The sequence below is a fragment of the Rhizophagus irregularis genome, chromosome 4 (genome assembly GCF_026210795.1).
Source record: "Rhizophagus irregularis chromosome 4, complete sequence".
Classification (NCBI taxonomy): Eukaryota; Fungi; Glomeromycota; class Glomeromycetes; order Glomerales; family Glomeraceae; genus Rhizophagus; species Rhizophagus irregularis.
In genome coordinates this window covers 2,755,995-2,821,133 of record NC_089432.1, presented here as the reverse complement: position 1 = coordinate 2,821,133, position 65,139 = coordinate 2,755,995, and the positions used below count along the sequence as shown (strand labels likewise).

Sequence of the window (65,139 nt, the reverse complement as noted above, 5' to 3'; positions counted from 1 at the left end):
GGATCATACCCAAATCAAAAAAAGTATTATCCAACTCACATAACGGGGGTATTACCGTTTATACCCCTTTACTTTTTTATCGAGTAATATCCAGATAAAAATCAATTGTTTTTCTAATAAATATACACATCAAGATATTTATTGAAATTTATAAACTTTTTAATGTTTAAACTTCAAAAAATAAAATAAATAAAATAAGTGTTGATAAAGTTCACTATCGGAACACCTCTCAATTCTGGCTGAAAGTTATAATTTTGGCCAGATTTAATAATATTTCATTTGGCCAAAAATTAAAATCAATATAAACCTGTTTATTATCTTGGTCTGACATAGAAAAGGTTACGGTACATTTCGCCGAAAGCCATTTCGCCGAAAGGACGGTTCGCCGAAAAATAGGGCCAACATTATGCAGAATTATAAATAACTCAGGCCAGAGATTATTTTTCGGCGAAATGGCTTTCGGCGAAATGTCCTGATACCCATAGAAAAAGTACCACTAGACTTATTGCATCTGCTATTTCATGTCCGAGTTCATTAGTAATACATGTTTGATAAAAATATTAAAATAAAAATTAAACATGCTGACGCTGCAAAAATAAAGGAAAAATTAAATATCTAAATTTTTCTAAAACGAATTTCAAGTCATTAAATACTAATTTCTCAGTTAACATTATGTAGAATCAATAAAATTAGTTTTCCCCAAAATTATAAGTTCCCATAAAAATGATGATCATTTCAATAAACCCCTAGTCTCCTAAATAATCACATGCTTAAGATATTCCTGTTAAGATCACCAATTAAAATAAATTGTTTCCATAATAAGTTTCTTATAATACAGTATTTCCGGGATTACCACAACTCCCCACTAGTTTAAGATCTTTTCGGACCGCAGTAAATTTAAAACACCAACAAATTTAAACACCTAAATTAAATGAAATTAATCGTGATTTCACGTTTAACCCCTGGGAATGGATCGTGCTGGCAATCAGCAGGACAATCTGAATGTCAATCCTGATCCCGACACTTATTATCTTTTTTTATTTTTTATTTTAGTCATAATAATTTTCTATATTTGTATTTCTAATATATTTCATTTTTAAAATATTTGAAAAGATTGATGTTTTATTTTAAAATTTAAATTTTATTAATATTTTTAATAATTATTATTAATGTTATTTAGTCAGAAAAAACAAATTTATTTATATTAAATAAGGGGAATTGCTAAACGTCGCCTGGGCGTCGCCTGGGTCTTCGATCACGTGACAGATTTAATATTTTTGATTGGCCAGATTGGTAACATGTTTATTAATCGAATCTCGTTTTCAGTATAGGTTCGTTTCTTTGGTTCTTTCGGTCTCAAGGTATTTTTCTTTTCTTTTATTTTTATTTCTAACTTACATTCTGCTTACACTTTGTTTCTTACTAACTCCATTTCATTATTTTTAGGTTCCGGTTCTGCAATTAAGGTTCAGTTGTTTTTCACTTTACGTTTCGTTTCTTACTCATTTTTTTTATTTTTTTTTTATTTTGTTTTTGTTTCATATTTTGTTTTCACTAATTTTATTTCACTTTTTTTTAGATAATTAGTTCTTTCGGTTCTATAATTAATAAAGGTATGTTTTTTTATTTTTATTTATTTTTTTTATTTCGTTTCTATCTTATATTTCGTTTCTTACTAACTTCATTTTTTTTTTACTTTATAGTTTCATTTTTACTTGGTTTCCTATCATTACCCAACCTCCTATCATGACCATCTTTTTATTTTTTGTATTAATTCTCATTATTCCATCCTTTCGTCTCCCATTATTTCCTATTACATCTTTTCATTTTCCATTATTTCTTTTTCTCTCCTGTTTACTTCCCATCATTTCTTTTTGTCTCTCATCACTCCTTTTCGTTTCCTATTACTCCTCTTCATCTTCCCATCACTTCTTTTCGTCTCCTTGATCATTGTAATTTACTTATCTTTTTTATTTGTTACTATTATTTTTTTTATTTGTATCACTTCATTAAAATAAATACGGTGATTTTTTTCTTTAAAATCGTAAATGTGTGACTTAAATTTTAATATCTGCAAATAAAATTTCATTAAATAAGATTATTTTGAATAAATATGTTTGCAAAAAAATTTTTTTAAAAAATATCTTCGCAATAAAATTTTAAGTTTAACCGATCAAAATAGCTATGTTAAAAAAATCAGCCATCAGCCGATTAATAAATTTACTCTATATATTGTGACATATTTGAAAAAAAAAATCCAGGCGATGGTTAGCAATCCCCATAATAAAGATATAAATTTTTTTTTAATATAATTATTAAAATTTTTAAATAAATATTTTTTATTCATGAAAGATATTAAGTTTCGGGATGAGTGTCGGGATAATTTGAATTTTTGGGATTATGATTATAAGCGTCGATTTTTGTGTTATAACGTGATTCTGATTATCGAGTAAATCCGTATGGTTAATATGAATTTAAGAACAATGATAATCTAATAAATCATCAAATTTTTTTATTTATATAGATTTATTTATTACTTATTAGAACAAAAAAAAATAATATTGTATTTTCAAAATTTTTTTTTCGTTTCAAATCAATTACAAAAAAAAAAGATTTTATTGTCTATTGTATGTACTCTTTTTAGTTACTCAAATTATTTAAAAAAAAAAAAATCTATCTGTGAATAACATTTTCTCAAACAATAATAAATTGAATCTTGAAACGATATAAGATAAAAACAACATACTTTCTAAATATAATAAGAGAATATAATAAGAAAATTTAGTATTTTTTATCAATATTTTAATTTTTTTTGATGAAAATTTGATCGGGGATCGTATATCTCTCTATGTTTAATATTGTACAGTTTCTGATTACTATTTAGTTAAATTATTTTTTTATTGATTTTATAATTTCAATTTAATATTACAAAGTTTAATTCTCTTTTAAAATTTATAAACAAACATCCGTTTTAAAAGTGAAAGTTCGCGATTTAAAATTTTGGCGAATAAAATTTTGCGTAATAATTTTATTTTTTATTTAGACTAGACAATCAAAATTATTTAAAATTACGAGTAACTTTTATTCATATGGCTGATGGTTACAGTACAATTTATAGACAGTCATTTCACCAATTATCTGCGTCTCACTCCTTATTGCGCTTTAATTTCAAATTATTTCTAGTGCCGAAATGTAAAAGAATTGATTACAAAATCCATTAATAATTCAAGGTTATATTGCATCAATCTAATTATTCCTTTGTAATCTTTTCTCAGATATAACGGTTAGAATTTAAAAATATTCCTTGCTTTCTTATTATTATTACTGTAAATGCAAAATTTCATCGTTAATACTATGTTGATCATGTCGGCAAAATGACTTGTGTTATAACGAGGCGGGATTCTGATCGTGTCGAATTCTCAATCTGGTGATCAGGATGATTTTCATGTGAAAAAAATATATACAAATTTTTTGAATAAAATGAATTTTCAAAAAATTTAATATTTTATTTCAGATCCAAAATAATGACATTTTCTTTCCTTACTAAAATAATTACAAAAATGATTACGTAAATAATGTGCGAAAATGATGCAAAAACCCAAATTAGCATGAGCCACTTTAATGACATTCCGTAATAAGAAACCATTCCCCCATTTATATTAATTAAATTATTGACAGGTGGGCGCACATGCACATAATGGCCATGACATTTATTACGTCTTTAAAGGTCTTATATGAGTGTAACGTAGGATTACATATATCACATGGGGTGAGTATAGGCTTATAATAAAGCACGTCTGAAATGTGTGTCAGGTTGACGGCGCAGTGTGGCGCAGTAATTCAAAAAAAATCTAAGTTGAAGATTTTCTTTTTAATGTAATGCTTTCAAATTTACACATTAGATGTATTTTCATCTGTTTTACAAAATTCACTTATAAACGGAAGGAGGTTTTGGACGTAGATTTTGACTTTAGTATATAACAACTGATTTTATCGTCTTTGCCGATCATTTCCAAAATTGGATTTGTCAAAAAAACGGTTTTTGTTAAATAACTCGAAAATGGCCTTCTAAACCGCCCGTATATACTCTAAGTAAATTTGCAGAGCGGACGAAAATACATCTAGTGCAGTAATTTAAAGGTTTTATTTTAAATAAAAAAAATTGCAATTTAATTTTTTTTGGAAAAATCGCTGCGCCACACTGCGCCGTCAACCTGACACACATTTCAGATGTGCTATAATAAATGGATATTACGTCACAGCCCAACTTTGACGCACAAACAAAAACACTCTATCGGAACATATTTTTTACTAAAAAATTTTTATCACGTATTATCACGGATTATTGCATTTTAATAAAAAAATAGGGAGGGTATTGATGAACCTCTATGAGAACTATGCCACATGGACAGATAATCCAGGGGCTAATAAATTATTTGTCATACAATTTTAATCTAATTTTTTTATATCATTGTTTTCCAAAAAATTTTATATAAAGGCGGTGAAGGCGGTGGGAAAAAAAATCATGAAATTGCATTATTGCTTACATCAATTAATCAATCAAAATTTCATTATATAAACAACAATTATCATCTCATAATTTTAAAAAGATATCTTGTTCATACAATGATTAAAGAGAAAGTCGCTGTGATTGGAAGTGGAAATTGGTATATAATATTATTATCTTTAGACAGTAATACAAACGTTCGTTACTAATCAAAATCTACTTTCTACAGGGGTACTGTGGTTGCGAAGATATTAGGAACAAATGTTGTTCAACAGAGTGGATTCGAACATGAAATTAAAATGTGGGTTTTTGAAGAAATGATCGGCGAAAGAAAATTAACTGATCTAATCAACGAAAAACATGAAAATGTAAAATATTTACCCGGAGTTAGTATTCCTGAAAATGTTGTAGCTGTACCTGATGTCGTGGAAGCTGCCAAAGGTGCTACGATTTTAGTAATAGTTATTCCTCATCAGGTACTATTATTTACTTATTTCAGTGTAACAATATTTTTGAAGAACTTTCACTTATAACATAAAAATATATTTTTTTTTTGTTTCAGTTTGTAAATGGTGTATGTGATAAATTAAAAGGAAATGTTCATCCAAAAGTTAAAGCTATCTCTTTAGTTAAAGGATTTTATACCACAGAATCAGGAATTCGTCCAATATCACATTTGATCAAAGAAGCTTTGAAAATTTCGGTTTGTACACTTTCTGGTGCAAATTTAGCAAATGAAATTGCACAAGAAAAGTTTTCCGAAACAACAATTGGATATAAGAATCGTCATGAAGGAAAATTATTTAAAAGGTTATTTGAAACAAAATATTTTAAGGTTAATATAGTCGATGATGTTTTAGGGGTTGAATTATGTGGTGCATTAAAAAATGTTATCGCTATAGGTGCTGGTATGATTGATGGTTTAAAATTGGGTGAAAATACCAAAGCTGCTATTATTAGAATTGGTTTATTGGAGATGAAAAAGTATATTAAAATGTTTTATAAGGGTATCAAGGATGAAACTTTCTTTGAAAGCTGTGGTATTGCTGATGTAATTACAACTTGTTATGGCGGTAGAAATAGAAAAGCTGCTGAGGCATTCATTGTTACAGGAAAGGTAATTAGTAGTTATATAATATATTATATGTGCATTTTTATATAGTTTAGTATTTGTATGCTAACGTATCTTAACGTATCTTATATGAATCACTTCCTAGTCATTTGAACAATTGGAGAAAGAACTTCTCAATGGTCAAAAATTACAAGGAACGCTTACTGCAAAAGAAATCTACTTAGTTTTACATCGAAAAGGATTGGAGAAAGAGTAAGTAAACTTAATATTTTTATAAAAAATATATTTCATTCAAAAATTTACTTAATTCCTTATTTTTTTCTCTCCTCGATAGATTTCCTCTATTTACAACCGTTTATAGAATCGTATTTGAGGGTTTAGATCCTCATAAAATTGTTGAAGATATCGTTTAAAAAAAGGAAACAATTTTTTTTTAAAAAGAATTAACTTATTAATTTTGCATAATTCATCACAATTATTATTCAATTTCTATAGACTTTTTTCAATTATCATAGTACATTTACTTATAGACAAGCTTTTTTTTTCTCTTTTTATATACGTATTTTCAAATAATAAAAATATCATTTTTTTCGGATAAATTCACAATTGGATTTAATAAGCTTCATACTGTACGATATTGCGTTATTTGTTATTATAACTCACTAATATTTACTGTGCAATTAAACAATATATATATATATATATAAGGTCTTTCTTTTCATTACAAGTATTACAAGATATATAAGATATGAAAACAAAAATGAAATAATCCTTTTCTTTTATATATAACATGTGGTACATTTTCTATATCTGACGCGGATATATGATTTCGGTGCAAATTTATATCAACCATTAGTAATTTGATATATACCTGATTTTCGTTCTACCCATTCAACACCAATATATTTCAATACATAATATTTTATTCCAAAATCTTAAATAGTTTTATTTTAAAATAAAATTTTTACTTTTATTTTGATGCCACGCCAGATTCCAGATACTTTGCAATTAACTCACGGATCACGAAAAATCTAAAATGCGTCGTTATTCAGAGGGCTCAAGGCTAAGTTTTTTTCATTTCAGCTGATTTCATAATATACGGGGCACCTAATAGTTACCGAGAGACATCTCGGTACATTCGGTAAAACTCGGTAAAGTTCAGAATAAGGTAAAACCATATTGTTTGATTCGGACTTCGGAGCACTGGTCCGAGCACCGTGGTGTAGTTTTTATTTTATTCTGAGTTATACCGAATCTTACCGAGTTTCTCTCGGCATGGAGTAAAAATGATGGATGTCCCGATTGTCCCGCATATTATAAAATCAGCTGTTATTAGCAAGCAACTACTAAGACCCTGAGCTATATATAGAAAGGTCAAGGTCCTGGTTATCAGGTTATTTGCTTAGAATGAGAGAAATCATGTAGATCGCTTCCATTTGACCAGCATTACATAGTGCCGGCTAATAAACTCGGGTACTGCGGCGTTTTAAGATAATAACGAAAATATTTACAGCTGATTTCATAATGTACGGGACACTTGGCAAAATTTAAAGAACTCAGAAATATTCGGTAAAAGTTCAAAATAAGATAAAATTATACCACCATTCTCGGAATAGTACTCCAAAATTAGCGTATAATTTTTATTTTATATCAAGCTTTACCGAATACTTCCGAGTTCTTTAAAATTTGCTAAGTGTCCCGCACATTATGAAATCAGTTGTAACGTTGAATTCGGCTCTGCATAAAAGAATTATTAATTTATACTACCTGGTCCTGGAAAAACGCATGGATCAAACAGCAATTTTAAAGAATCGGATATATTAAATTAATTTTTCTCTTATCTTTATTTGAATTGATTTTTTTTTTATTTCTTTTAAACTTGCCCCTTATCAATTAGTTTAAGTTGTTCTTTTAACCGATGGAGGTTGTTCTTGAGAGGCCTTATTTTTACTATATATTTTGTTTTATATCACTAAACGTCACTTTTACAGTTCGTACTATAGTTTAAGTTTCATTTTGATACAAAAATAAAAATTAAAATAAAATCTAAGCCTGATATATTATCAAGACAATAGACAATAATTTTGATTAAATTTAAATACATACTTTAATGCTCTAATATACTGTAAGTATAGTTATAACAAAAAAACGGATGAACTATAATTTAAAACTTAAAAAAAAATGAAAAATGTTTTCATGATTACAATTTCTACAATTTTTTTTTTTCATTTAAATATATGATGGTTACTACAAATTCTTTAAAAAGAAGCAAAAAAAGAGAGCAATAAATGGGTTTTTTTAATTTTCAACAATTTCAGGAGGCTCGATCTACCAATATCTGCAAAAAAAAGAAAAAAAATTAAAAATGTTAAATAAGCTTCGAAACAAAAATACTTCAAACTTACCAAAAAACCTATTGTTGTAGAAAATAATTCAACAACGCATGTTAAATTTATTTGATAAAAAAATTTAAATCAAATTAATTAAAAACTGAGGCAGGTTATTGAAAAAGGTCTTTGTGTTTTAGTTTATTTAATGTGAATTTTAAAATATTCCTGCTGATTGTAAATACATAGTGAAATTCGATAAACCGGATCTATCGGTTCCACTAAAAATATCCGGTTTATCGGGATATCCGGTATAGCGAAAATATTTCGATATATTGAAAATCTATTATACCGAATTTTTTTAAAAAAATTCATGCTAATAAAATTAATATACGCTATATTTTAATTTTTCATCTTAGTTTTAAGTTATAGAGGTCATATGAAATTGAATATAAAATATTTTATATAAGTAATGTATAACTTCGGCCGGAATTAAGATTTTTATAATTCTGGCCAAAATTAAGATTTACCGCACACGTAACTTAAATGTTATTGGTTAATTATCACGTAATCCGGTTTATCGAATCCGATTTTTATTTTAAAAAAGAGTTTTTTTTAAACATCTAAAGTTAGTATACTATTCTGAATAATTTTAAGAAGTTTCATAAATAGTGAATATAACGTTCCTACATTTCTTCTATTTAGCGACAGTTTGTTGTTTATATGGTGAAATAGGATGAACATGTTTTGTAATAAGTCAGTGTATGGTAAATGACGTAATGTATTATCATACATATTATGGTTAAGATTAGAGCATTTTGATCAACAAACCATGTAGTTCTTACGATTAATACTTTTTAGGATAGTCAGTTCATTTCATTTTTATCATATATTCTCTCTCCTAAATGCATTTAAGCATTCTGACCAACCTTCATCAATAAAATTAATAAATAAAATAAATTAATGTTTAAGGAATGATATTTGGAATCAAGTTAACTTGAAGATTTGTAATCAAAGTTTAAATATCATGATCTTCAACTCGCGAAAAGTTTTTAAGCCGTATCTGAATTATGAACTTAGGTTAGTTTTAAATAATTATATAAATTATGCTCAATATATATCAATAATCAAATTTCTGGATTTAGTAACATTCAAAATTTTAAAAATGATACAAAAAAAAATAATAGAAACCCTTTAACAAAAAGATGAAAAATACTTTATGAAAGAAACTAAAAGAAAAGCTAGACAGATGTGGTCGTAAAAACCACGTGATACCACGTGATATATATATATATATATATATATATTTTGAAAAATCGACTTCCTATTAGAAGTCTCTCTGGTGATTAATTTATTATATAAGTAAAAATATTTTAATCGTATATCCGTATTAAATCATTAAAATTTTTAAAATTAAACTAGCAAAATTTACAACTTTAACAACAATATGTTAGTCATGTGCCAATATTTTTGTGTCTACTAGCTAAAAAAATTTTCATCACTTTTTTTTTAAAAAAAAAAAACGATGACATTATAACATTTTTGATTTCAATCTATTAAATCTTTCCTTAATAATAGATGATGATTATCAAAAATTGGCTCAGTTACGATTATCTACAAATATTATATTGTTTTCCAATGTAATACATAATCATTTAAAGCAATATTATAATTTATTAATATTATTTCATTATTCAGTAGTCCGTCATTATCATTATTATCTATTTTGATCATTTCTTCCACTTCTTTTTCCAAAATTATCGATTAGTTCACCATCTTTTTTGTTGATAATACCCAAAATTACATTCTTTTCAAATAGCCATTGTTATTTTTTATAAAATAATTATTATTTAATTTTTTCTGCAACTCTAGTAGTAAAAAAATAAAAATAAAAGAAATGTTTTTATTTAATATAAGAAATGCTTTAATATTTATGTCGCTCACATGTCACATGGAAACGTGTTTATTCAATAAATCATTATTGGCTTTGCCAGACGTAATACAATTTGTTTAACAATTGAAGTTGTTAACATATAGCTTCTAGCTCAGTAAATGTTTCATAAAAATTTTTTTTTGCAAATTTTGTCTTATCAAAAATATTGACTTTAATTTAAAATTTGTTATTACGGAAATATTGAATAAAACAGGCCAAGAAATTTATTGAAAATCGTTGGTACAAACAAACATTAGGTAAATGCTATTTTATTTTGTCATCTATTACAAATAATATGATTTAAATAACAATTATATTTTATTATTTATTTAAATAGAGAATGTTATTATTACTGAATCATGATCAGAGCAAGCAAAATTTATAATTTATTATCATAAATACAGTATTTTCTCCAAAAATATAAATATGAGCGAGTGGGTTTGTTTTCGTTTTCTTACATCTTCAATCAGTATTCCCTATATCCCTATTCGTGGGAGTACAAAAGGAAGCAATCGAATTGCTTCATATCGTAAATGGCTTGTTAAGCACATCAATCATGACGGGATATATTTCCTATGTCCCTAGTGATATCAACACGAGCGTGCAAAAGCTCTAAACAACAAAATATTACAAGAGTACAAAATTCGTTGCAGTATATCAAGTATTTGAGACGTGAATTATCCGAGAGGTACTGCTGAGGATGAACGATTGGAAAGGCTATTATGAATAGTGACGAAGAGCACCTTTCGACAGAAAAATGCCCAAAAACGTTTAGAGATGTTTTATTATTAATTTTCATATTAAATTTATATACAAGAATTTCTTTGATTTTTATCCTTTTTGCTTTTGATCTATATTTCAATAAGTTTTAGCTAAAAATTATATCACAAATGCAATAAGTAAAGTTTCATTTTAAAATAAAATTTTTTATGAATATTTTTTCTAATATTATATATATAAATCGTTTATGTTATAATATAAAAATTACTTTTTTTTTAGTGAAAATTCAATATAAGCCTCAAAAGAGAATATTACACTGCCACTGCTGTTTTAATATATACTTTAAAGAAATCATATTCAGGGTGGTTTAGTAATAGCACTGAATATGTACAGTTATCGACTTTAAAGTTATTTAAAAAGTATTTAGTAAATGTAAATTAATAATAAATGATAAAGTAAAAATGTGACAAGGGATTCAATAGGATTGGTGATGTAAATATTTTGTCAATTTCAAAAGTTAAATAATTATTTAATAGATACTATATAGAATGGTTACGAATAATTCATAAAAAATGAGTGGTATGATCTTTATTCAAAAAATATCGTACATTTGCTATAAAATTTCATTTTGCCACTTACACATCACAATAATTATCAATAAAAATCATTAAGACTATTTTTAGCCAACGAAAAAATCACTTTATATAAAAAATTTATAGATTAAAAATATTTTAGTTAATCAAAAGTAAGAGTATATATATGTTTCAACACAACCATTCTAATTATAAATAAGATATTTAAAATCATGGAACCATTTAATTAAAAGACAAGTGTTTCATTTTTACAAATTACATACTATAGTACAAAATCAAATTAATATCAATTTAACCAAAAATTAAAAATTGAATTTAGATTTTTTAAAAAAAATTGTATTTATCATGGGTCAATCTGGATATTTTTTAACCAAAGTATTTATCCCGATATCCAAAAAAATTATGTATTTCCAAAAAAAATTATCTTGGTTCAAGACCAAAAGTCAGTATATCTAATTTTATATAAGATCAATCATGAATCATCTTGATTATCTTGACTAATATCTCCGATTTAGGAAAATTATTAGTAATTTTGTATGCAATATGATAAAGTGAATAGTAATTTTGAACTAACATGAAAAATTTTTTACACACTAATTTCCATTTAAATGGAGTGGAGAAGGTTTGCTTAAATAATTTACAAATTATCATCCTTAAATCATTCAACATTTCATTAAAAACAAATAAAATGACTTGTCAACTTCCTTATGATTGTCTTAATGATATATTAGAATATTTAAATGATGATAAAAATACTTTATATTCTTGTCTATTAGTTAATCAACTTTGTTGTGAAATTGCAGTTAGAATTTTATGGAGGAATTTTTGGAAGTTTTGTAAGTTTTACTTTTATGATAAACCTCGTGATATATCAACATCAATTATTACTACTTTAATTGGTTGTCTTCCTAAAGAATCAAAAAAGCTTTTAATTAAGAATGGTGTTAATATTACCATTATGGTTCGGAAGCCTCCATTGTTTAATTATGCATCATTTTGCAAAAGTATTTCAATTTGTAAAATTAATGAAATGATTCAGTATTTACTTAAAAATCAGCAATCAACTGTTTTAGAAATCTTATCACAAGAAATATTAAAAATGTTTATGAATCAAATTTCATCATTAAAAGTTTTGGATTTCAAGCATTCAAATTCAGGAAATATTAAATTTATTTATTTACCTGAAGCAAAAATTCATTTAGAAAATCTCACAGAATTAAAATGTGGTTCGAATATTTGTTCTGAATTTTTTTATCAAATGACTCAACTATGTCATAATATGCAATCATTAACTATAGTTTTTGAATCTCAAATTTCAAATTGGTTAACAGATTTAATTTCTGTACAAAATAATCTAAAAATTGTAAATCTTAAGCGTTATAATAATTATGATGATAAAATAACCACTTCGTTAATTAAGCATTCTTTAACATTAACAAAGTTAGCATTATATAGGTGTGATATAACCTTATCATTTATAGCTATGTTCAAAAATTTACAAGAACTCCATATAGATTTATATTTTGATTATTCTGGTTTTGGTCAATTACAGTATGTTTATTTTTCACAATTGAAGATTTTAAGAATCAATTACTACATATTTTCAACTGACACTGGCATTGATATGCTGCTACACAGTGTATGTAAATTTTTGGAAATTAATGGAAAAAATTTAACAGAATTATACATACTTAATATGTACTACTATAGTTTATTAATGAATTTAACTCTAGCTAAACTTTGTCCAAATCTTAGAATTTTATACTCTAATATTAGGGAGAAAAAATCATTGAAACTAACTTTAAATAATTGTCAATATTTAGAAATTATTGAACTTTGTTATAAGGATTGGCAAAGTGGTAAAACCTTATTCAAGATTTTAGCAAATTATTCACAAAAATATTTTCATACTTTAATTTTAGATTGTTATTTTAGAATGCAAATAAATTATCTTCTTCATGACTTGGAGGAATTTTCTAAAAACTGGCAAAATCATAATGTATCATATAGATCATTTTCACTGATTATTTTTGCTTCTAATCATTGCATTATTGAATCAAATATAAATATAGAGGATATAAAAATAGCTATTGATAAATATATTAAATTAGGTATTATTAAGAAATTTGAAATTAAATTGGAAAAAAATTTTGGATTAACTTAATGAAATATGATATATGATTATACTGTATACTATTCATATGATGGATATCTACTTTAGTGTTTATGATTCAAGAATAATAAACTGAATAATATTATAATATTAATAATATTAGCAGTAATACGGAAATTTTAATTATAATTTGTGTATTATCATATAAAATAAAAATTTGTTAATTGTGATAATTACTATAGAAATTAATTAACAAAAAAAAATTGGTTTGACCAATTATTTTCTTTTGAAAAAAATTTATATATTCATTAAAAATATAAACTGTTTTAATTCAAAATTATTTCTTAATGAAAAAAAAATACAATAATTATGTTCACAAAACTTATTTTTATTTCTTTGTTACCAAATGAGATATATGAGATATCACAGATTACACTATAAGGAAAACCATTGTGAGTTTTAAGGAAATATGATACAAATCATGGAAATTAAATTGATATCTTTTATTCCAAAGAATAATTCTGTATCCAAATGGGTTCCTGTATTTAAAGCTGAAATTATTTTAAGACTTTACAGGAAAATTTTTTCTTAAAGAATAACCTCTTCATATTAATGCTATTAGAAGTAATCAAATTGTATTAATTATTTATTAAAACAGAAATGTGATTTAATATCTTTTTTTTTTGTTTAAAAAAAAATTCTATTAATTAGGTAGGTGATTATCTTGTAAACTAATATCAACCAAAATGAAAATATTAAGTTTTATTACAATCTCATTTAGCAATAATATTATTAATCAAAAAGTTGTTTATAAATTCCTCTTGATAGTTCTAGTACTTAAATACTAAATAATAAATTAAGAACAAATAATACACATATCCTGCTAAAAACTCATTTTAAAAAATTTTTTTTTTGAATTTATATAATTTATATATAATTTATTAATTTTTCTAAAATAGAAATGAATTTTTTTATTATTACATTGATTACATTATAATTATATAGTACACACAAAAATACAAAATTAATGATGAATAAAGTAAAATAAAACTTTAAAGTCCATCCATCAAATTAAATGAAAATTAAATCAAAAATAAAAATAATTAAATACATTCATTCTAATTAGTAAAATAAATAAATGAAATAAAAAAAAACAGAACCCGACGGAAAGCTAATGTATTTAGTGTACATTCAATAAGAATATAGATAATTAAATTGAAATATTATCACAAGGAATATAAAATGATATAATTTAAACAAATTATTATTATTATTCTAGTAACAAGATTTAATGAGATAAATTTTAAATTTTATTATTTTATTAGGGAAATGTACGGTTAGTCTGTATAAAAAGTATTGTCATTTGATGCTTAGTAGTAAACAATATGTTGTAAATAAGTTTTATTTTTCCTCTAACTAATATATATATGACTTACGTTGATATAACATGAATTTTATGTGACACTGAGACATGTTCCGTATCCTGCTTTATCGCCACGTAATCTCTTTGTGAATTAATCCCTGATAAACCCTTAGAGAAATTTACTGGAACAATAATAGCTTCTTATTCTTTCAAAATAAATAGTAGATATAATTCTAAATTTATTATGGACTATTGCCAACCTAATTTTTTTATTCCAATTAATGCTGATAATTATAAACTTCAAACGATTATATGACACATTTTGCTTAATATTACTTAATATTTATTAGCGAAATTGTTTTTTGTTAAATAATATGGTGCAAATATAAAATTTACAGTAATTTTCTCTATCTTTGACCATTCAATAAAAAAGGACTCATACTTCTAGTAGGATGTAATTATTAGATGAGAAATACAGTTTATTTTTATATTTTATACATTTTGCTATGCTTGCTTTAATATAACTAAATATGACTAATAATAAAATCCCCAAATTCGTATCCAAAAATCAAAATTTACCCCTTTTTATAATATCTTAAGTTACTTTCTCCAAGAAACATTTTACCCTTTTTCAACTCAAAACTATAAAATTTTAAATTCTCCAAATTTCATACTCAATCAAACTGCACACTTTGGAACTTTATCGTTTTTCATGTTTTTGAAATTTTGAATTTTTCCTTCTTTTGACCTTCAAATTTCCTTCTTAATATGTAAGTACTCTGATTATAGTTCCCTTCCCAAATCTAATTATAGATTTACTCAAATCACATGTTATTTAGTTTAACGTTATCTCGGACGTTACATTTATAACGTCATACAATTTTAAACTACTACGCTAATTCTAAATATAATACTGCGCCTCATAATTAATAAATTTACTAGGTATACTACGGAATTACACCAGGATGATCAACTGATCAGCGGCTAAATTTATATGATCTTATGAATTTAAACAATTTTTTTTCAGTCGCCTTTTATATTATTTAGTAATTTTATCAATTTGAATTCATTTGTGGTAATAGATTCTTTTATTAAAAGTATCAAGAAGCTAATTAAGTCATCGAATGTTAATGAATTAAATAAAATATGTGAAGAATGTAATTACACGTGTAATGCAGTACTTTTCCAACATGGAAATTGGACTAGTGGTAATGATGATATTGATAAATTTATTCAAGAAACTCAGTTGTCAGCTCATAATATTGCAAAATCAGCATTAGAATGGATACGTTTTAATAGATTTAATAACACTATAAAAAGTAGATTTGGCGAAACATATAGAGCAAATTGGATTGATGGATATATATTTATGAATGGAATGATTAAAATCAAAATTGGAATAGACGGCGTCATAACGTACTTGTAACTCTTAAAAGTTTAAAAGATATTAAATTAAAATTTATGGATGAAGTATATCTAATTTATTAAATGAATTTTAAAATTTGCACTTTTGCTAATGTAAACTATATTTGTAGATCAATGAATCTTATGGAATAACTCAAAATCCAGAAACAAATAATTATATGATGGTTCTGAATGATAGATGTAAAAAATGTAATTGTACATGTAATGCAATTTATTTTCAACCAAAATTTTGTAAACTGGACTAGTGGTAATAAAATAATATTGATAAATTTATTCAAGATACTCAGTTATCAGCTCATGAAAACGCAGAAACAACATTGGAATGAGATTTAATAACACTATAAAAAGCAGATTTAGAGCAAATTGGATTGATGGATATATTTATGAATGGAATTATAAAAAACAAAATTGGGGAAGAAATAGAAATACTGTTGTGATTCTAAAAATATTAAATAACCAAAAAATATTAAATCAAAATTTATGGATGAGGTACTACTATATCTAATATATTAAATGAAAATTTTGAAATTTGTATTTTTGCTAACGTATTATATTTGTAGATAAATGAATCTTATGGAATAACTCAAAACCCAGAAACAAATAATTATATAATGGTTTTGAAAGATAAATGTAAAAAATGTAATTATACATGTAATGCAATTCATATTCAACAAAATTTTGTAAACTGGACTAGTGGTAATAATAATATTGATAAATTTATTCAAGATACTCAGCTATTGGCTCATGTTAGATATAAAGTATTTAAAACAGTATTAGAATGGATACCTTATGATAGGTTATAAGATATTAAATACATTACAAAAGGAGGGTTTGGCAAAGTGTATAGAGCAAATTGGGTTGATGGTTATATAGATAAATTGGATTTCAATAATAAAAATTGGAAAAGAAATAATAAAAACAAGTTTGTGGCACTAAAAAGTTTAGATAATTCAAAAAATGTCACATTGGAATTCATGAATGAGGTATATTAACTTTATTAATTAAATTTATTAAAGTAATTAAATACTAAAATTATTAATTTTACTAATATATTATAACTTTACTTGCCTATAGATTATGTTGCATAATAAAGGAAAATTAAACAATAATTATATTATTGAATTTTATGGAATAACTCAGGATCCAGAAACAGAAATTATATGATGATTTTAGACTATGCAGAAGATGGAAGTCTACGAAATTATTTAGATAAATATTATAGTACATTAGATTGGAATAAAAAGATTGATTATTTATAAGAAACTATACTTGGACTTAAATATATTCATGAAAAGGAATTCATTCATCGAGATTTGCATATTGGTAACATATTAAAGCTTAAACATAATGCAGTTATAACTGACATGGGATTATGCAAACCTGCAAATTATGATGCATAAAAAATAAGGTATATGGTATTTTACTTTATATAGCTCCTGAAATTTTAAGAGGAAAAAATTATACCAAGGCTGCTGATATTTACAGTTTTGGTATAATTATGTATGAAGTAATTTCTGGATTACCATCATACCATAATATAAGCCATAATAAAAATTTAGCTATAGGAATTTGTCAAGGACTCAGACCAAGATTTAATATTAAAGTACCTCAATTAATTATATATTTGATTAAAAGGTGCTTAGATTCAGATCCATTAAAACGGCCAAAAGCAGAAGAAATTGAAAATATTTTATACACATGGAATTGTAAATTCAGAAATAAGTAAACAATAGAATTACAAACACAAATTAAAGAAGCAGATAATATTAACAAAAATTCATCAAATAGCAGTAAATCTTCAACTTGTTTAGGAATATCATATATGACGCATTCAGAAGCTATTTACACAAGAAGATTTCTCAATTTTAATAATCTTCCTGAACCAAACAATTCTGATGATTATTACGAACAGAATGATAATATAGTAAGCAAAGACTTTTCAGTTGTTAATTAATAATTTAATTTTTTTAAAAAATTGTTAAGGATACTAATGAAATTTTTATTTATTAAATAGAATCTTTAGAATCTTTTCGAATTAGCAATTGATCATTAATTAAAATGTAACTTTTTTTAGTTTATATATGAATTACTAATATTACTTTTTTATTCATATCTTCCATATCTAAACTAATGTATTAATTTATTTGTTGGTTGATTTTTTTTAGGTTCCGATGTAGAATTTAAAAGTATTGTATAAAAATCATAATATTAAGTAATTGACCAGCAATATTAATGACATTATAGTAATTATACATTAGCATTAACTTTTTTGAGTGTATTTAGAAATATAGTATTTTTTTTTTGTTTTTATTTTAATTTTTTTAGTGAAAATTACGTTAAATAGAATTTTAAATTTTAGTGACCATATTTCGAAATTATGTACTTATTTATTTTATATTTTTGTTATAATAAAATTCATTGAAATTATTTCAAATATGATAAGATTTAAAAGTTTAAAAAATCTAACTTAAATAAAACTAGTAATTTCGCGATTAAAACTATTTGATTATATACATAGTAAATAAAAGGAAAGTTGAAATTTTCAGATTTTATATGATTTAATTTAGTAATTATCAAGCATATATTTGTATTTATTTATATTATTAATAAAGTATTATTTTGTTAAGCCTAAGGCAACGTGACTTATCACGGGCTTAGGTCTTACACTGGTTGATAATTTTGTCGAAATTTCAGACGTAAATCGATCATTTTAATATCTTAAATAAGTAGATGTACTGTCAAATAGTCAAATGGTGATATAAGAGTGTGAGTCATTAACGTTAATATTAGTAAATTCTTATTTATATAACTAGTACTACATTGAGTTTAAGATTGTTTTGGGTAAATAAGAATTGGAAATTTAGAATAAAAACAAAAACCTGAAAAACTTTCATTAATTACGTCATTATTTCACCAAATCTGCATATGACTATACTTTCTTTTTTTTGTTTTTTTTCTTTTTCGTATTGCTATTCTCAATAATCGTGCTACTCTGAGGATCCTTGTCGTAAAAGATAAATTATATTCATGAATTTTAAATTAAATATAAAATACTTAATAAATATTTTTATAGTTACCTTTTCTGTACTCCGTCCAGAAACATAATCACTAGAAATAGATGTTTTCACATCATCCACAAATTGCGGCGCTACTTGCGTATCATCCAAACTACCTGCAGTACCTGCAGACTGCGGCGCTTCTGGCTCTTCAATGAGTTCATCCCACCCACCTGTAGCTGTCGTTACTGGCGTTTCACCCCATCCACCTGCGGACTGCGGCGCTTCTGGCTCTTCACCCCATCCACCTGCAGACTGCAACGCTTCTGGCTCTTCACCCCATCCACCTGCTTCTGGTTCTTCAATGAGTTCACCCCATCCACCTGCAGACTGCGGCGCTACTGGCGTTTCACCCCATTCACCTGCAGAACCATCCAATGTGAAGTCCCATGCATCCTTCGTAGGTTTCTCCCATGTATACTTTAAATGCTCTTCAGTATTCCATGTATCTCTTACAAGTACTACTCTATCCCATGAACTATAATTTATAGGCGTCTTTTAAAATAAAGCAATAAAAATAAATTTTGATCATAAATTTCAAAATAACATATATATATAAATCTATTTCGTGATAAAATTAAATCAATACCTCTCCTTCATCACGACCACGACCGTAACCACGACCACCACGACCACGACCACGACCAAGACCACGACCAAGACCACGACCACGACCACGACCACGACTACAATTTTCACTGTTAATCTGGGAAAAAATCTTTATACGTGATTAAAAAAAAAAAAATTTGATCATAAATTTCAAAATAACATATATATATATAAATCTATTTCATGATAAAATTAAATCAATACCTCTCCTTCATCACGACCACGACCGTAACCACCACGAAAACAAATCTTTATACGTGATTAAAAAAAAAAATGTTTGATCATAAATTTCAAAATAACATATATATATATAAATCTATTTCGTGATAAAATTAAATCAATACCTCTCCTTCATCGCCTTCATCACGACCTCTACCAAAACGACCGCCACGACCGCGACCGCGACCAAAACCACGACCAAAACCACGACTACAATTTTCACTGTCAATCTGGGAAAAAATCTTTATATGTGATTAAAAAAAAAAAAGAAAAAAAAATTCAAAATTAATTCAAAATATTAATTGGACGTAAATTAATTTCTTTGGAGAATTTGAAAAATTTACCTTCTTTAACCTCTAAATATAATTTCAAAAAAATATTAATAAGCGATTCATAAATCAAACTTAAAAAATAAAATATATTTCTTGATAAAATCATAAAAGTCATTAAAAATACCTGTCTATATCTTCTAACACGACGTTTATTAGTTCTGCTAAAAGGTGCAGGATTAAATATTTCTATCGATTTATTTATATTATGTTGAGAAGGATTAATTTCTTTAACCATATGAGGTTTTGATATATTTAATTTGCTATCAGGGTGTAAATTTAAAAAGCTTTGTAATAAATCCAAATATAATTCCTCTGGTATAATTTTCCTATAAGGTAATATATTATCCGAAAATTCTTTAGAAGTTAAATCATAAAATTTAATAAAAGGAATACATTGTTCTAAGGTATTCCTTAAATTATTAAAATCATCTTTTGAATAACTAAGAGGTTCTGAAGAAAGCTCCGGATTTTGTGCAAGACCCCATTTAAGAACATTTTTCCATATTTGAACTACATCCATTTGAAGATTATCATTTTGAATAATCGAAATAAAAATTTTTTCTGGAATTGAAGGGAAATCTAATGATTCGAATATCTTATTCGGATTTTTTGACATTAAATTATTACAATAATTTTGAAGTTCTAAGAAAGAATAACTTTCAAAAATTGTCTGATATATCAAATAAAAATTTTGTTCCAACCAATTTGCTCTGTTATTAATCAAAAATAATTGTATATAAATAACCAATTCCTTAATACTTAATTCATTAGCAGCAATCAATAATTTAATTATATATAAATTATCATAATTTTTCAAAGTTAACTTCCCTCCATAAATATATCTAAATAAATAAAAAAAATCATTCACGATTAAAAAAAAAAATTATATGATTATAAAATGCATAAATAATATATTTTTTTTTAATACCTTAAAATTACTTGAAAAATTTCCGGCAAAATATTTGGTAATTCAATTCGTACTAAAGTTCCATCATAATTCTTCCATTTATTTTCAAATAAAATTTCTCGTAAATAAGGAGAACGATAATTTAATATGGCCATATGAGCACGAAATATTTTTGCGTGAGTTTTACCATCACCAACTTCAATCATAATATCGTAATATTCGCCATCATCTAAAACTTCAAGTAAATTTTGTGATAATTTTCGTAATAATTTATTACCATCCATTTTTTTTTTAAATATAAAAAAGAAAAAATGTCGTGAATGGGAACTTTATATATAAATTTAATGTTACCTAAAATTTGATCTTCACCAATTATATATTTTTTGCCTTAATTATGTCGGGAAATATTTTTCCTTTTTTTTTTGTGTAATACAAATTACGCAATCATTAAATAACAGTTAAGTCGTACAATATTGAGTCCTATTAATTTTCAACCGAGTGATACAAATTATTCGAAAATTTTATCAATTTGAAAATTTTTTTTTTAATGTACAGTACGTGTGACTTTATTTAACGTTGAATTCGTATAACGATAACATACAAATACCATTCGATAAATTGAACAAATAATTAATAGAAATATTTCAAAATAGGTTCATTCTTATATTCTAACATTGATACAAAAATACAAAATCAAACGAGTATATATCAAAATTGGTTCGGGTATTAACCTAATACGAAAATAACTTGAAATAATAGTCTAACATAAGGAAAAAGTTTATTTAAAATATATAAATAATTCACAAGAAATTACTGACGAATTTTTAAATAAGGTATTTGAATTTTTATTTATTTAAACTAAATACAATATAAGATTAATTTTTGATTTTTTGTATTTGATAGGTTAAATCATATTTCTAGTCTCCGGAATATCTCAAAATCCAGATACAAGAGATTATATTTTGGTCTTTAATAATAATTATATTAATCATTATTGTTTAAAATGTGAAAACAAATATGACGAGAATGCTTATAATAATTGGTGTAAATCACGTGAAATGAATCGTTTAAAAAATGATTTTGCAGACTGGACTAGTGGAAATGAGAAAATTGATGACTTCATCAAAAAGATGCAATTAAAACTCAATGAATATGGTGATATGATATTTGAATGGATACCATACAATAAGTTTATTGATGTTAAAGAAATAGAAAATAGTGTCTTTGCTACAGCAATATGGAAGGATGGACCATTATATTATAGCAAAATAAGAAGGAATTACAAAAGGGAATCAGATGAAAAGATTTTATTAAAATATCTATATAATTCACAAAATATTAATCACGCGTTTTTAAATGAGGCATGAAGTTTTTTTGAAAATTTAATTTAATTTAATTATTAATGAAAATAATATATTGATTTTATATTTTAATAGATCTTATATTCAGTTGAGGAAAGTTATGGAGTATCTCAAAATCCAAATACAAGAGATTTTGTTCTAGTTTTTATACTCATCACGGCGGATTTATGAAATACCCTAAATTTGTCCGTCATGTCAAATTAAATAAATATTTGACAGTCTTTCAGTCACCAAATTTCCCAAATTTATTAGTGAACGGTCAAAATGAGCCCTAAAAAATTTTTTGTACCCCAAATCTTGCGTCTAACCAATTTTTCCGTTACCTAACCAATTTTTCCAGTGTTAAAGGTGCGTCATATTTGACATTTTTTAGAAAAAAAGGCTTAATGTTTCTGTAAGTCAATTTTAATTCCCGAGGGCGCACCAGGGTTTTTGCCAAATTTCATAAATCCGCCGCAATGTAAATATTATTGTGAAAACTGTAGCAAAAAATACAATAATCAGTTTGAATTAAATAATAAAAGTTGTATGTCATGTCAAACAAATCATGAAAATAACAAAATTAGTGATTTAATTCAAGAAATAAAATTAAATATTGATCATAATTCTAGTGATTCTGGTATGATATTTGAATGGATACCATATGATCAGTTTAATGATATTAAAGAAATTGGTAAAGGTGGTTTCTCTACAGTATATTCGGTAATATGGAATGATGGTTTATTATCCTATTGTAATATAGGACCTGGAATGAGTCTTGATTATAAATGGAAAAGAGAATCAAATACAAAAGTTGCTTTAAAATGTTTACATAATTCACAAAATTTCCTTGGTGAATTTATAAATGAGGTATGAAATTTCTTTATAATTTAAAAATCCAACTACAAATGATTATATTATGGTTATTGAATATGCAGAAGGTGGAGATTTCAATAGTTATTTAAATAAAAAGTATGAAGTTTTTGATTGATTTAATGAATTAAGTGTATTAACTAATACTATTGAAGGACTTAATAAAATTCATCAAAAACTAGAGATGGTCAGTCGGTCCTGCGGTCTTTGATCGGTCCTGATCGGTCTTTAGGAAATTTTTGGAAAAGTAATAAGGCTGTGCTTCCAATTTTTTGTAGCACAACAGAACTGATTAAAGACCAAAAAGTGGTAAATTTTGGTCTCAATCTAATCACCCAATTTAGAGCTAGGCAGGTTTTTATTTTGCCAAAACCAGTATTTTTTGCTTTTTTCGGTCTTTTTCCAATTTCGCCTCTGCTGGTCTTAAAAAAAGAAGTATAAAGGCCAAATTTTGACATTTATTGGTCTTTAGCCATACTTGCTGCGCCTTAAAATTCAAGGGTGCATTCCTTATAACTTTCCCAAAGACCGGGCAGGACCGTCCAGGACCGAAAGACCGACTGACCATCCTTATCAAAAACAGATGGTTCATCGTGATTTTCATATTGGAAATATATTATTTACAAAATTTACAAAATTTGATCAGTATCATAATGAAAATAATGAGTCTATTGATTATGTTGCATGTATTTCTGATATGGGAGTAAAAAAATTGATGATAAGTATTTATGGAGTTATACCTTATATAGCTCCTGAAGTATTAAAAGGAAAACCTTATACTCAAGCAGCAGATATATATAGCTTTGGTATGATTATGTATGTTATAGCAACTAGAAGGCAACCTTTTGATGATTGTGCCCATGATGGGGTTCTGGCATTAAAAATATGTAATGGAATTAGACCTGAAATAAACGACAAAATTGCACCATAATGTTATATCGACTTAATTAATGAAAAGATGTTGGGATTCAAATCCAGATAATAAACCAAATTCAATTTAATTAAAAGAATTTATTGGCCGATTTTATAATTCATTAAATCCTCACATTTTGTATAAAATGCAAATAACTTTGATAGTTAAATAATTCAGTATAAATTATAGGTACAAAATTAGATATGACAAATTTTATGATATTTAATTATTTCTGCGTATTTTAACCATTTAAATAACAAACCGTTTTAAAAAAAAAACATTTTGCTTTTATATCCCACCTGAGTGAGTTTGTATTGTTGCATTATACCTCATGTCTCTTTATGTCATCTAATAACAAAATATCAAAGTAATTTCTTATCTCATATACAGATCTTTACCTATTTAACCTATTTAAAAGGGTGTTTGACAAGTTTTTATTGCGTGTTACTCCATACTATAGTAAGTTTTTTTATTAAATAAAATAATAATAATACTTTACATCATGTTAATTATGAGATTAGAGATTAGATGTATGAGTAATAATACAAACTAACATATTTTATCAATACGCAGTATATTACAATCAGTACATGATTAATAAGAAATAGACTTCAGTATACCTTTTTTTATTGTCCGAAACGTAAGTATAGTACACACTACAACTCCAACTAGGAAATATTATATTTTAGGTTCTTGTGTAACTATCAAAATGTCATTTTTGTTATGTATATCACGCGTGTTTAATTTATTTACACTAGTACACTCAAGAGCTGAGTTTATTTTTTCAGTAATGTATACATACAATACTAAAACTACTGTTAAACTATATATCAAAAATAAATTTAGCTTGAATAAAATTTAATAAATTTATTTTAATTAACAAAAATAAAAACTTTAATAATATAGGAATATTACACAATATCATAATATGTAATTAATTATGCAAGTATATTTAAGTTAATTATATGGTTTATAGGGAATAAATCATATTAGTAACTATGTATTATAAGCCACAATTATACATATTAGTCATCATTAAATCAATTAATATTACTAGTTTAGGTTAAATAACTTATAAATTAATTGTGACTCATAGATAATCTTGATTTTTTTTATCTATTTTATTATTAATCACTATGTATCTATGTATTCAAAGGGTTTTTAAAAATATATATATACCCTTAAATTTCCTCAAGGAAAAAATCAAAAAACAGATTTTCAAATATCAATATCAACTGTACCAAATCAAAATTTCTTTCAAATAACAAATTTTACAATTTAATATTTCAATTTGAAACCTCTCACCATCTATCATTACTTCAATATCTACCATTGCTCTATTACATTCTTTTTATTATTATTCTCATAAATACCTATATCCTCAACAACATAATTGTCTCAATTTTTATTTCATTAAAATTCTTAACTACTTTCATTCTTAAACTTCTCCTTCTATCTTGAACCTGCCTTTTCTGCATGACAACAGTCAAGATAAAAAATAAGATCAAGATGATAATCTTCTTCATTGATACTGGGTCCTCAGTGACCTATATCAGCGAGGAAGTGTTATGCTCATTTAGAATTGAATTAGCAGATCCCTTAAATGATAGTTTTCATGTTAGCATAAATAATAAGGGAGCTTGGGTAAAGATGTCGCATGCGCACTTTAAAGATATTTGCATTTTAGGAATGTCATTCCTAACTTCAAATAAAGTAGGTCTCCACGCATTTTCTAACATATTTCACTATTTTAAAAATTTATTACTATCTATAACCCTCATTCTGGTGAAGGTGAACAAGTGGATGCAATGATCAAGGAAGTTATGGCAACCTTGTTCTGCTAAACAGAAAATTAGGTTTCATTTTATTTCCTTCAAGCTTTTGTTTAATATCAACTTTGTTAAAAACACCAACAACTTCTTTGACAACATTAACATGCCAAAGTTCCAGTTCAGAAGCATTGTCAGCAAATTTAAGATTTTTTTTCTTCATGTTTCCAGATATACTTCTTGAGGATATCGATAGTTAACGATTCTATGAAGTACTCTTCTTTTTCAATAGAAATTTTATCGCTAAGAGGGATCGAGAAAATAGTTCCTTTACCTAAGACATAACAACTTAATAACATTTAACTATATTTCTGCAATTGCGAAAACTGAGAATTAAAAAAATAAAATTAATTTCAGTAAGAAAAAAAGGAATGTAGGCGTAAAAGAGGGTGTAGGATTTTTGCTGAATGCACCAGGAACTTCCGTATCGGAAATTGATACTTTGCCAAATGCTGGACTTATAGTGAGAAAAGAAACTATTCAAAAAAAAAGATTCAGCTAGCTGATTTACATCAGAAACTGAAACTGTCAAAGATTATATTATTGACAACGTATTTTTTTATATTTCTACATCTTAATAAAAATTATTTTAATATTTTTAATATTACCGATTGTTTAAAATTAACTCCATTTTTTATTTTTTTGTGAAGAAAATATTTTAGTTGCCCCTATGGATTATCCTGGACAGAAAAATGTAGTTTTGGATTTTTATCCAATAATTTTTCGGAAGTGGTTGTTGGGAAGTTTACGAAGAAGCAATGCTTCGTATGTGGAAAATTTTTATCGATACCGCCGCCATTAGCATTTCTTAGTGACGTTTTTTATTGGCAGAAATTATCAAAAGTTCTCTTCATATCTTTAATGATTATTATATTATGTAGAAAACTTTCACAGTTGTATTAGACATCAAACAAATAATTTTAATACTTCTCAACAAATTATTAATCAAACAAAAATAATTGACCAGATGCGTGATAATTAGGGATGGTAAAGTCCTAGGTCCTGGACCTAAAGACCTGGTCCTAGGACCTGGTCTGCAGATCTTTAGGTCCAAATTTTGGACCAGAAGCGGACCAGGTCCTAAAAAGTCCTAGCCAATAAGGTTATAAGAGACCTATATGTTTAAATTATATATGTATAATTTGCTGTAAATTTGATTTTAAGTAATTATAAATTATAAAAAAGTGCACTGCAATATTGCAATACAATTTTTATATTATTAAAATCATATAAAAAATGAGTTGCGATATTGCGATTCACATTTTTATATTAAAATCAATATAAAAAAGTGAATCGCGATACCGCAACTCACTTTTTTTATATAAAATCAATATAAAAAAGTGACTCGCGATACCGCAACTCACTTTTTTTATATAAAATCAATATAAAAAAGTGAATCGCGATACCGCAACTCACTTTTTTTATATAAAATCAATATAAAAAAGTGAATCCCGATACCGCAACTCACTTTTTTTATATAAAATCAATATAAAAAAGTGAATCCCGATATCGCAACTCACTTTTTTAATATTTAATTATTACTAAAATTCATAAAATCTATAAATAACTTAGTCAGGACCAGGTCCTGGGACCAGGTCCAGGACTGGTCCTAACAGGACCTGGTCCGCAGGTTCGTTCAATAGGACTTATAGGTCCCAGGACCAGGACCGGACCAGGACCGACCTAACCATCCCTAGTGATAATTACTCCTTTACCGAAGTTTTTTCAAAAATCATAACATTGTTTACACAGAAAAGCAGTTAAAAGTTTCTGGAAAAAAAAGTTTGCGATTTTCCTTTTAGATTAAATAACTTTGTAATGGTATTAATAAAGATAATTGCAAGATATTCCAGGCAAGTTTAGAGGATAATGATGATAATGTAGTTGTTTTCGCTGATGAAGATATAAATAGAAATTGGAGGAGGCATTAAACTCATTTAAATTATGTCAATAATATAATTTGGAGCTAATTAAGGTTAATTTAATGGTTGATTTTATAATTAAGTTTACGTTAAATTTATTTTATTTACGTTTAACTTCACCGTAAAATATTATAATTTAAAATTTATTTTTTTAATATTTATATTTGTTTTTATTTGCTTGATTTAACACTTAAATTTATTAATGTCTTGATGGTTCTTACAATTATTATAACTATTGATAAAAATTTAATTTAATTAGCGAATTTTGTAAAATGTGACAAAACGACAAAATGATCGACAAAATGATCGACATTTATATGAAAGACCGCTATGCTGAGTCCAGTCTGAAAGAGCTTCCAAATACGTTAATTAAAACTCTTAATAAGTTTTATGTATTAAGTTTTATTAGTCCGAAGAGGAGTAATCTCGCGATGATTCTTCACGTGATTAACTACCAGCAAAATATTTACCTAGTATCAGTGAAATAAACGTGAACGTGAAAATAGTATTAATGAGAAATGTATTTAGGGAACATGGCAACTCTTGAATAAGAGGAAGTCGGATGCACAAACCACCTTTTCCCCTTCTTCCTTCTCTTAGTAGGCCATTCTTCGGCTTTCTGTCGCTCAATAGCCGATATCTTGCATACCGGTCTCGTTTTAATTTTCGATTTTCTATATAAAAAGAATTATCGTTAACATTTTTACTAATGATTGTCAGAATAAAATACAAATCACCAAATCAACATCGATATCTTCTTCTTCTTCCTCTTTCTCTGACGATTTGCCGTTACTTAAAATTTTGATATATTTCGACGGGAGCCGAATATTCCTAACTGGTCGAAATAGGTCCAGTTCGGCCAGCCGTATCACCGTCACTTTAAAATAGAATGTCCTTTGACTACGCTCTGGACAATAATTTTTTTGATTGACGAATCATTATAATAAAAATGGAACATTTTGTTGATTTCTATGTAGAATTTAACGTATGTGAGAAATATTCCTTATTAAAAAAATAGATACGGAAATATATGGTTATAAATTCTGTATACTTTCCTTATTTCCATATATTTTAGTATAAACTTACATGAAATTGAAACAAATAAATCTTGAACGCATTGAGTACTCGGAATATTTAAAACTTGAATAATATGCATATCTTTACTATGTATATCTTTGCCATAATTAGATTTCATTAGTTTAAAATTGCGCTAAATCATTAAAACATGTAACAGAGTAACACTGTGACACATGATTAATTGGCGTAATTGTGCGACAATATCGGCAAAAAATCGATATAATTTACCCAATTCGACAAAATAAAAATTTGTTAACTCCCCTTTTTTCACTTTCAAAAATTTACAAATATGACATGTTCAAAAATATTTTCAGGAGATTTACCTGAATTAACTTATGGAGTTATAAAATATTTTCAAAATGATCATTCAACTTTATATTCGTGCACTTTAATCAACAGATTATGGTGTCGTTTAGCGATCCCATTATTGTGGGAAAATCCTTTTTCATCACGTACCGGAAACTATAATTTTATTGAAATTTACTTACATAATATAACTGATGATATTAAGACGGAATTAAATGAATGTAAAATTATTAATAATTCATTACCTTCGAATACCCTGTTCAATTATCTCAAGTTTTTAAAATATTTGAATACATTTAAGTTTATTATCTCTGTTGAAAAGTGGGTTGAAACTGCTATTAAACCTTTAAACCCCGAATATAGAGCATCTGATATTAGAAAATTGATTAATATATCATTATTTAAAATTTTTATTGAAAATGAAGTAAATTTACATACTCTTGAAATTGAGATCTCAGGTAATTATTATTACCCGTGTCTTAATACTATACTTGGGTTAATTTTAAAAAGTATAAATTTCATTCACAATATTAGAAATTTAAACCTTTATATTAATACTTCAGGTGTTCTCAAAAACGACAATAATGATTATATATTTCAAATAATTAATTTACATCAAAATCTTAAAAGAATTTTCTTACGTCATAATAATTTTCCTTTATATCAATCATTATTATTATCAAAAGATTATAATTGTTCAAATACTTTAAATACAATCATTTTTTATTGTGTTGATTTTAACAGTATAACCAATTTAAATAGAATTTTTGAACGACTAAATGTTTTAGAATCAGTTCATATCATTAAATGTACTTCTTTAAATAATGATTTTACTAAACAAATTATTAATTTAACTAAATCATTTAAATTGAAATCTTTATTTATAAACGAATTATTACAAATTGAATCATTACAATTATTATTACAAAAATTCGGTGATTATTTAGAAAATTTTGGGTATGAATTTGGATTTATACCTAATTCATCATCAAAACAAAAAATATTAGAATTAATTATAAAATATTGTAAAAATATCAAATATCTTGACTTAATTGGAAATGATGATCAAATTATTTATCCAGTATTATATTTAATTGAAAGTATTAAACAAAATCTTAATCATCTTTCAATCAGTACATCATATGACAGTAATGGATGTAGTTCAATTATATTACAAAATTTAGGTCAACATATTCCTTATAAATTAGAATATTTACATTTATTTCTTCATCATATTAAAATAATTGATTTTGAAGTATTTCTAAAAAATTCTCAAAATACTTTTATTAAGAAATTATTAATCTATAGTATTGAAGGTCAAGATATTTTACCTTCTATAAAAAAATATATCTTAAAAAAGAAAAGAGTTGAGTATTTATCTTTCTTTATAACTCCATTATATGATCTTAGAGGTCATAGTAGTGATTTATCTTCATTTAACAATGAAGTGAAAGAATTTGGGTTGTATAATATTAAAGTGCAAAGTTATTCTAGCTTAGTGATTCGTACAAGTGATTTTATAAAAGGAAATTAATTAGTAGTAAACACATAAAATGAAATATTAAAGAATACATGTATTTATTATGAAAATAAACTAAATATTTTTGATTCCAAGAATTTCTCCCTAGTCGAGCTTTTTTTAAAACGAATAGCGCAATAAAATTAACAAACGATGATTTATTACAGGGTATTAATAAAAGTGGGGGATCATGAATAGCATTTACCTTAAGATGTAACAGATGTTCATTTTGTGAATTTAAGCAAAACCATGCTTCGCCCTATAAGTTATAAATGATATGCAAATTTGTTAAAAAATGTGTCAAATAACTAATTTCCTCAATATTGGAAAAATTAAATTCGTCGTAATGTAATTAGAAATCACATTTATTGTAAAATTTTCAAATTTTCAAATATTTATGGTAAAATATCATTAAAAACTATATTTGGTATCATATAAAGTGCATTATCGAATTTTTTCTTGTATACAAAATTTTCAATATAGGTAATAATTTATTGAAGGAATATATATAATTTCTTGAAGTGGAATTCTCTTTATTGAATTTTTCTTAAATACCGACCTACCTACCATTTGATAGGAAATAATCAAGCTTCGATATATTGATAAGATTTTAAATCTGAAATATTTACTCGTAACCTTGTAAGAACAGTTCATAAAAATTAATTATAACTATGAAGTTGCTGTTGTTAGATTTAAGCATCTAAAAATTATCATATTTTTTATATGAAAAAATCTGTCATATGTTTATCGCTTAAACGCTATTGTATAGTTTTTAACTGCTTCACAACTGAACTTAGTAACTAAGAAGAGACATAATTCCTTTGGCCTTACGGCATAATTAAAGAGCGTAAAAATTTTGGCTTTTAGGGCCTGTTTTGTAAATTTCATTAACCTGCATCATTCTGTCATAATTTACTTACTATATATTAAGAAAGAAGATACAAAATTTGTTCTATTTACAAATGTTAAATTATTATTTAAATAAAGCTAGTATTATTGTCAAAGTAATGTGCAGTATCTATCAGGAAATGATGTTCGTATTATGTTACGTTAATATGATTACATCGTACTTCAATGAAGAGTTTAATAAGTACAATATTACAATATTTACCTGATAATCAATCTATCCGTTGAATGAGGCACGATGGCTTAAAATTTAACCTAGTAATTATAATGAACTCTTATGCAAGTTTACATTGTAGTGTCTGTAAAAGAAAGCATGATTTAATTGAAAGTAAATTGTAATATAGAGTTTATTTTATTATAAAGTTTACTGAAACTTGACAATATTATTTAAAATATGTTATATTTTTAGTTTTACTAAGCGACGAATAAAGAATTGTGGCGCAACTATTTTGTGCGGTTTTCAAAATATTTTGCGAAAAAGCATGTGAAATCAATAATTATTATGGCTAACAAAACGTTTTTGATATGAACATGAATAAACTTTAAGGTGATTTCATCAAATAATTTTCTACAATTTTTTAAAAAAATTTTCGTAATTCTAATTTAAAGAAAAAAAAATATTATTATTTTATCAAAAAAAAAAAAAAAAAAATTCCCCTATAATTATTTAAATATTTCGCTTAATAAACTTCAAATATGAAAATTCTTATATATATTTGAAAATAGAATCATAATATAAAAAGTCGATCTATTTTCTATATTCCACGTAAAAGGCTCATTTTTATGGAGTTTTTGTATAAAATTTTGTATAGGGAAAGTAGGTCCATTATTTTTTCCCTGTTATTTTGAATTCTGAACAATAGGAAAAACGAAGACAATCCAGACATGATAATATCATTAAAAAAAAAAGAGTAAAAAATACACTACTAGCAACTAGTAATTAGTAAGTAAACATGAGATTTTATTTGTCGATAATCAAAATATACATATTATTGTTGAAATCAATATATTATACTGTATATCTAGTAAATATAGCAAATAATAATTATTCTGTATCTGCATCACGATTAATATGTGTTTATAATTGTTGCTGCATCCGCATCATGTTGGCGGTCCGCCCCCGATTGGGGGTATTGGAGCGTCTAAAGTTGGTGCTGCGTCTGCGTCCCGTTTATATTCAACCGGTGCTGCGTCTGCGTCCCGTTTAAATCCAACCCCCGGTGCTGCGTCTGCGTCTCGTTTAAATGCAACTGCCGGTGCTGCGTCTGCGTCCCGTTTATAATTAAACGGTGCTGCGTCTGAGTCAATAATGAATTTAAATTATCAAATTTTCATTAAAAGATTCTTTAATATTAATAAAGTAAGATGATGATTTATTTACCCGCTAAAACAATGGTAATGACGAAAATCAACAAAAAGTATTTGAATTTCATTATTGCGTTATATATAATTTTTAATTCGTTATTTATTAATGCGTTTAAAGAAATTTCTCTCTACTTTCTCAAAGTATTTATATAAGAAAATTTTTTTATAATAACATATATTCCAAATTATTTAAAGGCGAGCGAAGTAAAGGAGGCGTACAAGAGTATTTTGCCACGTTTTTCTATATTGTGCCATGGCTATGTTAAAATTCATGAGGAAATGCGAGATTTTGATGTTAATAATTATTTTTTAGCCGTAATCATTTGCAAAATTGTTGTTTTATTAACGAGGGTGAAACAAAAGAGACGCATGAGAGTATTCTTGCCACGTTTTTTTTTACATTGCGCCACAATCGGAACAAACAGTGCCACTTTGAATTAATAATGCGGAAACAGATGATTTCTATTTTTTTAAAAGAATAAATAAATAAATAAATAAGGAAAGTATGACCTATTTCTTTTATCTGATCATTCACAGCCACATAATCATTAAAAAATAAAAGGTTATTGGACAATTTAATCATTTCAATACGTAATTTGTCAAAAGTACTTTGACGAACTACCTTTTCCATATTGAATTTTGCTTCTAGCATCGAATTTGGAAAGTTATTGACATTTTGGAGCTATAGGCAGAACTCATTTTGTTTTTTCACAAGGAAAAAAAGATACGCTTTACACTGTCAATTCTTAATATAGCGCTTATCATTTATCATTGATTTGAATTGTGTAACATGGAAATACGTGGCATGTCTGCGCCTGATCTATTCTGTGTTTATTGTAATTAAAACTAGAATTTACTGACATTTTAAAGACAACGGCAAACCATTTTTTATGACAACTAAATTATTTCTAACATTTGAAAAAAATGGTACCTCAAAGGATTTTACGGTATATACCACATTGTCACCGAAACTTGACAATTCTCAACAAACTAAAATAATTTTAGCAGCACATAAAATATCAAAATTTTATAATGTATTATTAGATATTTGAATAATATATTTTCAATTATAAATCTCTTATGTGTAAATAAACCTGAAAAAAAACTAGACGAATAATTCTATGCGCTTCGCTAATTTGGCTTCTAACGCTTTATTTTACCACAAAAATAGTTAATTACATGACCTAAATTCAGAAAATGTTTAATTAAATAAAAATACATCGGCCTTCAAAAAAATTCTTATTCCAAATTTATGTAATATTTATTGCAGCCCTATAAAAAATATGTATACGGAAAGGATACGTTTTGTATACATTTTATGTACGTTTCTATAGATTCCGTATACAAATTCCGTATATTTAATAAGTAATTCATTTTTGAACATTTTTTTAAAAAACTAATGTATAAGAAATGTATACGGAAAAAATTAATCATGCGGAATGTATACGGAATTTTTAAACTTAATATTTTTAGAAGATAATTTTACAAAAATCCCGTATCATAACACGAGATCACATGATTGTTTATTGTTTTGTTATGATACGTTTTTTGTTTTTTTATATAAACCCTTACTTTGATGAGTTTGATCTTCCGATCTTCCTTTCTGTCTTTCTTTTCCTTTCTCTTTCTCTTGTCTTATTTTTGTTATTTTTTCTAAATTTTTCTTCTTTCTTCGTCACCCCTTTTAAAAATAATTTTTTTTTTCGTCACCCCTTTTAAAAATAATTTTTTTTTCGTACCTCACTTTAAAAATTTTTTTTTTCGTCACTCTCCTTTGAAAAAAAATTTTTTCTTTTATTCCCACTCTTCTTTTTTTTTAAAAAAAAATTTCTTCTTTCTATTTCTATTTCCTCTTTATAAAAAAATTTTTATTTTTCTAACTTTGACGTCCTCCCTTTAAAAAAAAATTTTTTTTTAACTTTCCTAACTTCGTTATTCCTCTTTTTAAAAAAATATTTTTTTTTGGATTTAATTTCATAGGCCAGCAGATTTTTTTTGTGAGAATATTCAGTTTCTTTTTTTTTTTTTTTGTAGATCAGTTTGGGAGTCCTTTTCTTTTTGTAGGATGATTCAGGATTTTTTTCTTTTTTTAGGTCAGTTCAAATTTTTTTGTTTTTTTGTATGTTGGGTTCAGATTCTTTTCTTTTTGTAGGTTGTTTCAGTTTTGTTGCTTCAGAGTCTTCTTTTTTTGTAGGTCAGTTTTGGATTTATTTTGTTGTTTTGGTTTCTTTTTCATTAGACGCCTCATAATTCTTTTCTTTTATGTAGGTCAGACATTCTGGAGTTCTCTTTCTTTTTTTGTAGGAATGCTGACATTTGGTGACTTGGACGATTGCAGATGGGGGGTTTTGTTTCCAATCTTTTTTTCTGTTCTTTTAGGTTGTTTGACTACAAATGAACCTGAACTTATAGATAATTTAGGTTGCAATAGGTGGTTTTAATAAAGAGGGAATTTTCATAATGTATTTGTACTTTGTTTATTTTTTATTTTTTATTTAATTTAATAAAGTGAAATTAGATTTATGTAAATACAATTATAGTAAACTGTAATACAAATAGTAAATTCAGTGACCAAATCGTATAAATTTCGTGATAAAATCAGTGATCAAATCATGTAAATTCCATATAAATCCCGTGCAAATTCCGTATCCAAACCATATTTTTGGTGATACGGAATTGTGCATTTTTCCGTATCCTATTATGATACGTTATTTCTAAGGAAAAAAAATCGTATAAAAACTTTATAAAAAACGTATCCAATTTTTTTATAGGGCAGGTATGTGTATTCTATTTTAATAGATTCAGTAATGTCCTTGTTTTACATGATTGATTGTTTTTATTATATTTCACGTGACACATTACTTCTCATGAAGAGAATAAAAAGGATTTTTGTTGAAAATTAAGAAATTACGACGTATTAAGAAAATACACACACGTAATAATTATTTAAATAGGACGAAAAAATGTTTTCTAAAACGAAAATTAATTAAATTCAATTAATTATTGTTTCATCATTTTCACAAAATTTAATTATAAAGTCATTACTTATTATGTGTAATTTAGAAAGTTTCAGACTTTACAGTATACCATTTACACCTGCAGCTGTTTTTGAACCTTCATCAGTAGCTTCATGCTTAAATATTGTGCAAATAAAGATGGGTATAGTCAAGAAGCACAAGTTTCTTGAAATCATTTCGATTATAATTTACTTTATCTTTAGTGTAGAGTTAAAGTGATCTAATCTACTCTATATTGATAGTGTCGGTTGAATTTATATAACCGATAACGGTATCACGGTAAAATGTCAATTTATAGATTTGAGTTGTACCAACTTTTTGCTTCTCCTTCCATAATTCGTTTAATTAATAGTAATTTTGCTAACAAAATGAAAATTATCTTATAAATTATTGGACATGAATTATATACTCTCGAAAATAAATATTTTAAAGAAAATTTTATTAATGTTAAATCTTTTATAAGTTCAATATTAGTTGTCAACGTAGTAAATACTACGATCTCTTTAATTGTTATCTCCGTAAAATAAAATATGCGCATACCGTAAAATAATAAAAGGGTACCATAAACTTAAAAAAAAAGTAATTTATGCTTGAGATATTATTAAAAACTACGTAGAATAAAATTTATACTTATTTAAAAGGATTTAAAGTTGAGTTTATTTGAACTTTAAAAAAAAATAAAAAAATAACATAATTGTGCTCATTTAAATCGTTTATTTCTTTATTTCTTAAGTGAACATTTTATAATTTTCTTGAAATAAGCAATAATAAATGTTTTAAATTTTTTTTAAAAGATTTCATGAAATGAAAAAATAGATCCCTCAATAAAAATTTTCGGGAAGAAAAATAATTTTATTCATATATATTAAAATTCTTATAAAATAAATAATAAATAGAAGATGAATCTTTTCTCGACAAGAAAGAGTTCATAACCAAGTTCAAAGAACGAAGTTAACTTTTTTCTTAGGAAAAATTTTAGGGGAATCAGCATTGTGTGTTGTATTATATTCTTATTTTTTAAAAAAGTAGAAAATTTCGAATACTGTGATTCATTTATCATAATACTGTAAATAAATCAATTAATTACGACTTTGGAATCACAAATTGTCAGCAGTTTTCGGCATCCTGCCGTATTCGATCATTACGTGATCACAAACGGCAATAGGAGAGAAGTATTTAAAGTAACCAGTAAAAATCGGGGTTTTATAGATATTATGTTTATTTTTAATAAAGTATATAGTAAAAAAATTTTTTAGTAGAAATAATTTTGCAAAGCAAAAATTCAGAAGCAAGTTTCCTCATCATAAAACACTCAATTATTCTATTGTTGAATTAATATAATATGCGTGATAAATAGTTCTATAGTTTTGAAGTCTTGGAATAATGAGTGAATTTATTAGTTAAATAAAAAATTTGATCAACATTTGAATTTTAAAAGGAATTTTAATAAAAATTATGAAGTCTTATTATTAGGTGTATTACTATACTGATTTTAATTTCACATTACTTGACATAGTTACCTGTTAAACCTAGTTTATTTAATGTAGAATTTAATTTTACCTTGTGGAAAATAATTGAAGTTCAAAACTTGGTTATCCTTTATTATTTACTCTCAAGCTAGATTTTTTTAAAAATCTTGCTATAATATAACAAAATTAATAAATATAGGAATATAATAAATAACTAATGACAATATGTATTGCATTAACATCTAAAGAGCAAATATAGAATGTAATATAAAATTTATAAAGTTTATAAAGGAAAATTAGTAACATAAAGCTTATATGACTTATTATACAAAAGTACAATATTAGCCTAGCAAAATAATAATAAGTTCTAAGTAACTATCAAATATAATGAAAAATTTTTATTTAATGTACTAAAATATATATTTAGGTACATTAATTACTTCTTTAAATCTGCAAATTTTTGGAATAATTCAAGTGCTTTTTTCTTATCAATATCAGTTCCAATTCCATATGCATAACAATTACCTAAATTAATTATTCCAAATGAATTTCCTAAATCTGCTGCCTTTTGATATAATTCAAATGCTTTTTTCTCATCAATATCAGTTTCAATTCCATATTTATAACAATTACCTAAATTATTTATTCCAAATGAATTTCCTAAATCTGCTGCCTTTTGATATAATTCAAATCCTTTTTTCTTATCAGTATCAATTCCAATTCCCTTGCAATAACAAAGTCCTAAATTACTAATTCCAGTTGCATGTCCTAAATCTGCAGCCTTTTGATATAATTCAAATGCTTTTTTCGTATCAATATAAGTTCCAATTCCATTTTTATAACAATACCCTAAATCATGTATTCCTAATACATTTCCTAAATCTGCTGCTTTTTGATATAACTTAAATGCTTTTTGCTTATTAACACTAATCCCAATTCCTAATTCATTAAATTTTCCAAGTAAGTAAATAGAATTTGAGTTATTTTGATCATTCAATAATAAATTATTAATCTCTTGCAAAGTTATATTTTGTTCATTAAGATAACTTAAGGTCTTTTGTTTTCCTACATTATCATTAAAATTAACAAAAAAATTGAACACATTATTAACTATTATATTAAAGTTATCATCAAATTGGTTAATTGATGATATTGAAGGTTCTATTTCTTTTGTATTCATTACATTAAAATTTTGAATAAGTTGAGATAATTCTACATTTAATGAATTAGTACTTTCAGAAATTTTAACATCTAAATCAGGTAGTTTGTGATCATCATATAAATGAAAATCCTTTATATTTATGTTTTCTTTTATTATAAGTACTTTTAATTCATCAACTACTTGATTAATAGTTGGACGATTATCAGGTTCAATATTCCAACAATCTACAAAAAAGAACGTCATTAATTAGTAATTAAACAACATTGTTTATAAGTCATAGTTAAATTGTATTTACCGGTATAAATTTTTATATAATCTATAGACGTATTGGGAATAGGTGTCTCTCTGAGGCCTTGTAAAATACCTAGAGCCAAACCAACATCATGCGGTCTACCTTGAAAAGGAGGCTGACCACTAGATATCTCCCATAGCAATACTCCAATGCTATAAACATCACTTTTCTTATTTAATAAATATAATTCTGTTGTACTACTATTAAAGCTTTTTGGATCAGTGTAAGGAATTAATCCAAATGTTCTCGAATGAGAGTTAGATGTTTCCTCAATTCTTTTTGATAAGCCAAAATCTGCTAGCTTAATAGTATTCTGATGGACTAACACGTTATTGGAGTGCTATCAATATTAAATTAACGTTAAAATAAGAGAATCATTAAAAATATAACACATAATAAATTGTAAAATATCTACCAAATCACGGTGCACGATCCCTTCATCATGCAAACATGATACTGCATAAACCAATTGAAATGCGAGATTATATTTCTTGTCCCAAGTTAGATTTTCAAAATTTTCCTTCAAATATTTTCGGAGGGTACCATTTTCCGCATATTCTAACACTAACGAATATTCTTTTATTTGGTTTTCTTTAAAAAAAAAAATTTTTATTAATCAATTAATTATTATATGAAATAAATAATATTAGAATATATCATACCCTTAATGGAAGTTGTGACGCCATAAAAATGAATAACATTATCATGAAAATCAACTTCACGTTGAAGTTGAATCTAGTTAATAAATATTAAAAAACTTAAATATTTATAATAATAATGAAAAATGTTCGACATTATAATTTACCTCACGAACTAATGCTTTGACTGTAGCATCATTAATATTAAAAAAAGATTTTATTGCATAACGCTTATGAGAATTCTTCCAATTAGCACGACAAACTTTTCCAAAACCACCGGAACCAATTTCTTGAATATTATAAAATTGGTCATACTCATAATACTTAATAAGTTTTTTAGAAATCGCTTCTTCAATCCATTTATTCCAATCATTTAAATTGCTAACAAGTTCGGTGTTATAAGACATTGTTGGGTACGAAAAAAATTATTACTGCGGAATTTAAATTTTGCTTTTCGAAAATTGAAAAAAAATAGGAAATATTTTTTTTTGTTTCAACTATTTACATATTTATAAATAATTTTTTTTTTTGTCTATTTATAAATATTTATAAATATTTTTGTTTTTTTAAAAAAAATATGGTATCACTGAACGCCAAAGGTAACCGTCGATCATTTTACTTCTAATTTAAGTTAGGTCATCAAACTTTTGATGATCGGGTGTTTTTAACTTCCAATTTTTTAATTGTCTGCGTGAAATAATTAACAAAATGAATTTTTAATAATTTTATTTTAACTCTTCATTTTTGAAATTAAGGAATTATAATTAATATGACGAAGAAGCTCAAAATCTTTAAGCTACAATGACTAATTTGGGTGATCAAAATAAAAGATCATATAAGCCTATAATTACAATATTATCAGTCTACAATCTTCATATAAATAAATTTTTTGTACGAAAGAGATTAATTTTATTTCCACAAAAAAAGAATAACCATTAACGCGTTTAAAAAATCTTATCAATATTTATACTTCTGATTAATAATTTAACAATATTCTAAAAATTTTATTGTGACAAAAAATTTTTTATGAAATTCAGTATCAACTTTATATACTTCATATAAAATACTACTTAATGATTAATTATAATATAATCATACGCGGTAATCTTTAATCTATCAAAATTTTGCACTTTAATATCATACAACCCAAATCTCTTCACTTCATCCTTAAAATCAAAACAATTCATCAATCATAAGTTTTCGCAAAATTAAACTTTTTAATAGCCAAATACTTAACCCTTTTCTTTTTCATAATATATTCTTTTATAGAGGGTAAAATACTTTGGCCATTAAAGTAATAACAGATTAATAATTTCTTAATAAAGGTATTTTGAGAATTCTTTAGAAACACTTCTTCAATGTGGTAAAGTTTCAAATGTAAATATTTAAAATTTATCCTAAATTTTGTAATATTATTTATTGAACTACATTCAGTTTGAATCACCATGCATGGGCTGTACATTAATATTTTCAATTAAAATATAATTTTTGATAAGTAAACTGACTTCCAATTGTATAAAAATCAAAACTAATTTTATATTTTCACAATATTTCAAATAATAATATTTGTTATACTTCATAACTGGAAGTATTTATTTCACTATTGATTGTAATATGGGATTTTGATTATCCTACATTGAGTGCCATTGTTACTATAAAATTTCAAATTACTATTAAATAGTACATTTTTAGCAGGCTATTTATCACCACTATATCACCACTATATCACCACTATATATATTTGGCAATTCTCTGTCACTAATTAAATTGAAGGCATGTGATTGGTCACGGGGAAGGTGTGAAGATCGCGTCGCATCCCCCTGTATCACTGATTTTTCACTGATTTTTCATGTATATTTGTGCAGTCTCTGTCACTAACAAGATTGAAGGTGAGACACAGTGGTTCGAATCCGGGGGATGATTTTTTTTTTTACATTTTTTTTTTACTTTTTTGATGAAGTCACGAGACACGGGTTCGAATCCAAGGATATTTTTTTACATATTTACATTGACATATTTCGCAAGATCACGGGTTCAGACCTTTAAGCCAAGCCAAGCCGATCAAGCCAAGCCAAGCCAAGCCAAACTTCAAGCCAACCTAAGCCAACATCATGGCAAAGTATATCGGCTTAAAGGATCAATCAAGCGAAATCAAGCCACTTAAAGGGCATTCAAGCCAAACCGAGCCAAACCGTATCGGCTTAAAGGGCATTCATACACGTATACTTTCGTGTTAGTGCATGTAGTGACATGTATACGTGATAAAGGTATGTAAATGCGCATAAACAAGCCGAACCAAGCCAGCCAACCGATGGGAGCCAAATATATCACGTGATGTTACACAAATTTCCAAAAAAGGAAATTTTGTTTCTAACAAAAAATAAAGTTTTGGGTTACACAAAATTTCCCAAAAAGGAAATTATTGTGCAGATCAATTAATTCCGGCCGGAATTAAAGATTTATTTAATTCAGCAAAACTCTATCACGTGACATTACGCAAATTTTCAAAAGAAAATTCTTATGCAAATCACAATTCAATATTTAACTTTTAACAATACTATATATTCCAATACTATATAACAATATTACAATACATATTAATAAAAATACAGTTTTTAAAATTCTAATAATACTTTTATAATAAATACAATTTATTTTCAATAACCAAAAATAATAAAATACAATATTTAAATTGAACAATATTTTATAAATAAAGCAATATTTATAACAAAAATAATGTTTTAATATTTTTCCTAAAAAAGCTAAAGAATTCTTATTAGCAGATTCAATTAAAAATAAAGATTTAGTTTATCAAAATCTTTAACCTATAGAATTCTTAAACACTTTAACAATTAAAACTCCTTCCTACAAATTGATTTTTAAAGTTAGTATACCTATTATACTTTTAAGATATATTAGTCCAATAGAAGAACCTTATAATACCAGACTAATAGTTAATAAATTTCAGCATGTAATAGATGCAGAAATAAAGGTCTGCAAATGGAACCCAGAACCCAGAAACCCTAACTGGCTCGGATCTGAATCCAGGTTTAGACTAACAAACTTTCTTTAAAATTCACCTGGGCTGGGTTCTGGCTGGCACATAATTTTCATTAAACCCAGATTTTCATAATTCTGGCCAAAATCTTTTTAATTCTGGCCAAAATTAAATTGAGTCAAAATTAAGTTGTCTGATTTTTTTTGTTTTTACAACAAATGTTATAATAATAATCTGAATTCAGGCCAGGTTTTTAATATAAATTTGGGCTGGACTGGGCCAACACTTTAGGTTAATTTTCAAGTGCGGGCCAGACTGAATTGTAAAATAGAGGTCAATGCAAATCTCTATACAGAAATTTTAATAAATCATATATATATATTTATCATTTTAATTAATACATTATTAATTTCCAGTTTACTTAGCCTTTACTATAATAATAATCAATAAAATCCAAAAACAAATACTAATAATATATGTAGGATTAATTCTGTATTTACTCATGGCAATTATATGTAGTATTATTAATGATTCAATTAAAAAATAATATTAAACTTTTAGTAAAAATATTAATAGATGAAATATATATATATAAAAAATATTGTATATAATAAAATTTTTTAATATATTATATATATAATTTAAAAATTCTTTACATTTATAAAAAATTTTTACTTCAAATTATCAGTGTGATCATCACCATTGACCAGAGTTATCAATTTTTACCGGTACTATATTTTTTAAATAATACCAATCAATCATTATAATTTCAGTCACCAGTAATCATCACCCCAATTAAAAAAATTCTTTATAAAAATAAAAAGTAATTTATTTTATATATTTGATATAATTCATATATAAAATATTATTTAGGTTACATTTAGTATAATTTATTATGCAAAATATTATCTGAACTGCAAAGCAGTTCAGATGATATTTTGCATAATAAATTATACTAACAAAATTGATTTCACTAATTATATTAGTAGGAGATTTAGGATTAGTATTAGTTAAGTTTAGGGAGAGTAAGTAAAGTAAGTTGATTATTAGGATTAGGATTTTAGTATGATGATTAGAATTAAATTGTTTAAAATTGATCATTATAATAGTAAATTAATAGTAAATTAATAATATTAAACTTATATAAATTTGAAGTTAAAAAAATATTCTTATAATTTATTTATAATAAAATATCTAATTTAACCTCTTATAAACCCATAAACCAAACCTTAAAATTTCATTGACGTTGGCGAACCCGGGGCAACGCCCGGGCCTACGGGCTAGTTTAAAGTATGTATTTAAATTTTTTATAGTGACGCCGCATGCGAAAGAAAATTTATTAATTCGAAAAAAAATTTTGACTGATGCAGTTAACTATTCATGCAAAGGTAACGTGAAAGACTATTTTTGTACCACACTTTTAAATTAATGACAACCTCAATAAAATATTTCTAAAATAAGAACCATTAAATAAGTTACTTCCAATTCCCACGCGACCATTCAAAAAATGTTTTCCGAAAAAAGTAAAGCCAAATTTCAATGTCACATTTCTATATTGGGTTCCTATACCATCGATGATATTTTTATTAAATTAGACAAAAAAGCAATTTATCATATATCAAACAGATTTTTAAATAAACCTGACAAACATAATTTATAAATAATACAATAATTGAAAGATATTATCAATAATAGAAGTTTTTAAAAAAACTGACGAGAAAACATAATTAAAATCTTTTATTAACAGCTAATCAATTATTATTTAGAAAGCACTATTACGCAGTTATCCAAAATGTCACTCTTAAATTGTTACTCAATCATCATATACTCGCACCAAAACCTATAAGAAAATAAACAACATGTTAGAAAAAACGTTTCTTTTATAAAGTAAGTTCATAGTTCAAATTCCTGTAATATTGTCTTGCAAGTTGATAATGTACCTCTTAATACTCTTCCGCCAAAAACTAGATCGAATCAATATAAACGTAGGAACATACACATAATATTCGTACTAAAAAAGTAATTTTACATACGATGATATGAATGTTCTCATCTACAAGCATTTGATCTAAAAAATATATCTTAAACGAGAAGGTAAACATCAACATCTCGCTTTCGGTAGTAACATTTTTAAGCTTGTTTTTATCATTGTAAGCGATGTCAACCTTTCAAAGGTTCGGTTCCTATGATTAACTTTAAATTCATCACTTATCTCTCGATAGATAAGAAACTTGAGATCTTCAATTTTGACGTCACTAATAAGGTTATTATTACGAATGTTAACCGAAAAAGCATCACTAAAAAGAAGTCTTCCTAGGAATGATACAACCATAATAAAATGTTTGAAGGTATATATATACTTGTAAAAATCTTTCCAGATTCACCATGACTAATAATAAAATAGACTCTTCATCAGTGGATTATAATGAATAAAAAATAAGTAAAAAAATTAATTTATTAGTTAAAAATTTATGCGAAAGAAATGATTAATATGATTTGCATGAAAAATTCTCATGAGTTTTTATCATGAGTATTTGTTGAATTATTATTACAAAATTTTTCGGTCATACGATAGACCACATTTGACTGAGTGCGAAAAATGTGACTTCGTTACAAACCTATTTCGGAATTTTTTATGGAAATGAGTCATGAGCCAAAAGAAACGAATCTTGATAATTCGCAAAATAAAAATGCCATATATCACAGCCGGCTTATCTCATATTCTGAATGTACGATAGAGAATTCGGAGATCTGTTGGCCCATCATTTGCCATTGATCAAGGACTGCTTCAAATAGAAAAGACTTCATTTTTATTGAAATTTAAAACTACCAATTTATACACGCTATTACTCTTAAATAATCCGTCCAGATTTTATTTACATAATTACTTTTTTTATTAATAAATTTATTATTAAAACGTCATGCGAAATTGAATTATGTCACGGTAAATAACGACCAGTCACGTGACTTAGAAAATTCCTAACTACGCTTTTAAAATATATTAACTAGTAATTAAAAAAAATTTTTTTTTCGAGGACCAAAAATAGAAAAAAAAATATTTTCTGGTTTTGAAAAAAAAAACTGAATTAAAAAAAATAATAAAAAAAAGGTAAGCGGCAACACGATATACTGCGGCTGATCACATCACCCGAATAAACTAGCATCATAACAAAAAAAAAATCTGATCAAGCTTTCCTGTATTAGCCACAAAAATCTTCACGAGCCAACCAAACTGGAATAGATCAGACGCAGATATATCCATCTATTAGTCATAACCATGAAAAAATTACTCATATTGTCATATTGTCAAACAATTGTATTGTCAAAACAATTGTATTGCAAAACAATTGTATTATGCAAGATACTATACTCCCTATCTTATTATTATTCACTGTTTATTCGAAAAAGTATTTATTTTTTTTTTGTCAACTAACAATATTATATATACACAATATATACTTCATCGTCTTTTTTTTTCAAGGTCTATCTTCTCTCTGCCTAGGCTTCTCTTTATTAGGTCTTCTATCTTGTAGGCCCTTTTCTTTACATCTTCCTTTATAGTGTAGGAGTTTGTGTGTGGTTTTATCATATTTATTTCATCTTTTCTCTTATTAGGTCTTCTTAGACCCCTTTTTTTTCATTTTGTCATCCTTTTTTTTCGTTTCGTCATCTTTTTATTCGCTTCGTCATCTTTTTTTCTTTCGTTTCGTCAACTTTTTTTCGTCATCTTTTTCGTCATCTTTTTTTTAGGTTTATCTTCTCTCTGTCTATCTTCTTTTAGGCCCTTTTTCTTCACATCTCTTTAGGTATGTGGGTTTGGGAGTGTGGGTTGGGAGTGCGGGTTGGGAGTGGGAGTGTGGGCGTGTGTGGGAGTGTGGGTTGGGAGTGCGGGTTGGGAGTGTGAGTGTGGGCGTGTGGGAGTGTGGGAATGTGTGTGGGTTTGTGGGTTGGGAGTGTGGGAGTGTGGGAGTGTGGGTTGGGTGTGTGGGTTGGGTGTGCGGGTGGGTGTGGGAGTGTGGTTGGGTGTGGGAGTGTGGGCGTGTTGTGAGAGTGTGGGTTTGTGTGTGGGTTTGTGTATGTGGTGTTTCATTTTATTTTTTTTCGTCATCTTTTTTTTAGGTCTATCTCTCTCTGTCTAGGTCTTAGGTCTTTTTCTTATAAGCCCCTTTCTTTACGTCTTATTACGATCCACAAGATAAGCATAAATCGATTTATAAATTTTTTCTTTCTTGAACATATACTCTGACGTTACTTTTTAGTTTATTAGCACATATAATTAATTTTACTAATGTTTAAATATTTGATTATATGAATTTTGAAAAATAACAATATGTTTTAATACTTTTAAATTTTTAATTGAACGTCAAATTTTGTAATTACTATTTATTAATAAATCATGCAGGATATAAATGATGTAAAATAGTTTTATTTAAATGAAATTTTACAAACTGGACCAGTAATAATAAACAAATTGATAGATTAATTCAAGAAATGCAATTAAAAATTAGTTGATCATAAAGATATACAGTACAATTAAATGAATCAATGGCTTTAAAATGTTTAAATAATTCTCAGAATATTTTCAGTAATTTTCTAAATGATATAAATATTTAACTATTTGAACACTTTTCTTAAATATTATAATTAACCTTTAGGTTAAAACATATTCAATTGATAATTATAATAACTTTAATAATTTCTGATGGAATTTTAAAAATATATGGTATATCAGGACTCTGAGCAAATTTATATGTAAGGTGTCAAAAATTTTATAATAGCTAGCTCTACGCAAGGTTTTTAAATAAGATAAATAAGCAAATTCAACGTGTGGCTTCACGAATTTCCAAAAAATAAACAATCAAATCATGACCTTATAAAAATTTTTTAGTATGAAAAAATCACAATAATAAAATATGTTGATAATTTCCGATTATTGTCATTTTATTTTTCATTTTATCAATTTCCTCACGATATACAATTTAACATTTCATCATTTTTTTAATAGTCATCCCAACCAAAATATTCATCATAATTCTTTTCACTCAAATTGTTGGATGGATATCAAAAACGACTATACTTAACCATAAATATACATATTAAAATAACTATTAATGAATAAAACTTCACAGATGTAATTGACTTTTGATATCGGGACTAAATTTTTTTAAACATTATAATGATTGATGTTTATTGTATTCGATAATATATGGAAATTACAAAATAATTATTAGCTTTGTTAATAAGAAGGAATTTTAATCAAGTTTAATTTATTTTAACGCGATAGTCTATGAAACTAATGAAAATACTAAATATAAAAATAAATAAGTCTAACATTAAATAAACAAATATAAATATTCTATCATTACCCTCATGAACCGCAATGCGGTATGTATTATTTGATAATAGTTTATTCAATCCATTATTTGTGTTGCCGGAAGTTCACCATTCCATATATTAAATAACGCAATATTGATTTTTCTTATTATATTTTATATATTTGGTAAATTAACTAGTACGTATATGAATGGTTTATTTTATATAAAGGTTTATTTATATAAACGGGTAAACCTATAATATACAAGCTACATGGTTTAATCGGTCGGAAAACTAATAATACCCCTGAAACTGTAATTTACTTAAAAATACTTTACACATATATTTGTTTCTGATAACCCTAAGTAAGTGTTTGACTTGATTAACAAATATCTTATGTATTTATAATTACGGGACCATATATGAAGTATATATATGAAACTTGTATATGGAAACTTGTATATAGAAACTTACAATTAGTCATGCAAAATATCAGTATATGAATTATGAGTCATGTGACAGTATCCGTATATGAATGATGAATCAATGAATCATGTAAAAGTACTGTATATGAATGATGAATCATGTAAAAAATATCTGTATATAAGTATGCCAATTTTACTTTGTATAAAAAATTTGACATTCCCGGCCCAACATGTCATGTTCAAAAAGATTTTTACCTGAATTAACTATTGAAGTTACAAAATATCTTCAGAATGATTATTCAACTTTATATTCATGCATCTTAGTTAACAGATTCTGGTGTCATCTAGCAACTCCATTATTATGGGAAAATCCTTTTTCAATCCGTACTGAAAACTATAATTTTATTGAAATTTATTTACAATTTTCAAATGATGATTTTAAAACAAAATTAAAAGAATATAATATTATTAATAATTCATTATCTTCGAAAACACTATTTAATTATCCTAGTTTTTTAAAATACTTGAATATACATAAGCTTATAATCTCTGTTCAAGAATGGTATGATGCTTTTAATATTAAAGCTTCAAAATCTGAAAATAGTGTATTGGATTTGGATTTTAAAAGATTGATTTGTATATCACTATTTAGAATTTTTATTGAAAATGAAGTAAATTTATATACCCTCGAAATTGAAATAGACTTTATTAATAATAATTGTTATTACCCATGTCTTAATGATATTCTTGAATTAATTTTACAAAATACAAATTTCATCCACAATATTAGAAATTTAAACTTTTTTATTGAAAGTATTGTAGATTATAGTCGCGAATTTGCATTGACTAAATATCGTATATTACAAATAATTAATTTACATCAAAACCTTAAGAAAATTTTATTAGGTCATGATAATCTTCATTTATATCAAGAATTATTATCATCAGAAGATTTATATAATTGTTCAAATACTTTAAATACAATCATTTTCTATTGCATTAATTTTAATTATATAACCAATTTAAATAGAATATTTGACCAATTAAATGGTTTAAAATCCGTTCATATCATTGATTGTTTATCTTTAAATAATTATTTTGCTCAACAAATTATTAATTTAACTAAACCATTTAAACTAAAATCTTTGTCTATACGGGAGATATCAGAATCAGAAATTGAATCATTAAAATTATTAATACAAAAATCATGTGATTATTTAGAAAATTTTGGGTATGGTGGTTCTAAATATGAAATTTATGATTCACTATTAGAACAACAAATATTAGGATTAATTATAACATGTTGCAAAAATATCAAATTTCTTAATCTGATTATAGATGATAATCAGCAGAAGATCTATCAAGAATTCAATTTAATTGAAAATATTAAACAAAATCTTAATTATCTTTCAATCACTATAAATAATATTGAATGTAGTTCAATTTTATTACAAAATTTAGGACAAACCATTCCTTCTAAATTAGAATATTTACATTTGTATCTTAATTGGATTAGAGAATGTGATATTGAGGTATTTCTAAAAAATTCTCAAGATACTTTTATTAAAAAATTATTGATCCGTAGCATTTATAATCAAAAAGATATTTTACCCACTATAAAAAAATATCTCTTTAAAAAGAGAAGGGTTAAGTATTTGGCTATTGATGTTATTTATAATATGTATGATAAGATATCGTTTTCATTGAAAGATGAAACGAAGGAATTTAAGCTGAATGATGTTATAGTACAAAGTTATCATAGTTTAGTGATAAATAAACTTAATTTTATAAAGGAAGTTTATTAATAATTGTTTAGCAATAGTATTAATAAAATATATCAGGCAGGAATATTCTTTTATTTAATAATAAAGTTGCTTATAATTTTACCTACACAAATAAAACATTCATTCATTTGTTATTGAGATTATCATTGTTTTTATCAATTCAAAAATCTGAATTCTTTCTTTATTTGGTGATACAATAATTTGGTTTGTCCTTGTTTTCTGTATTATTTACTAGAAAAAAAAATTATCAAACAAGTAGCAAAAAGGAGAAGAAATTAAAAAGAGGATGCAGCATGTAAGAAAAAAAGAAGTTTAAGCATTGTTGTAATAGTGTTTCTATCATAAAATATCTTAATATCATATTGAATGTAATGCTGGATGTACAGATTTATGAAATGGGAATGTAAAAGTAGGATTTTTTAAATAGAACTTTGAATAATTTATGAAAAATTAAACATAGCCTGAATAAATGAAGCAATAAAGAAGTGATCTTTAACTTTAATTATAATCATTCATAATAATATTTATATATAAAATTATAACACAACTACATAATTTCTTCTATTTTTCTAATGCTATCTTATTTAATAACCAAATAAGTATTTTAATAATTTATAATAAAATATCTAATGTAATAGAAAATGTAATTATTAGACAGATTTCATTAAAAAAAAAGCATAAATAATAAAACAAATAATCTTTCATTATGGAAACTTAACTGAGATGTCTAATTTTCTTTAATATGTTTTTTGTAACTTTTTGTGGTTCAAAAAAGTTGTGATTTCAAGATTTTAACAGTTGTATTTATTATATAAACTTCATTATTATAAATTATATATAATAGGATGCCTATTAACCTAAGCATTGACTAAAGCACTGCTCCCCTTGAGGAAATATTAACCTAAGCATTAAAAAATTTTGATAAAAGAAAAAATATTAGAAATTAAAAAGTTTATTACGGCTTAAAAAATTTTGGTCAATATTGCATGATCGGCATCAATTTCACGAGTGGGTAAGTTTGACCGGAATTAAGTAGTGATTGACGTTAGTGATGTTACACAATATTAATTGTGCGACAATATCGGAATCACCATTTTCCGAAACTTTAAATTTATTCGTAGTAAAATGTGATACACAAATACCCCTCTTTTCTCTTTTAATTTTACAATATGTCATGTTCAAAAATATTTTCAGGGGATTTGCCCGAATTAACTTATGAAGTTATAAAATATTTTCAAAATGATATTTTAACTTTGTATTCATGTATTTTAGTCAACAGATTATGGTGTCGTTTAGCAACTCAATTATTATGGGAAAATCCTTTTTCGGTTCGTACTGAAAACTATGATAATTATATTGAAATTTACTTACAATATTTAAATGATGATTTTAAAACAAAATTAAAAGAGTATAATATTATTAATAATTCATTACCTTCAAATACACTTTTCAATTATTATGGTTTTTTAAAATATTTGAATATAAATAAGCTTATTTTTTCTATTATAAATTGGCTTGAAGCTGCTATTGGAGATTCAGACCTCGTATCTGATTTTATAAGATTGGCATCTGATATATGTGTATCATTAGTGAAACTTTTTATTGAAAATGAAGTAAATTTAGATGTTCTTGAAATTGACATAAAACATACTTCTTTTGGTATAAATTATGATGATATTCTTGAGTTAATTTTACAGAATACAAATTTCATTCACAATAATATTAAAAATTTAAACTTTTATATTGGTTATTATAAAGAAAATAAATTACTTAATAATCGTATATTACCAATAATTAAGTTACATCAAAATCTTAAGAAAGTTTCATTGGATCATGATAGTTTTTTTTCATATCAATCATTATTATTATCAAAAGATTATAATTGTTCAAACACCTTAAGTACAATTATTTTCTATTACGTTGATTTTGAAGGTATAATCAATTTAAATAGAATATTTGAACAATTAAATGTTTTAGAATCCGTTCATTTAATTAATTGTAATTCTTTAAATACTGGTTTTTCTCAACAAGTTATTAATTTAACTAAACCGCTTAAATTAAAATCTTTATTTGTACAAGAGTTAGGAGCGATATCAGAAATTGATTCTCTACAATTATTAATACAAAAGTCTTGTGATTATTTAGAAAATTTTGGGTATGATTGCGGACTTATTTATCCACCTGGACTAATTCAGATCCCTCAGGCAATGAGACAATTATTTGAATTAATTGTGAAACATTGTAAAAATATCAAATTTCTTGATCTGAATATAAATGATAATCCGATTATTTATCCAGCACTCAATTTAATTGAAAATATTAAACATAATCTTAATTATCTTACAATTAGTATACATGATAATAATGGACATAATTCAATTATATTACAAAAATTAGGAAAAATCATTCCTTTAAAATTAGAATATTTACATTTGTATCTTTATTATATTAAAGCATATGATTTTGAAGTATTTCTAAAAAGTTCTCAAGATACATTTACTAAGAAATTATTGATAAGTAACATTACTAAAGGTCAAGATATTTTACCCTCTATAAAAACATATATCATGAAAAAGAGAAGGGTTAAGTATTTGGCTATTAATGGTGCTTTATTTAGATCTGAATTCGTTAGTGATGAATTGTTTTCATTGGAAGACGAAGTGAAGGAATTTATGTTGTATGATATTAAAGTGAAAAGTTATTATGGTTTAGCGATTAACATGGATGATTTTATGAAGGAAGTTATTTAATTATTTAGTAATAATAATTGAAAAAAATATTAGATATGAATATTCTTTTGTATTACGATAAAGTTGTTATAATCTTACTTATTCTAAATAAAATATTCATTTGTTTTAATATTGAGATTATCATTGTTTTTATCAGTCCAAAAATCCAAAATTCTTTATTTGTGATACAGTAATTTGACGTTACCCGTTATTAGTATAAACTAATGTTTTGCTTTTACCTTCCCATATACGCTTTGCATTCTCGGAAAATATAAACAATTCGATTAATTCCATGATATAAGGTTATTAATTCCAGAAATATGAACCTTTTACGGAAAAAGATGGAATATAAGAAACGGATCAACTTTTTTACAGGAAAAAATAAGATTTAAGTATTGTTTTCATCATAAAATATAATCATAATGAAATTAGAATCTGTACATTCAGCACTATCTAATTATGCAATAATTACATTCAATAATACATTACGAAATGGGAATAACAGGGATAAGGGTAGGCCCAAAGGAATAGAAAAATTTTAACGATGGAGTTTTTAGAAATTAATTTCCGGTGAGATTTTTTATTACTCTAGTAAGTTTTGTTGTATATAATCACCTTTGGATTAGATACTAATTTTTGAAAATCTACGTTACTAATTCGTATAATAAAAATGTTGAATAGTATATTGCCACCATAGCAAAACGGTTTTTTTAAAAAAATGTAATGTTTGATTTTATGTTAAAAGGGATAAATTTATATTTCATATTATGTATGACGTAAGCGATCATTCAAGTCACGACTATGACTCATTATATGTTGTAGATGTCACGTCTGAAATTGATTTTTGATTGGATGTATCACGTGGTCAGGCTGACCGTTAAATTTCAGATGTTATTTTTTGATTGACGCGTTTCGCGTTTTACGTTTTACACTTGCTTTACTTGCTTTCATATTTTTTTTTTTATAAAAAATCTAAAAAACCTATAGTATTATTAGTATGGATTACACGAAAATTATTGAAATACTTAATAATAATAAAAATAATTTTAAACAAACAGTATGTCACGTTTCTACTTTAGACAACTTATCCACAAAACCTGTCCTTTTATGCTACGCAACCCTCCCACCAACAACCAAAGAGGAGAGGAAGTGACGAAGCAGTGAAATTAAGAACAAGTGGAGGAAGTAAAGGGTGGTGAACTAAAGATCTCACCATCTTTTAGCTCTGAAATCTTTTTTATTGTTGGACTTGAAAAACTATAATAATCAGTTTTAATTAAGGTACTATTTATCTTTAATTTTCATGCTTGTTTGAGAAGGCAATTCCCAGACCACCATAGCATGACAAAGATGTGAGAACTATTGTTCTATACAGGAGGAATAATTATGTACCTTTCTCACGGGTCATGTGAGGTCTTTTGTTCTGAAGGAGGAACAATTATGAACCTCCAATATTGTGATATCTTCTAATGGATTTATTTTTATTAGGAGTTTCAATATATATATACATTTATATATATATTATCAGAGAACTGGAAGCACATCGTGGCCACAGTTACGCAGTCTCAGACAGCCTACTGTGAACGTCCTTCTCTGATTTCAGGAATTCCTAGTATCACAAATAAATTGTGTGTCTTGGTTTTGCTGCATGGATAACAGGCATCAGGGTAAGAGTACTTGGTGCAGGGCTGAAATTAGCTTTCTGTTATGGGAAAAACCTGATGAGTGTAGTGTCTAAACCTAGGCATAGGCATTACCTGCAAAGAAATTTGTTCTGTTACCATGCCAAACATTCATGTTATTTGGTTCAATAGTACTCACTTTTTTCTTTTTTTTTAGATTAAATAACATTAACATTGACAATTTCACGGACTAACCAGCATTAATAATAATCGGAGAATCATCTATCTTTCTATCAGCCACAAGAATAGTGTTATTAAATGAGCAGCACTCCACCATGTCACTATGCCAAGAAAGAGCCACCTAATGATAAATGTAAATAGTGAATATTTATTCATTTTCTTATTGTCCAGATTTATCTGTTTTAATTTATATACTAACAATTTAATTATAATATGTTCATTTTTTGCTAATCATAATTTTTTTAAAAGCAGATTTATCTATAATTACATAGGCCTAGAATAAGTAAATTTTCGTAGTTAAGCTTTAGCAATTATGTAACATCAAATTTATTTGAAAATTTATAAATATATATAATTTAAAGGGATAATATTTTGTATAGCGCAAAAGTTCAAAAGTGACATTTATATGAATTATTCAGACAGTAATACAGTGGATACAGTAATCACTAATCAAGTTCATATTGTCTATAATGATCTAGAAAAGAAATTCATTGATTACAAAAATTATATGTCATTAAAATTTTGAAGCAATTGATAGAAGAAAAAAGTTACAGGTTTTTTTTTCAACGTCATTTAAATATAAGGACGAAGATTATAATATTAAAACGGAAGCTATGAAGAAAAAGTTATATGAGGAATATCTTAATTTAGAAGATATAGGGATAATATGGAACAGTATGCTAGTAAATAAGTTTAATTTGAAATGGAATAATATCAACATTGATGGATGTTATGATTAATGGGCAAAAAATCTAACACCTAGATCAATTAACAAATTCATTTGTTATGAGTATCTGTTACAATATAGAGTGGAAAGATAAAAGAAAGTTACATGACGATCAAAATTAGATGATGGATTTGAAGGTGATGGGGGCAGAAATGAAATAATTTAGAAAAAAATGAAATCATAAAAAAAAATTAAAATAGATAATGTAATTAATAATATAGTTGGTAATAATATTAACGAATTGTAATTTGGTATCCAGAATGTCCTTCAATGAAACGAATGATTCAGGAGAAGGATTCAGAGAAATGGCCTCGGTAAAATGGGTTTTAGTAGAATAAACTTTGGTGAAATATACCGTAACCAATTTATGTAGTAAATACATGTATTACATTGGATATGATGGAGGTGTGGTATTGAAGGAACATGTAAATTAGTTAAATTTATATTTAAATTCCAGTTTTATTTTAATTTTTTGTATATAAATAAAGTAATTCGTTTTATCACAAAAAAAAGTGTATGTAATTTTACAAGTTTACGAATATATGAAATTAAAAGTAATTGTTACATGATTATTCAAAATATTGTTTCAATTCAATTACTCATAGAGATATCCAGATCTGGTTAATTCGAGAATTTATGAATAAGCCAGTATAAGCCTTATGGAAAAGTGAATATCTTTAATTCATTTAACTGGAGTAATCCTTGCTTTTAAAAAATTTTGTTTTCTTGTATATTAATTTCTCATTCTGCATTAAGGCTGACCACCCGTAGCTCCCATAAAATGTGACCTGATTCATGGTGAGTTCGTGATGAGTTTACACATGACTAAACACAAATGGACTTACAACTTTCTTCAGTTTCAATTTCTCAATAATTTTTAATAATTTGAACATTTTCCATCCTGATACTCAATTCTTTTTAATAAATTTAATAAATTAAATATTAAATGCAAATCATGATTATGGTAATTACATAATTTACGCAATATATCTTGTTACATTTTAAATTTTCTAAGTTGGGCAAAAAATTTTGGTCGATCGGCATCAATTTCAATTCAAAGTAAAGTCAACTCAGCCCTGCGCCCTTAATCAGTCCTGACTGGTCTTTGAAAATTCTCTGAGTTGCGCCTCTAAATATTAGTGGTGCAGTAAAATCGGTTAAGGACTGAAAAATTTGGTTTTAATCCAATCAGCCAATTCAAGACTAGATTAGTTTCTATAACCGAAATCTATTTTATTCTCAAATTTAGCTAATTTAGCTTCTGTTATCTTTAGAAAAAGCGGAATAGAGGCCATTTTTCCTACTGAAGTACAGATATTTCTATGTAGACTGTCTAGGACGGATGAATTTGATTAATAACGTGTGTTAAAAAAGTTGAATTTTTTAAAAAATCATAAATGCATAATACTTAATTCAAATAATCATAAAAAAAAGTTTTAATATTTAATTTAAAAAAATTTTTTTTTTTTTTGAATTTTCAAGATTTTGATTTAAATATATGTAAATAGTTGAAGAACAAATTATTAAAATAAATCTGGTCATATTTAATCTGAATTATATACTTTGCCAAATTTATATTAGTGTAATGAACACTGACAATTTGATCATTAGATTCATATTACGGATGTTGACTGACGATAATATAACAGTTTATCACTAAATTATGATTAATTTCATAAATTGGAAATTTTTAGTATTTTCTTTATGTATACAATCTATAATAACATTTGGCCTCGGTGTAATCAAAACTTTAACTCTGGCTAATTATAATTTTGACCAGAATTATTAAAGTGGGACAATCGCTGATTGACATATAATTACGTTATGATTGTTACACAAAATTGGCGAAAATTGTGCGACAATATCAGGATCATCATTCCGAAAGTTATATTTACACAATATGTAAATGTGATACACGATTACCTCTCTCTCCCTTCTTTCGTTTTACAATATGTCATGTTCAAAAATATTTTTAGGAGATTTACCAGAATTAACATATGAAGTTATAAAATATTTTCATAATGATTTTTCAACTTTATATTCATGCGTTTTAGTTAACAGATTATGGTGTCGTTTAGCTGCTCCATTATTATGGGAAAACCCATTTTCAATCTGTATCAGAAACTATAATTATTTAGAAATTTACTTACAATATTTAAATGATGATATTAAAACACAACTAAAAGAATATAATATTATTAATAATTCATTACCTTCAAATACATTCTTCAATTATTTTATGTTTTTAAAATATTTGAATATACGTAAGTTTATTTTATCTTTTGAAAAGTGGCTTAAAGTTGTTATTAAAACTTCAACCTTCGAAATTAGACATAAAATATTGAATGATATATGTACATCATTATTTAAAATGTTTATCGAAAATGAAATAAAATTACATACCCTTGAAATTGAGATTTACAATCCTTATAGTAGCACAATTTATGGTGATATTGTTAAATTAATTTTAAAAAATCCAAATTTCATTCATAATATTAGAAATCTAAAATATCTTGGACATGATTGGGTTAATGGGTGTAATTCTTCTAATGATTATATGTTACAATTATTAATTAAATCACATCAAAATCCAAAAAAATTTTTATTAACAGGATATATTAGATTTAAATCAGACCACTCATTATTATTATTAAAAGATTTTAATTGTTCAAATACCTTAAAAACAATTACATTCTATCGAGCCAATTTGATGCATTTTGTTAGTGACATATTCAAACAATTAAATGTTTTGGAATCTGTTCATATTATTTATTGTTATTCTTTAGATGAGAATTTTTCTCTACAAATTAATAAATTAACTAAACCATTTATATTAAAATCTTTATTTACGGATGGTTTAATGTCAATCCAATCAATGGAATTAGTATTACAAAAATCTGGAAGTTATTTAGAAAATTTTGGGTGTAAATTTGGATTTGAACGATATTCAGAATTAATTATAAAATATTGTAAAAATCTCAAATTTCTTGAATTTAATGGATATGAAAGTCAGATTATTACTTATCGAATTTTCAATATAATCGAAAATATTATTAGACAAAATCTTAATTATCTTTCAATTGATATTAGGACAGATGATTATGATAATATTAAAGGTAGTTCAACCATATTACAAAATTTAGGTCAAGCTCTCCCTTCTAAATTAGAATATTTAAGTCTGACGCTTAGTATTAAGAGAAGTGAATTTAGAATATTCTTACAAAATTCCCAAAATACTTTTATTAATAAATTATTAATAAGGCAAATAGGTTGGGATGATATTTTAAGTTATACAAAGGAATTTATTATGAATGAAAAAAGAGTCAAGTATTTAGCTATCAGAAGCATTAATAATGGAGATTTGTATGATTCGGAAGATATAGTAAAGGAATTTAAGTTACATAATGTTGAAGTTCGAAATTTTTATTATTTAAGTATATCTGACGAAACTAATCGTTCTGTAAATAGTAATCTTATTGATTATTTACAAGGATGAATATCATATATAATTCATGACGATTTTATCATGTGACAAAAAATTGGATGTTTCCTGTAGTTAAATAGATTTCAAATAAAAGTTTTAATAATTCATTTGATATTAAATTATTTCAAAATTAGATATGAGCTAAAGCTTTCAATCTTATAAATTTCTTACTATCTGGATGAGCGAATACTTGCATCTTTTTTTAAAATATATCCTTTCGATATCTAATGATTTGATTATCCATGTTTGGCTAAAAATGCAGTAACATTCCTGAAAATAATTTTCTTTTTAAATATAATTCTCTGGGTTGTGAAGCATCTTGTAAATTCGAAGATTTTTCCTTTATAATGAAAACAATATGCTCCTAATAATTATGCAAGATAAAAAAACCAATTTTGGGTACGAGTGATCGTGAAAAAAAAATATGTATCGCGTCAATAAAAAATTTTTGATTTTTTTTTTGTGTTATGAATAATTTTTACTTTATTTATTGTAAATTCTAGTATCATTTCTTCTTCACAGCGAGAAATTTTTTTTACTAAAAAAAATTCAAATTATGTATTAATTATTATTAATATTTTCAAAATGTATCCCTAATAACATTTTTATCGAAGAAGTTAAAAAGATTTACCCTAATTACAATAGATAATAAGCTAATTTGGCGACTTTAAGTAACTTGAATAACAGTTAAAGTAAAAATAATTTTTGAGCGATTTCCATTTGAGGTTTGACTTTTGAGTGTTTCCTCATTTGGAGTTTAACTTTTTGAAATTATTTCCATTTGGAATTTTCTTCTAATATTTCCACTTGGCAAAAATGTTTAAAATTACTAAAATATACTTACCTTGTTTAGATTTAACATACCCGTATTTATTTTCTTATTCGGAAAGTTACCAAAAAAGATTTATAATACGTCATTAATAAAAAAAAAGAAAAAAATTAAGTTTAATAGGGTGGTAAGGTTTATTATCTGATCGTACTAATTTTACTCCATAGTTGATCTTAGAGATTACATTCCGCATAGGCACTAATATTATCTAATATTATCCGAATATGGATTACAAGGAATTGTTATTCAAAAAAAAAAAAAAGATGCAACAGAATATCTGATATGTTTTTTTATTATGTTTAACAATTAAATAATTACATTTAATTTTTACTAATATTTTTATTAAATAATTCTTTTTTAACATGTGCATTTGGTGATGCGACCCAAAATCCATCCATTCACCTTGAATCCTATCAATGGTTAAAAATCCGTTTATTGGTTAGATTTCACATGATGATCACCAATAAAAATTTCTGATTTCACGTGATAATTAATTTTAAATGAGCCAATAAAGATTAATCACAATTTACATATATCGCAGAAAAAAAAAATCTAAAATACAAAGTTCTAAAAATACAAATTCTATAATTACTTGTTGTTTAATTAATATTCACGTTCTGAATAAAGGCAATTTCAAGTTAGTTAAACATAATTACTTAATTGTAATACTATACTATTCAATGGTTACGGTACATTTCGTCGAAATCCATATCATCGAAACCCATTTCGCCAAAGCCATTTCGCCGAAGGGATGTATCACTGAAGTGATGTTTCGCTGAGAGGATATTTTGCAAAAGTGTATTTTATCGAATCCATTCACCGTATCTTCTATTTCGCCAAATTCTATTTCACTGAATCCCATTTCGCTAAATGGACATTTCGCCGAAGATGGTAGCGATTAAATAATATTCATCACGCAATGAAAATAAAAATTAAAAAATTTTTTTTTCCAGGATATTATCTCTTTAACATTCAATTAACTGATATTAATTGTTAAGCAATAAATAAATAACTTATTTTCCTAAAAACATTTATTCAGTAAAAAATGATCAATATATTATAAACAACAAGACAAATTTAATAAAAATTAGCTAATTCAAAAATTTTTCTAGAAAAGATTTCTTTGTGTATTTAGTATAAAAATAATAAAATAGCCAAATGGAATAAATAATTTAACGGCGAAATGTCCATTCGACAAAATGTCCATTCGGCGAAATATCCCTTCGGTGAAATAATATCCCTTCGGCGAAATGGTTTCGATGAAATAGACTTCAGCGAAAAGTCCGGATACCTCATTACCTGAAATTGTTCCCTTCCCCCTCAAATTTTCAGCCATAAAAGACGTTAAACTAATTATTAGTTTAAAATGGCCTTAACTAAACCAAAAAAATGATATGAATTCTCTCTTTTTAAAAAAATTTGTAATCTAAATTTATGATGTTTAAAAAGTATATGATTTTTTTCTTATAATCTTGAATGATGATCAAGTTATTGTTTAGAAAATGTATTTAATCAATTATTTTGAATAATTAAAAAGATAGAGTACAATAGGATAGATTCTTTTTTATTAAATATGAGATTTTTTTTTTTTGCAATTAATAGTAAATAATTATCTAAGATTTTCTTAAGAACAAAAGGCATAATTATAATTGTCAAGAGATCCTTTTTTTTCGTCAGGTCATGCTAAAATGATCAACATACAATTACGAAAATTTTTTTTAATAATCTAAACAATTAAAAAAGGATACAATAGACGAATAGAACAGATTCTTTTTTATTAATAAATATGATAACTTTTTGAGAATTAATTAATAACTAGTGACGAGAACCGTTAGAGGCCGAAGCGAGTTTCGCGTGTTTTTAATTTATTTTAAAAACGTGCCAGTTGTATTTTCGCAAACTAAATTTAAAACGGGTACAGCCGGATTGACCTGATTCAACCCGATTCAACCCGATTTTTACAAAGCAAACCATAATTTCAGCCAAATTCATAATTCTGGGTCAATTTTTTTATACGTAGTAACGTAGTTCCGAATTAGGAATTTTCATGTCGGTCACAAATGATCACGTGATCATGGTTCAAAAAAAAAAAAAAAAAATGAAACCGAATCATTGTTGGAAACCGAATTTACAACCGGTTTGTGCAACCGGTTCCAAATTCCAGTCCCTCCACCGGAATGGTTTTGGCGAAATGGCCTTCGGTAAAATGTCTATTCGGGAAAATGGCAATTCGGCGAAACATGCTTCAGCAATATGCGTTTCTGTGAAATTGATTTCAGCGAAAAGTTTGGATCGGAGGATACTCCTAACAGCCTAACCCTAATTCGTTTCATATTTATGTTCATGTGTGCAAAACGTCTAAAAAAGTACCATTTTGCGACAAAATGGTGCTTATTTAGACATTTATTACACGAGCACAAATATACATTTCGTTTTAATAGGGATCACTTTTTTAACCGTTTTTGGTAAGTAAAAATACAATATTTGTTTTCGGTTCGTATAAAATGCATGTTTACTTTATGTGGGTTCGTAATAATTTGATGACTTGGGATTGTTTTTTTCGGAAAGGCACCATAATCCTTAAAAATAAGAGGAAAATCTGATTACCAATAATAAATGCTTGATAAGTTGATTTCTTTGTAATGTATCGGTTATGTTATATTTTTCCAGTTAACAGATCATATTTTCATTTGTTGATATGGTATGAATTATATGATAGTTAGGAATAATCTGCATTTTTGTTTAACTATTCACAAAGAAAACTAACTTCGAAATCACGAAGTGTAATATGAATTTTAATCAAATAATTTGAAATTAAAACGCAGTAAGGAACTATTAAGGTAATTTTCATGTCGGTAAAATGCTGTCAGTATTGTAAAACTAAAATCATTTAAATGAGTATAAAAAATTTTGATATCCTAAATATAGCAAAATTCATAAAAAATTGAGCAAAATAAATAATAAGAAACGGGGGGTTTTTTTATTGATATTTGGGAGACTATCAATGGTAATAGATAAGGAGAAAATTTATTTTTATTACTTTTGGTTATTAGGCTAACTTTATTCACGTGGCAAGGTTGTCCGCGCTCCTATTTCAAAAAAAACAATAATAAATAATAATAAACACAGAATAATGAATAAAAGATAAAATTAGATTTACTTATTTAACTATTATTATTTAACTAAAATACTATGATAAATCTATTTTTTAAAAAAAGAACTCTATACTCCTTTGAACAGGATGTGCGAATTTTATTGTCAATTATAGATTGATTCAAATGGACAAAGCGAATCAAGCCAAGTCATAGCTCTTGGCAGAAAATCATTGAAAATCTAGGTTTTGAAATTATATATATAACTTTACCACTGCCACCAAAATTTGTTTTACAGAATCAACTTACGTTTAGAAAAAGAAGCAGAGATTGAAACTCCCAAATTGAAGCATTAAAATAGGCTAAACCTTCAACATTCATTTCTACCGCCACAACTACTCAAACTAATACTCCTCCAGGTCTACCAACTGAAAAAAGTTATTAACTAATATGAAATTTCAAAGCTTTTACCTTCTTACTGTCATTTTCATGTGTTTCTATATAATGGACATTAAAGGTAAAGTCCTTACATTTAATAATATGTTCTCCATTCTCTTTTCTAATGATTCAACTTTTTGGTTTAATTTATAGCATATAGTACCGACACGGAATTGGCTTTGACTCTCTGCAGTTGTAGAATTTGGGTAGAGGATTCAAATGGTTACCGCATAGCCGGTAGCAAACACTACAGTGATTGTAGTTACGATAACTATGGCCCGAATTTCCATCAATACCTTACGTTTCCAGATGAAACGTACACGGTTTATGCTAAAGTTTTAGGTAGTTTCGAGAAAAAGAAAATACGGGGACCTTTTAATGCGGGTGCCTGTTTTGTTATAACAGGCAGTGTTGATGATTGGAAATTTGATCAAGTAACTTGTAAGCCTTAATCGTTTATTTGGATATTATCTCAGTATGTTGAAGATGTGAACCAATTAAATCTGTTTCTCTAGTTGCATAATTAATTATTTTCTAGAAATATGACATCATTAATAATTAATACAAAAATTTTTAATTTTTCGAAAAATTATTTACCAAAAAAATTTTACCAAAATTTCTCTGTGGCAAATTTAATGTAGTGTAATTCATAACTATAATCAAATTACTCATTGTAATAACTTCATGATTTTTATTATTATTTTCGAAAAACATAACTAATATTTATCAATTTGGTATTAATACTTTTCGTAATAAAATTATTATTTTTTTAAAAAATAATTATTAAAACATTTAAATGAACTAATCTGTTATAATATATTTGAACTAACCCGTTACCGGTTTTTACTCATTTCAATCATGTTATTGAATAATATATTTACGATTCCATGATCCACATTCCATAAATTTCTAAACTAGTAAGGATTCCCTTATAGGTGATTGAAGATACTCTTCCGCCGACAAAAACTAATTTTTCAAGGTCCTGTAAAAAAAGTCGATCCATTTTTAATATTTCATCTTTTTTTCCATAAAGGGCTCATATTCCCTATAAAAAAATTGGATACGTTTTATAAAGTTTTTATACGATTTTTTTCCTTAGAAATAACGTATCATAATAGAATACGGAAAAATGCACAATTCCGTATCACTAAAAATATGGTTTGGGTACGGAATTTGCACGGAATTCATATCCTGGGTTTTTATATGCATTGTTTACAAAACTCTTGTGTTTATCCCAGCGCCTTCGTTGTGTCTCAATGTCGATGGCGCTGCGGCTCTCATCTCGCATATCTTATTGATGTCATCACACTCTCGAAACAAGACCCAAGTTTTTACGCAGAACATTAAAAAAAAAAAGTCACTAAACACTCTAGGAAGAAAAAATCGAACGTTAAAGAAATTCATTCTAATCGTCTTAGGATTAGTTATAACGTTACGATTCGAAAATACAAATTTGGCCTTGGTAATAAAGTGCCAGCTCATAAAAACATCATGGAACAAAAAACAGAACATAAGGGGACCGTGACAGAACGAGTCTACTACAAAGAATTCCTATAAAAAATTTTTCACATTAGGTTATCTCACCCTAAACAACAACCTATTATTAACGATCCAAACACTTTTTTCAGAAGAACTCTACCGCCAGACAATTCAT

General features: G+C 25.9%; 13 protein-coding genes across 13 annotated transcripts; 10 read left to right on the top strand and 3 right to left on the bottom strand.

The window, feature by feature from the left end:
• Positions 1 to 4,626: 4,626 nt before the first annotated feature.
• OCT59_023934 (uncharacterized protein) lies at positions 4,627 to 5,992 on the top strand (the record flags this gene model as incomplete). Its single annotated transcript, XM_025318810.2, has 5 exons — positions 4,627 to 4,667; positions 4,737 to 4,983; positions 5,070 to 5,624; positions 5,725 to 5,831; positions 5,914 to 5,992. The coding sequence occupies 5 exons, from the start codon at positions 4,627 to 4,629 to the stop codon at positions 5,990 to 5,992; spliced, it is 1,029 nt and encodes a 342-aa protein (XP_025175228.1).
• A 5,848-nt stretch (positions 5,993 to 11,840) lies between these two features.
• On the top strand, positions 11,841 to 13,316 carry OCT59_023933 (uncharacterized protein; the record flags this gene model as incomplete). The annotated part of the gene is made up of 1 exon (XM_066135066.1): positions 11,841 to 13,316. One exon carries the CDS (start codon positions 11,841 to 11,843, stop codon positions 13,314 to 13,316), a length of 1,476 nt encoding a protein of 491 aa, XP_065991129.1.
• A 5,297-nt stretch (positions 13,317 to 18,613) lies between these two features.
• On the bottom strand, positions 18,614 to 21,475 carry OCT59_023932 (uncharacterized protein). The gene is made up of 8 exons (XM_066135065.1): positions 21,198 to 21,475; positions 20,394 to 21,111; positions 20,282 to 20,293; positions 20,063 to 20,179; positions 19,923 to 19,967; positions 19,699 to 19,827; positions 19,131 to 19,604; positions 18,614 to 19,054 (listed from the first exon to the last, which is right to left on the bottom strand). Exons 1-8 carry the CDS (start codon positions 21,458 to 21,460, stop codon positions 18,983 to 18,985), a joined length of 1,830 nt encoding a protein of 609 aa, XP_065991128.1. The 5' UTR covers positions 21,461 to 21,475; the 3' UTR covers positions 18,614 to 18,982.
• A 2,497-nt stretch (positions 21,476 to 23,972) lies between these two features.
• OCT59_023931 (uncharacterized protein) lies at positions 23,973 to 24,320 on the top strand (the record flags this gene model as incomplete). Its single annotated transcript, XM_025332224.2, has 1 exon — positions 23,973 to 24,320. The coding sequence occupies one exon, from the start codon at positions 23,973 to 23,975 to the stop codon at positions 24,318 to 24,320; it is 348 nt and encodes a 115-aa protein (XP_025175230.2).
• Positions 24,321 to 29,419: 5,099 nt separating this feature from the next.
• On the top strand, positions 29,420 to 31,047 carry OCT59_023930 (uncharacterized protein; the record flags this gene model as incomplete). The annotated part of the gene is made up of 1 exon (XM_025332225.2): positions 29,420 to 31,047. One exon carries the CDS (start codon positions 29,420 to 29,422, stop codon positions 30,968 to 30,970), a length of 1,551 nt encoding a protein of 516 aa, XP_025175231.1. The 3' UTR covers positions 30,971 to 31,047.
• Positions 31,048 to 32,786: 1,739 nt separating this feature from the next.
• Positions 32,787 to 33,389, bottom strand: OCT59_023929 (uncharacterized protein). The gene is made up of 2 exons (XM_025318812.2): positions 33,243 to 33,389; positions 32,787 to 33,159 (listed from the first exon to the last, which is right to left on the bottom strand). Exons 1-2 carry the CDS (start codon positions 33,292 to 33,294, stop codon positions 32,963 to 32,965), a joined length of 249 nt encoding a protein of 82 aa, XP_025175232.1. The 5' UTR covers positions 33,295 to 33,389; the 3' UTR covers positions 32,787 to 32,962.
• Positions 33,390 to 35,347: 1,958 nt separating this feature from the next.
• OCT59_023928 (uncharacterized protein) lies at positions 35,348 to 35,667 on the top strand (the record flags this gene model as incomplete). The annotated part of the gene is made up of 2 exons (XM_066135063.1): positions 35,348 to 35,420; positions 35,495 to 35,667. The coding sequence occupies 2 exons, from the start codon at positions 35,348 to 35,350 to the stop codon at positions 35,665 to 35,667; spliced, it is 246 nt and encodes an 81-aa protein (XP_065991127.1).
• A 2,150-nt stretch (positions 35,668 to 37,817) lies between these two features.
• Positions 37,818 to 40,211, bottom strand: OCT59_023927 (uncharacterized protein; the record flags this gene model as incomplete). Its single annotated transcript, XM_066135062.1, has 5 exons — positions 37,818 to 39,098; positions 39,170 to 39,506; positions 39,582 to 39,757; positions 39,829 to 39,901; positions 39,972 to 40,211. The coding sequence occupies 5 exons, from the start codon at positions 40,209 to 40,211 to the stop codon at positions 38,149 to 38,151; spliced, it is 1,776 nt and encodes a 591-aa protein (XP_065991126.1). The 3' UTR covers positions 37,818 to 38,148.
• Positions 40,212 to 46,079: 5,868 nt separating this feature from the next.
• On the top strand, positions 46,080 to 47,048 carry OCT59_023926 (uncharacterized protein; the record flags this gene model as incomplete). The annotated part of the gene is made up of 4 exons (XM_066135061.1): positions 46,080 to 46,118; positions 46,320 to 46,331; positions 46,553 to 46,608; positions 46,922 to 47,048. 4 exons carry the CDS (start codon positions 46,080 to 46,082, stop codon positions 47,046 to 47,048), a joined length of 234 nt encoding a protein of 77 aa, XP_065991125.1.
• Positions 47,049 to 48,770: 1,722 nt separating this feature from the next.
• Positions 48,771 to 50,345, top strand: OCT59_023925 (uncharacterized protein; the record flags this gene model as incomplete). Its single annotated transcript, XM_025326634.1, has 1 exon — positions 48,771 to 50,345. The coding sequence occupies one exon, from the start codon at positions 48,771 to 48,773 to the stop codon at positions 50,343 to 50,345; it is 1,575 nt and encodes a 524-aa protein (XP_025175235.1).
• A 1,148-nt stretch (positions 50,346 to 51,493) lies between these two features.
• Positions 51,494 to 53,074, top strand: OCT59_023924 (uncharacterized protein; the record flags this gene model as incomplete). The annotated part of the gene is made up of 1 exon (XM_066135060.1): positions 51,494 to 53,074. One exon carries the CDS (start codon positions 51,494 to 51,496, stop codon positions 53,072 to 53,074), a length of 1,581 nt encoding a protein of 526 aa, XP_065991124.1.
• Positions 53,075 to 57,593: 4,519 nt separating this feature from the next.
• Positions 57,594 to 59,138, top strand: OCT59_023923 (uncharacterized protein; the record flags this gene model as incomplete). The annotated part of the gene is made up of 1 exon (XM_025333122.2): positions 57,594 to 59,138. One exon carries the CDS (start codon positions 57,594 to 57,596, stop codon positions 59,136 to 59,138), a length of 1,545 nt encoding a protein of 514 aa, XP_025175238.2.
• A 4,413-nt stretch (positions 59,139 to 63,551) lies between these two features.
• Positions 63,552 to 63,937, top strand: OCT59_023922 (uncharacterized protein; the record flags this gene model as incomplete). The annotated part of the gene is made up of 2 exons (XM_025318816.2): positions 63,552 to 63,564; positions 63,639 to 63,937. The coding sequence occupies 2 exons, from the start codon at positions 63,552 to 63,554 to the stop codon at positions 63,935 to 63,937; spliced, it is 312 nt and encodes a 103-aa protein (XP_025175239.2).
• Between the last annotated feature and the right edge of the window lie 1,202 nt (positions 63,938 to 65,139).

What these genes read in the sequence shown, in the direction of transcription:
- OCT59_023932 (XM_066135065.1), bottom strand. Translation starts at nt 21,460, where the DNA reads ATGGATGGTAATAAATTATTACGAAAATTATCACAAAATTTACTTGAA. An exon ending in GTGGTCGTGATGAAGGAGAG is followed by an intron (nt 19,605 to 19,698) that starts GTATTGATTTAA and finishes TTATTTTAAAAG; the next exon opens with ACGCCTATAAATTATAGTTC. An exon ending in CTGGACGGAGTACAGAAAAG is followed by an intron (nt 19,055 to 19,130) that starts GTAACTATAAAA and finishes TTTTACGACAAG; the next exon opens with GATCCTCAGAGTAGCACGAT.
- OCT59_023929 (XM_025318812.2), bottom strand. Translation starts at nt 33,294, where the DNA reads ATGAAATTCAAATACTTTTTGTTGATTTTCGTCATTACCATTGTTTTA. An exon ending in CATTACCATTGTTTTAGCGG is followed by an intron (nt 33,160 to 33,242) that starts GTAAATAAATCA and finishes TTATTGACTCAG; the next exon opens with ACGCAGCACCGTTTAATTAT.